General features: G+C 48.0%; 2 protein-coding genes and 1 long non-coding RNA gene across 6 annotated transcripts in view; 2 read left to right on the plus strand and 1 right to left on the minus strand.

Annotated features, from left to right (window-relative positions):
- Positions 1-34,771: 34,771 nt before the first annotated feature.
- LOC147646741 (maestro heat-like repeat-containing protein family member 7) lies at positions 34,772-40,887 on the minus strand. Of its 4 annotated transcripts, none has more exons than XR_015281800.1 (16): positions 40,261-40,850; positions 40,006-40,161; positions 39,672-39,736; positions 39,413-39,562; positions 39,075-39,223; positions 38,623-38,770; positions 38,186-38,373; positions 37,959-38,096; positions 37,566-37,680; positions 37,256-37,393; positions 36,866-37,042; positions 36,574-36,729; positions 36,314-36,415; positions 35,727-35,944; positions 35,505-35,646; positions 34,772-35,214 (listed from the first exon to the last, which is right to left on the minus strand). XR_015281800.1 is itself a non-coding variant. In XM_086873069.1 (16 exons), exons 1-16 carry the CDS (start codon positions 40,382-40,384, stop codon positions 35,015-35,017), a joined length of 2,166 nt encoding a protein of 721 aa, XP_086729195.1. In that variant the 5' UTR covers positions 40,385-40,850; the 3' UTR covers positions 34,772-35,014. The 4 variants fall into 4 exon arrangements, 3 of the variants coding, with proteins under 3 accessions (XP_086729195.1, XP_086729196.1, XP_086729194.1); XM_086873069.1 differs by having other exon boundaries at positions 35,505-35,561; positions 35,842-35,944; XM_086873070.1 differs by having other exon boundaries at positions 35,505-35,561; positions 35,842-35,944; positions 36,314-36,500.
- Positions 40,888-55,746: 14,859 nt separating this feature from the next.
- Positions 55,747-57,125, plus strand: LOC147646742 (uncharacterized). The gene is made up of 2 exons (XR_015281807.1): positions 55,747-55,912; positions 56,444-57,125. It is a non-coding gene; the product is annotated as an uncharacterized LOC147646742 (long non-coding RNA).
- Positions 57,126-69,117: 11,992 nt separating this feature from the next.
- LOC147646743 (maestro heat-like repeat-containing protein family member 7) overlaps positions 69,118-70,201 on the plus strand; it is a 7,028-nt gene continuing 5,944 nt past the window's right edge. Inside the window, exons 1-2 of the mRNA XM_086873075.1 lie at positions 69,118-69,873; positions 70,002-70,052. The gene's annotated coding sequence lies outside the window, so the exon portion shown is untranslated. The remainder of the gene's footprint in view (positions 69,874-70,001; positions 70,053-70,201) is intronic.

The raw sequence follows: 70,201 nt of genomic DNA on the forward strand, positions 1-70,201 counted from the left end.
GTGAGGATACAGGGCATCTGCAGCTGGCCCTGGGTCAGCTGGTAACACCTGAGGACAAGACGGGGGAAGGTGCTGAAAAACATCCCAGTCTTCACCGTTTTCCTCTTCCCACCCTTTTTCCTCTTCTCCTTTTTTTCTTAACACATAGATTTCTCCTGTTGCTTGTTTAAACCATATCAATCCACATTCTCTTTCAATCCATCCTTTCCAATTCTCCTCTAGATACCTCCACAGAATTCGGCACAAATGAATTCTATCTGTTCCATAAGATGGCCATATAAGTCCATTTGGCAACTTATACTCTGGCCATACATAATAACAATATTTTACCATCATCTCCATAGTGACTTCTGGGTGAATGCATAATCTGTCCCAAGATCTCAGCATTCTCCCCAAGGGACTCTCCGGGGGTATTGTGGGATCGTCATCCCTTTTGCCAGGACCCCTTCCCGGCTGTACCCTTGCAACCCTCCATGGGTGCTCTGTTTGACCTGTGCTACCCTCCATGGGTGCCCTCCCAGGTTTGCCTGTGCTACCCTCCCTGGGTGCCCTCCCAGGCTTGCTCCCCGAAGATCCCATTTTACTCACCGGTGAGGTTTTCAGTGGTCCTTCCCTGTGGACTCTTCACGGACCCCCCTGGTCTGCCTCTCGTCTGTCTCCTGGACAGTCTCGGGAACCCAATCGATCGCCCGGTGCCGGCCGCCACCAAGGGGAGCTGATCACCGAAACTGGGTGAGGCGCGCCTTCAGCTCCGCTCGCTGCCCGCCGCCCCGGACGGTGGAAATATCCCGGACCGAGCCCCCAAAAATTGTCAGGAAAATTAATTCACGAACACCAGAGGTTTATGTCCAAAAAGGAGACAGAGGAGTCCTTTTTCTTTATTCGAATAAAGGGAGAGGCCATGGGGTATTCCCCTGGGGTCTCTCAAATTTTTGGAGGGCGCAGCCTCCTTTTTATCCTAATTCCCGGCCGCTTGTCCCTTCTCCCTTTCCCCATAGGCTGAGGTACTTGAGAGGTACAGGCTTCCCGGAACGCCTGATACCTGGGGTACCTTCCCCCCCCCACTCCCAATGCATAATCCTTTCTTAACTTTTTGGAATTCATAGTGTTCTTTCAGTGCCTCTTTGATCTTCTACTGGAATCCATCCCATTGTTTCTGTCGTCTCTCACTGATAGCTACATCTTATCAACTGACCCACAGCTTGTTTGTAAAGACAAACTCATCATTCCTCTCAACAGGAACAGCTTGTTTGGCTCATTCTTGCCTTTGCTGCTCCTGCCTAAAGGAATCATCAGGACTATATGCTGATGGAATGGGATCGCCAAACAGCAGGGACTTTGTAGTGTCTAAAACTAAAACCTTGTCCGACTGTTCAGGCACTCTAAAATCACGGGGGAGAATGACAGCTTTGGTATGGAAGAATCCTAGAAATCTTGACTTGTGATTTTTCTTGTCAAGGATTTGAATGCCAATGTGGAAACTACCAAAATATTCAAACTTGTTTTCATTGGCAACCCCTTTGAAATGGCATCAGCAGAGCTCCAGGGGACAGGGTATGACAGTGGGGACAGTACTTGGCAGATCATGGCTTCAGATGTGGGAGGCAGATATTTTGCCTGGGTAGAGATCGAAGTTCAAGTTTTCCCATGGTTTGGCTTGACTGGTCATTGCAGGTAACTTTAATCAAAGCAAAAGGATGTAAAAGCAGAGTTTCTGGAGAATGTGCACTAGGGAGGAAATAGGGAGAAAACCTTGAACACAGCCAGCAGGCTCTGGAAAAATTCTAAAAGTTAAAATTAAAAATAGATGTAGCTCTCTGACTGTTCAGGCAGGCCTCTTTGTGTCACTCTGGAGGTGATAGTAAAACATTTTAAAATCTTAAGAAATTCGGGAACTCAGAAAGAAAGTTAGGCTTGGCAAGCCCAGGAAAAGTAGGCCCTGGGAAATGTTAGGCCTTGTGCTTGCTAAAGATCATGTGAAACTGCACCTGTGTAATCAATATATGATAAATGATAGAATTGTTAGATGTGATTAGATATAATTTTTGTTTAAAGAACATGAGGAACAATGTTAGGGGCCTGGGGCATATCATGAGAAATCCATGCTTGGGTAAAAACAATGCATACAATAGAACAATGTAAGTTTAATAATTAATATGTAAGTTGTATAATGATAGCGTATAAAACATGTTCAGCTCAAAACCAAGATGGGTCAGTGTCTTGGTTCTAGAAGACAGGTGTCCGCTAGGGAGAGCAGGAGCCTCCCTTGGGATGAAAGAATGTAGACTCTCTCTCTCCAAATTATTATAAATTTGAAATCAAGGGGGCTTTCAGGCAGAGATCTGGGGATAGGAATAACAGTTCTTTACTAGTATAACCAGGCAAACAAACAAACAATAACTACAGCAATAACAAGAAGACAGAAACAGGGACCCCGGGACAGCCTTCTCGGCTGAGATGGGATGGAGGAGAGGCTTTGTTTTCACAAACCCCTCGGGCAGTCAGTCCCGGTGCTCCTGCAGGGCTCCGAGGAACAGTCGGCTGGAACAGCAGGGATGAGCTGAGATCCTGGGCTGGTGGATGAGGTGTATCAGCAGCTCTGCGGCGGTGGCTGGCACTGCTACACGTCCCGGCAGGACAGGGGGTGCAAGGCCACCAACAAAGAGGGGAGAAGGAGAAGAAGCAGCCGCTCTGTCTGGGTGATGGTAAAGTTCCCTTCTCTCCACCGCAGCAGCTCTGCGACCCAGCACACAAACGTCCTTCCCCGAAAAACCAAAGAAGAACCAGCCCAAAAACTGTCCCCACCCTCCTTTTCTGCCCCCTTCCCCGCCCTGGGCCCGGCCACTCATTGTCCGTTGTGAGCACCGCTAAGTACCGGTAGTTAGGTTGTCCCAGCACAACCTTTTAATGGGTAAAAATTCCCCGGGCAGGCCAGAAGGACAAAACAAAAAAAAAAAGGACACCTAACCCTCAACACTATCCACCCCGAATTTTTTCCCATACCAAAATGTTACATCAAATATTAAACCTTTAAATTATACACGAACACATACTACTTTAACTATATACATATGTACATGCAGATACAGATACAAGCACAGTGTCATGGGTAGTTCACCCTAAAACCAGGTCCCCTTGGGGTATGCACCGGGTCTCTCCATCTTTTTGCATCACCCACCAAGTGCAACCCGGTCCTTGAGCAAAGACAACTCCACGGATTGGACTGTCTTTGCTGGAGGCAGAATTAACCCAAACAGTTTTTCCCAGCATACCTCTCATATGTACCACTGGAACCTTATCTCCATCTTTCGCTCTAAAGGGCTCAGATTGGGCAGGGTTTGCTCTGTTAGTGGAACTTCGGGTGTTCACCAACTATGTGGCTTTTGCTAAATTAATTTCCCAGTTCTTGAAAGTTCCCCCACCCAGTGCCTTCAAGCTGGTTTTAAGCAAGCCATTGCACCGTTCAACGTTTCTAGCAGCAGGTGCATGGTAGGGGATATGGTACACCCACTCAATGCCATGTTCCCTAGCCCAGCTATTTATAAGGCTGTTCTTGAAATGAGTCCCATTGTCTGACTCAATCTCAGGGGTACCATGCCTCCAAAGGACCTGCTTTTCAAGTCTCAGGATGGTGTTCCGGGCAGTGGCATGAGGCACAGGGTAGGTTTCTAACCATCCAGTGGTGGCTTCTACCATCGTGAGCACGTAGCGCTTGCTTTGGCGGGTTTGGGGCAGTGTGATGTAGTCAATCTGCCAGGCTTCTCCATACCTATATTTGGACCAACGCCCACCATACCATAGCGGCTTCAACCGCTTGGCCTGCTTGATCGTGGCACACGTCTCACAGTCATGGATAACCTGGGAAATACTGTCCGTGGTTAGATCCACCTCTCGGTCTCGTGCCCACTTATAGGTGGCATCTCTCCCCTGATGACCTGAGGCATCATGGGCCCATCGAGCTAGGAACAACTCTCCCTTGTGTTGCCAATCTAAGTCTATCTTTGACACCTCTATCTTTGCAGCCTGATCTACCTGCTCATTGTTTTGGTGCTCTTCATTAGCCCTACTCTTGGGGACATGGGCATCTACATGACGGACCCTCACAGACAGTTTCTCTACCCTGGTGGCGATGTCTTTCTACTCATCAGCAGCTCAGATTGGCTTTCCTCTGCGTTGCCAGTTGGCCTTTTTCCATCTTTCCAGCCATCCCCACAGAGCATTGGCTACCATCCATGAATCCGTGTAGAGGTAGAGCTTTGGCCACTTCTCTCTTTCAGCAATGTTCAGGGCTAGTTGAACAGCTTTGAGTTCAGCAAGTTGGCTTGATCCACCTTCTCTTTCAGTGGCTTCTGCGACCTGTCGTGTGGGGCTCCATACGGCTGCTTTTCACTTCCGGTTCATCCCTACGATGCGACAGGAACCATCAGTGAACAGAGCATAGCGTGCTTCTTCTGCTGGCAGTTGGTTGTACGGTGGAGCTTCTTCAGCCCGTGTCACTTGTTCCTGCTCCTCTTCATCAGTGAGACCAAAGTTTTCACTTTCCGGCCAGTTTGTAATTATCTCTAAAATCTCAGGGCGATTCGGGTTTCCAATACGGGCGCGCTGTGTGATGAGGGTGATCCACTTGCTCCATGTAGCGTCGGTGGCGTGGTGGGTAGCAGGAACCTTTCCTTTAAACATCCACCCCAGCATTGGCAGTCGGGGTGCCAGGAGGAGTTGTGCTTCTGTGCCAATCACTTCTGAGGCGGCTTGAACTCTTTCATAGGCAGCTAAGATTTCCTTCTCTGTGGGAGGGTAGTTGGCTTCAGACCTTCTGTAGCTTTGGCTCCAGAATCTCAGTGGTCGGCCTCGAGTCTCCCCAGGCACTTTCTGCCAAAGGCTCCAGGACAAGCCATTGTTCCCGGCTGCAGAGCAGAGCACGTTCTTCACGTCCGGTCCAGTTCTGACTGGGCCAAGGGCTACTGCATGAACGATTTCTTGTTTGATCTGAGCAAAGGCTTGTTGTTGTTCAGGGCCCCAGTGGAAATCATTCTTTTTTCGGGTAACCAGGTAGAGAGGGCTCACGATCTGGCTGTACTCAGGAATGTGCATCTTCTAAAAACCTATGGCACCTAGGAAAGCTTGCGTTTCCTTCTTGCTGGTGGGTGGAGACATTGCAGTGATCTTATTGATGACCTCAGTGGGAATCTGACGCTGTCCGTCTTACCACTTTACTCCCAGGAACTGGATCTCTCGAGCAGGTCCTTTGACTTTGTTCTTCTTGATGGCAAAGCCGGCTTGTAGCAGAATCTGGATAATCTTTTCTCCTTTCTCAAATACTTCCACTGCTGTGTTCCCTCACACAATGATGTCATCAATGTACTGCAGATGTTCTGGAGCCTCACCTTTTTCCAGGGCAGCCTGGATCAGTCTATGGCAGATGGTGGGGCTGTGCTTCCACCCCTGGGGCAGTCGGTTCCAGGTGTACTGCACTCCCCTCCAGGTGAAGGCAAACTGAGGCCTGCATTCTGCTGCCAGGGGAATGGAGAAAAATGCATTAGCAATATCAATTGTGGCGTACCACTTCGCTGCTTTGGACTCCAGCTCGTACTGGAGCTCCAGCATGTCCGGCACGGCAGCGCTCAGCGGTGGAGTCACTTCATTCAATGCACGATAGTCCACAGTTAATCTCTATTCTCTGTCAGACTTGTGCACAGGCCAGATGGGGCTGTTGAAGGGTGAGTGGGTTTTGTTGACCACTCTTTGGCTCTCCAGCTCTCTGATCATCTTGTGGATGGGGATCACAGCATTTCGATTTGTCTTATACTGCCGGCGGTGCACTGTCGAGGTGGTAATTGGTACCCGCTGTTCTTCCACCTTCAGGAGTCTTACTGCAGATGGGTTCTCTGATAGTCCAGGCAAGGTGTTCAATTGCTTAATGTCTTCTGCCTCCACAGCAGCTATTCCAAAAGCCCACCTGAGTCTCTTTGGGTCTTTGTAATAGCCATTTCTAAGGAAGTCTATGCCCAGAATACACAGGGCCTCTGGGCCAGTCACAATGGGATGTTTCTGCCACTCCTTCCCAGTCAGGCTCACCTCAGCTTCCAACAGAGTCAATTGCTGCGATCTCCCCGTCACTCTAGCAATGGAAACAGGTTCTGCCTCCACATGTCCTGATGGCATTAGGGTACACTGTGCACCAGTATCAACTAAAGCTTCATATTTTTGTGGCTCTGATGTGCCAGGCCATCGGATCTACACCGTCCAAAAGACCCAGTTTTCCCGTGCTTCTTCCTGGCTAGAGGCAGGGCCTCTCTAGCACTGGTCATCTTCTCTTTTTTGGGCATACATGCTAGAGGTTCTTTCAAGGGGATCATCTTCTTTTCTGTAATATCTGCCAGTTTGGTCACGGGAGGTTGAGGCTACTTTCACTTTAGTGGAACCTTTCTGGTTACTGGTTCTCTGCCTGAGTTGACGCACTTGTGCTGCCAGGGCAGAAGTGGGTTTCCCATCCCACTTTCCCATGTCTTCCCCATGGTCACGTAGAAAGAGCCACAGCTCAGTTCGTGAGGTGTACCCTCTCTCTCTAGCTGGGGGACGTGGGGCTTGGAGTTTTGGGCTTGTGACTCGCACTGGTGCTATATGGGAACTGTTCTTTCTCATCTCTTCCCTCATTTCCCTCATCTCTTCTTTGAGTTCCTTAATCACAGCAGAAATCTTAGCCTGATGTGGGCCATGGACCATACTGGCGAAATGTCTAAGCCTGGTGGAGACAGAACTCACCGTCTCTCGGCTGTTATCGGCATTAATCGTTGCAATATAGGTGGTGTAGTCACGTGGCCCTAGATTTGCCAGACTCCACAACCTCTGCCCAGTGCACCTGACTTTGTCGGGGTCATTATCATGCTGTCCACCCCTCCCAAAAAGGACCTCTAATATTGCCACTTCTCTCAGCTGTTGGATCTCTTCCTCAATGGTTTTCCATTCTCTTCTACGATAGTGCTCTTCCATTCTCTCTCTGTGGACAAACCTCTCTCTTACACTCATCAAAAGCCGCTCCCAGAGGGAAAGGGGCCCTTGCTCCCTGACGAATATCTGATTCACACCTGAGTCCTGCGTCAAGGGTCCCACATTCCTTGCCTCACCACCATCCAGCTGCACGCCTGTACCCATAAGGTCCCAGACCCGAAGTAACCAGGTTGTATAAGGCTCAAGCCCCCGCCTCACAATGTCTTTTTGTAACTTACGGAGACTGTCATATGTCAGAGACTCAGTGATGATTTCAACTTCTGGTTCCCCCGTGGGTTGTGAGGACCCTCCTTTCTTATCCTTATCAACAGGGTGCTGTGATTTCATCTTAGACTTCCTCGTTTCCACAGGAGCAACAGCTGCTGGCTGTGACTGCTCTTGTGGTTCAGCTGGAACCTGGACGGTTGTAACATCTGTGGGTTCCACTGCAGCACTATCAGACTCTCTCTCTTCGAGGCAGGGGGAGGGTTTCCCAGCAGCTGAGGAAATGCATCCCTTTAGCATCTCACGTATCTCCTTGACCAGAACCCCCACCCACTCTGGGTGGTTCATTTCTGAGGTGGGCTGTGGGGTAGGGGCAGGCTCTGGTGCAGCACCCCCTGTCTCTGGGGCTGTGCCAGGCTCTGGGGCAGCACTCGCTGTCTCTGGGGCTGTGCTAGGCTCTGGGACATTACCCCCTGTCTCTGGGGCTGTGCCAGGCTCTGGGACATTACCCCCTGTCTCTTTCCCTTTGTCTCTGAAGGCTAAGTAGAACAGGCCTATCAGCAACACCAGCCACTGTACGATGTCATTAGCATTCAGAGAAGATTTTAACCCTTCGAAAACTGGCTGTGTAGGCCCAAGGAACTGGGTGAAAGGTTGGGAGAAAATTTCCCCAACTGTCTTTTTCTCCCAGTAGGTACCATCATTAAAGTAACCCAAAAACCATCCAGTTAGTGTGTGACAGCTCTGAATCCATGAGCCCGCCGTCCAGAGGACGTTAAACATCCATGAATTCCTCACCTTATCAATCCACAAAACAAGCTGGATAATAGCCACAGTAGCCTTAGTTATAGGACCCATATTTAGGTAAGGTACAGAAAATGGGAGAAATATAGATGTGACCACATGCCCCGCGAACCTGGGTAAGCTCAACAGCATGGTTCTACCTAACAAGATTTCTAAATCCAGCACACAAAAGTTAGGTTATTTAAGAACAGTTATTCCTTTATTGCCCTTTTCTTCTCAGTGCCCCACGTTGGGCGCCAAAATCTGTCTTGGTTCTAGAAGACAGGTGTCCGCTAGGGAGAGCAGGAGCCTCCCTTGGGATGAAAGAATGTAGACCCTCTCTCTCCAAATTATTATAAATTTGAAATCAAGGGGGCTTTCAGGCAGAGATCTGGGGATAGGAATAACAGTTCTTTACTAGTATAACCAGGCAAACAAACAAACAATAACTACAGCAATAACAAGAAGACAGAAACAGGGACCCCGGGACAGCCTTCTCGGCTGAGATGGGATGGAGGAGAGGCTTTGTTTTCACAAACCCCTCGGGCAGTCAGTCCCGGTGCTCTTGCAGGGCTCCGAGGAACAGTCGGCTGGAACAGCAGGGATGAGCTGAGATCCTGGGCTGGTGGATGAGGTGTATCAGCAGCTCTGCGGCGGTGGCTGGCACTGCTACACGTCCCGGCAGGACAGGGGGTGCAAGGCCACCAACAAAGAGGGGAGAAGGAGAAGAAGCAGCCGCTCTGTCTGGGTGATGGTAAAGTTCCCTTCTCTCCACCGCAGCAGCTCTGCGACCCAGCACACAAATGTCCTTCCCCGAAAAACCAAAGAAGAACCAGCCCAAAAACTGTCCCCACCCTCCTTTTCTGCCCCCTTCCCCGCCCTGGGCCCGGCCACTCATTGTCCGTTGTGAGCACCGCTAAGTACCGGTAGTTAGGTTGTCCCAGCACATAATGGGTAAAAATTCCCTGGGCAGGCCAGAAGGACAAAACAAAAAAAAAAGGACACCTAACCCTCAACAGTCAGATTTGGGTCTGTGTACCCCTGACACCCAGAGCTCTTCAATAAAGCACCTGCATATAATCATTGTGTGATGATGTGTGTTCCTGAACTCTAACATTTTGGTGACCCAGATGGGACCTTGTGAGTGCTGCTGAGCGAGCTCGCGACCCGATCCTGCTCCAGCCGGCACCGAGGGATTCTCAGGGAGCCCAGCGGCCGCGACCGTCTGCGCTGCTCACAGCGTCCCCAGGAGAAGAGGTAAGGTGCTTTCACTTTGGTTTGGGTGCCTGCCAATAAGACGCAGCAAAAGCTGCGCTTGGTTGGGCTAAAGGAATTCCTGTTGGGATTGCCTGGGCGCCGTCCGTCAGACGACCGCGAAAGCGTCGCAGGTTCGGCATTTGTGGTGTATTGTAGTTGTGACATGGAGAAGCTTAAAGGGGTTTTGGGCAGCAATGCTCTCATAGCAGGTACTTCTCCTTTGGGGTGCTTCTTAGCACATTGGAAACAAGGTCACTTTGGGGAAGAATTACATAAGGCTGAATTGATTTTGGTGAGATCTCCCCACGGAAAAAGATCCCAGCGACCCCATCTTGTCTGTTGGTAGCTATAACCTCCTCTCCTCTCTTTCTTTACTTTGTTTTCTTTATCTCTCTCTCTCCCACACTCTCCTCTATCGCATAGCCCTCGTTATCACTAAAATAAATGTACATTATTGCTGTTGTGATTTCAACTGAAATCCCTTTGTGTTCTTTTTGCCCTCTGAGATCAAAGAAACTTCTCGTGACTCCCACTGGCGTTAGCGAATCGTGACATTTAAACTGGAGTCACGGACAGGATTTCTGACAGACAGAAGGGGCTGCAGGTTTGTTGTGCAGTCTGTATTAGGGGAAAGATGTTATGCTCCAGCCGCACCCAGCCCGACACTCCCAAAAGAGTGAGCGGTGTCTAGAAAGCAAGGGGGGCAACTCGAATTTCCCACAAACTGCCCACGCCGAGGTGAAAAGCACCCCACACTCACTTGAGGGCTCTTTCTGCAGAATTTCACAAATGATCTCTTAGTGCAAAAGGGTGGGAATGTTTTTGTTGTTGTGTGTGAATTTTGAGTGCTTGGTGTAGTGAAGCGACAATCAGAATTTTAAACTGAAAGAGTGCCTCCCAAGCAGATTTGGTCTTTTTACCCACACAGGGAAGTAAAAAGCAGTGTGTGTGTGTGTGTGTGTGTGTGTGTGTGTGTGTGCGTATAATTGAAGTTTATACCTCCCTGTAGTGGTTTTCCCTTTGTAAAAATGACTGAAAAGGGCAGTGCAGAAGTTAAAGCTGCATTTTATGCTCTGTTAGCAAAACACAATGCCAGACCTTCTCCAAGAAGGGAAAAGTGGGTGCTTAGTTACTGGTTTAATTTGGAAAATGTGATTGATAAAGTGTGTTCTTTACAAGGTGAAAGAAAATTTAAACTGGGCAAAAATCAAACTCTACTCTGCTCAGTTTTGGGAGCTTGTTTTACAGCAGCTCTAAAAACTGGCTTTAAGCAAGGAAGTGAGGAAAGAACTAGAATAGACTCCCTCCAGAACCTAGTTGAAATTTTGCAAAAACAATTAAATGAAGAAAAGAGTAAGATCCATCTGCAGCGAGCAGCCCTCCATGATGAAAATTCAAAAATGCTGACTCACTAAAGGAAACAGAAGAGGGGGAAACCCCTCTCCTGAATCAAATTTACCCTCCAAAAGAGCTAATTCATTCCAGTAGAAATGATGGACCTGTAAAAATGGCAGAAGAATAATCAGAGAAAGCAAAGGTGTTAGATGCATTGGTTCTCTTAAGGAAAACCCAGACAAGAGAAATCTCTCCCTGCCAGTATTGGTGGTCACTGGAGATAAAGAAGGGGGTCCCCAGCAAGGTAATAGATGGCTTCTCACTTCAAAGTTGAGTGAAGTTCTTTCTAATTGGCACTGTCCCAAGTTCATTGTATGGAATGCCCCATTGGATAACCCAGCACAGCTCCACAGGCTCTGGGCTGTGAGCCAAAGCCGTCTCCTCAGCTTCTGGGAGTGGAGCCCAAAGAGCCTCAGAATCAGGGAAACTGGGAACTCTGCCCCTCATGGGTGAGCAGAGAGGCAGAGATTGCTTTTATTTCAAATGCTCACTAGAGATAACAAATCTGGAGACATACTGATTACAGCAATAGTGTGTAGAGAATATTTGAACAGAAGGTGGGCATGATATTTTAGTAAAGGCCTGTCTGCACAAACCAGCCTTTGGTATAAGTCGTGATATTAAAGGCTCATGTCCTTGAAAGTTTCCTGAAGCAGAGAGAATGAAGCAAAACAATATCCTTGTGTATAAGAGAAAAAATGTAAACCTGTGTGGATTAACCAAGAGTAATTTGCTTAGCCCGGGGACCCTGTAAAACCCTATAAAAGTGTGCTAAAGATAGAAATAAATGATGTTCTCCATACATCTGTGAAGACTAGGCTGAATAGTCTGAGCGGTTTCTCAATAATAGTGGGTCCTATACATCCACTTTTTACTTTTGTAGTTAACACTGGAGCCCAAATTTCTGTGTTGACCAATAAAGACTAGTGCAGGATTTGAGAGCAATATATGGAATAACTAAAGATATTTACCCAGTGGTAGTTAATCCTTGCACATTGTTAGCATCTATAAAAATGAAATAGAAATGGTTTACTGTACTTGATTTAAAAGATGCCTTTTTCTGCATACCCCTTGAGAAAGAAAGCAGGAAATTGTCTTTGAATGGGAAAATCCAGAAAATGGAAGGAAAACTCAGCTCACTTGGACACGACTCCCACAAGGATACAAGAACAGTCCAACCCTATTTGGAAGCCAGCTGGGGAAGGCGCTGGAGATTTGGACTGAGAACAGGCAAGTACTGAGAAAACAATACCTGCTGTTACAGTATGTTGATGATATACTGATAGCTACAGAAGAGAAAACAACCTGCATAAAGGTACCAATTGAAATTTGAAATCAGCTGGGAATGGGAGGATATAAGGAGTCTAAAGAAAAGGCACAAATTGCCTGGCAGAGTGTGATTTCCCTGGGATGTGAAATCTCACCAGGGCAATGTAAGCTGGGTACTAATTGTATTCAAGCTATTTGTGCTATTCCAGAACCCCAGAACGTGCATGAGCCGCGAGTCTTCCATGGGATGACAGGGTGGTGCTGCCTGTGGATCATGGACTATGGACTAATTGCAAAAGCCCTGGATGAGGGGGATGAGTGCTGTGGAAAGAAAGAAGACTGCTGTCTTCTCAAGGTACACACATTAAACATCAAGATGCAGTCCTGCAATTGATAAAAGCAATACAAAACCTGAACAAGTAGCAATTATGCACTGCAAAGGACACCAATCAGGAAACTCCAAAATTTGTGAAGAAAATGGAAAAGCAGACTGGACAGCTCGACAGATTGCTTGAAAAGGGCAAAGAACAATGGCATTGATACCTTTAAAAGTTAATGTATCTCAATTTAATTTGCCTCAAAAACGAAAATATTCAATAGAAGATGAGAAATTGGGGCATTTGCTAAATGTTTTGAGTTTTGAGACAATTTAGGGAATTTTGTGGGATTTTAATGGAATTTTGAGGGAAATTGAGGAGATTCAGGGAATTTCGTGTGATTTTTCTGGAATTTTGTGGACCTTTGTGTAGATTTTGTTGGATGTTTCTGGAATTTGTTAAGGTTTTGAAAAGATTTAGGGAATTTTGTGGGATTTTTCATGAATTTTTTTTATATTTGAGGACATTTTGTAGGATGTTGCTGGAATTTGGTAGGGTTTTGAAAAAAGTTGGGGATTTTTGTGAGATTTCCTGGGATTTTGAGGTAACTTGAAGAATTTTGAGGGTTTTTTCTTAGATTTTCTGTGAATTGATGGAGATTTTGTGGGATGTTTCAGGAATTTGGTTGGGTTTTGAGAAGATTTAGGGGATTTGTGGGATTTCTCTGGAAATTTGTGGGGCTTATCATAAATTTTGTGGGATTTTTCTTAAATTTTGTGGTCATTTGTGGAGATTTTGTAAGATGGTTCTGGAATTTTGTGGGATATTGAGGAAATTTAGTGATTTTTGAGGGATTTTTCTTGAATTTTGTGGACATTTGTGTAGATTTTGCGGGATGTTGCAGGAATTTGGTAGAAATTTGAGAAAATTTAGGGAATTGTGTGGGGCTTTTCCAGAATTTTGTGGGATTTGGAGGAGACTTGAAGAATTTTGAGGGATTTTTCTTAGTTTTTTTTTGAAATTGTTGGAGATTTTGTGAGGTGTTGCAGGAATTTGGTTGCGTTTTGAGAAAATTTAGAGAATTTTGTGGAAGGTTTCTTGAATGTTGTGGAATTTCTCTAGAATATTGTGGGATATTGAGGAGATTTTGTGGGACGTTTGTGGGATTTGGAGGAGTCTTGGAGAATTTTGCGGGATTTTTCTTGAATTTTGTGGAAATTGGTGGAGATTTTGTGAGATGTTGCAGGAAATGTGGTTGGATTTTGAGAAGATTGAAGGAATTTTGTGGCAATTCCTGGAATTTTGAGGATTTCTCTTGAATTTTTTTGGCATTTGGAGGAGACTTGAAGAATTTTGAGGGAATTTTTCCTAGATTTGGTGGAAATTGGTGGAGATTTTGGGAGATGTCAGTGGAATTTTGTAATGTTTTGAGAAGATTGTGGGAATTTTGTGGGATATTTCTGGAATTTTGAGTGTCTTTTCAAGAATTTTTTGGAGAGTTTTCTTGAATTTTGTGGACATGTGTGGAGATTTTGTGAGATGGTTCTGGAATTTTGTGGGATATTGAGGAAATTTAATGAATTTTTGTGGGATTTTTCTTGAATTTTGTGGACATTTGTGGAGATTTTGTGGGATGTTGCAGGAATTTGGTAGAAATTTGAGAAGATTTAGGGAATTGTGTGGGGCTTTTCCAGAATTTTGTGGGATTTGGAGGAGACTTGAAGAATTTTGAGGGATTTTTCCTAGATTTGGTGGAAATGGGTGGAGATTTTGTGAGATGTTGCAGGAATTTGGTTGGGTTTTGAGAAGACTGAGGGAGTTTTGTGGCATTTTTCTGCAATTTTGTGGGGTTTTCCAGAGTTTTGTGGGATATTGAGGAGATTTTGTGGGATTTTGTGAGATGTTTGTAGGATTTGGAGGAGACTTGAAGAATTTTTGAGGGATTTTTCTTGAATTTTGTGGAGATTTTGTGGGATGTTGCTGGAGTTTGGTAGGGTTTTGAGAAGATTCAAGGAATTTTATAACATTTTCCTGGAATTTTGAGGATTTCTCTTGAATTCTGTGGAATTTGGAGGAGACTTGAAGAATTTTGAGGGAGTTTTCCTGGATTTGGTGGAAATTGGTGGAGATTTTGCGAGATGTCTGTGGAATTTTGTAAAGTATTGAGAAAATTTAGGGAATATTTTGGGATTTTTCTGGCATTTTGAGGGGCTTCCAAGAATTTTGTGGGAGTTTTCTTGAATTTTGTGGAAATGTGTGGAGATTTTGTGAGCTGGTTCTGGAATTTTGTGGGATATTGAGGAAATCTAATGAATTTTTGAGGGATTTTTCTTGAATTTTGTGGACGTTTGTGGAGATTTTGTGGGATGTGGTTGGAGTCTGGTTGGGTTTTGAGAAGATCAAAGGAATTTTGTAACATTTTCCTGGAATTTTGAGGATTTCTCTTGAATTTCTTGGAATTTGGAGGAGACTTGAAGAATTTTGAGGGATTTTTTTCCTAGATTTGGTGGAAATTGGTGGAGATTTTGGGAGATGTCTGTGGAATTTTGTAATGTTTTGAGAAGATTGTGGGAATTTTGTGGGATATTTCTGGAATTTTGAGTGTCTTTTCAAGAATTTTTTGGAGAGTTTTCTTGAATTTTGTGGACATGTGTGGAGATTTTGTGAGATGGTTCTGGAATTTTGTGGGATATTGAGGAAATTTAATGAATTTTTGTGGGATTTTTCTTGAATTTTGTGGACATTTGTGGAGATTTTGTGGGATGTTGCAGGAATTTGGTAGAAATTTGAGAAGATTTAGGGAATTGTGTGGGGCTTTTCCAGAATTTTGTGGGATTTGGAGGAGACTTGAAGAATTTTGAGGGATTTTTCCTAGATTTTGTGGAAATGGGTGGAGATTTTGTGAGATGTTGCAGGAACTTGGTTGGGTTTTGAGAAGACTGAGGGAGTTTTGTGGCATTTTTCTGCAATTTTGTGGGGTTTTCCAGAGTTTTGTGGGATATTGAGGAGATTTTGTGGGATTTTGTGAGATGTTTGTGGGATTTGGAGGAGACTTGAAGAATTTTTGAGGGATTTTTCTTGAATTTTGTGGAGATTTTGTGGGATGTTGCTGGAGTTTGGTAGGGTTTTGAGAAGATTCAAGGAATTTTATAACATTTTCCTGGAATTTTGAGGATTTCTCTTGAATTCTGTGGAATTTGGAGGAGACTTGAAGAATTTTGAGGGAGTTTTCCTGGATTTGGTGGAAATTGGTGGAGATTTTGCGAGATGTCTGTGGAATTTTCTAATGTTTTGAGAAAATTTAGGGAATTTTGTGGGATTTTTCTGGCATTTTGAGGGGCTTCCAAGAATTTTGTGGGAGTTTTCTTGAATTTTGTGGAAATGTGTGGAGATTTTGTGAGCTGGTTCTGGAATTTTGTGGGATATTGAGGAAATCTAATGAATTTTTGAGGGATTTTTCTTGAATTTTGTGGACGTTTGTGGAGATTTTGTGGGATGTGGTTGGAGTCTGGTTGGGTTTTGATAAGATTGAAGGAATTTTGTAACATTTTCCTGGAATTTTGAGGATTTCTCTTGAATTTCTTGGAATTTGGAGGAGACTTGAAGAATTTTGAGGGATTTTTTTCCTAGATTTGGTGGAAATTGGTGGAGATTTTGTGAGATGTCTGTGGAATTTTGTAATGTTTTGAGAAGATTGTGGGAATTTTGTGGGATATTTCTGGAATTTTGAGTGTCTTTTCAAGAATTTTTTGGAGAGTTTTCTTGAATTTTGTGGAAATGTGTGGAGATTTTGTGAGATGGTTCTGGAATTTTGTGGGATATTGAGGAAATTTAATGAATTTTTGTGGGATTTTTCTTGAATTTTGTGGACATTCGTGGAGATTTTGTGGGATGTTGCAGGAATTTGGTAGAAATTTGAGAAGATTTAGGGAATTGTGTGGGGCTTTTCCAGAATTTTGTGGGATTTGGAGGAGACTTGAAGAATTTTGAGGGATTTTTCCTAGATTTTGTGGAAATGGGTGGAGATTTTGTGAGATGTTGCAGGAATTTTGTAATGGTTTGAGAAGATTGAAGGAATTTTGTTGGATTTTCCTGGAATTTTGTGGGGCTTTTCCAGAATTTTTTGTGATATTGAAAACATTTTGTGGGATGTTGCTGGAAATTTGCGGAATTTTTTTGGTATTTGGAGGAGACTTGAAAAATTTTGAGGGATTTTTCTTGTATTTTGTGGACATTTGTGGACATTTTTTGGGATGTTTCCAGATTTTCATAGGGTTTTGAGAAGATTTAGGGAATTTTGTTCCATTTTTCTGCAATTTTGTGGAATTTCTCTAGAATTTTTTGGGATTTGGTGGAGTCTTGAAGAATTTTGAGGGATTTTTCTTGTCTTTTGTGGCCATTTGTGGAGATTTTGAGAGATGTCTGTGAAATTTTGAAATGTTTTGAGAAGATTTAGGGGATTTTGTGGCATTTTTTTGGAATTTTGAGGGGCTTTTCAAGAATTTTTTTTGATATTGAGGAGATTTTGCGGGATGGTGCTGGAATTTTGTGCGATTTTTGTGGGATTTGGCGGAGACTTGAAGAATTTTGAGGGATTTTTCCTAGATTTTGTGGATATTTGACATGATTTTTTGAGATGTTGCAGGAATTTGGTTGGGTTTTGAGAAGATTGAAGGAATTGTGTGGGGCTTTTCCAGAATTTTTTGGAATTTGGTGGAGACTTGATGAATTTTGAGGGAATTTTCTTAGATTTTGTCGAAATTGGTGGAGATTTTGTGAGATGTTGCAGGAATTTTGTAATGTTTTGAGAAGATTGTGTGAATTTTTTGGCCTTTTTCTGGAATTTTGAGAGGCTTTCAAGAATTTTGTGGGATTTTTCCTGGATTTTGTGGAAATTGGTGGAGATTTTGTGGGATATTGCAGGAATTTGGTTGGGTTTTGAGAAAATTTAAGGAATTTTGTGAGATTTTCCTGGAATTTTGTGGGATTTTTGTGGGATTTCGAGGAGAGTTGAAGGATTGTGAGGGATTTTTCCTGAATTTTGTGGAAATTGGTGGAGATTTTGGGAGATGTGTCTGGAATTTTGTTGGGTTTTGATAAGATTTAAGGAATTTTGTGTTTTTTTTCTCGAATTTTGAGGAGCTTTTGAAGAATTTTGTGGGAGTTTTCTTGAATTTTGTGGAAATTTGTTGAGATTTTGTGAGATGGTTCTGGAATTTGGTGGGATATTGAGGAAATTTAATGAATTATTGAGGGATTTTTCTTGAATTTTGTGGACGTTTGTGGAGATTTTGTGAGATGTGGTTGGAGTCTGGTAGGGTTTTGAGAAGATTGAAGGAATTTTGTAACATTTTCCTGAAATTTTGAGGATTTCTCTTCAATTTCTTGGAATTTGGAGGAGACTTGAAGAATTTTGAGGGATTTTTCTTAGATAATGTGGAAATTTGTGGAGGTTTTGTGAGACGTGTCCGGAATTTTGTAATGTTTTGAAGAGATTTAGGGAATTTTGTGGGATTTTCCTGGAATTTTGTGGGGCTTTTCCAGAATTTTTTGTGATATTGAGAAGATTTTGTGGGATGTTGCTGGAATTTTGTGGGATTTTTGTGGGATTTGGAGGAGACTTGAAGAATTTTGCGGGATTTTTCCTAGATTTTGTGGACATTTGTGGAGATTTTCTGGGATGTTGCAGGAATTTGGTAGAAATTTGAGAAGATTTAGGGAATTGTGTGGGGCTTTTCCAGAATTTTTTGGGAAGAATTTTGAGGGATTTTTCCTAGATTTTGTGGAAATTGGTGGAGATTTTGTGAGATGTTGCCCGTATTTGGTTGGGTTTGGAGACGATTGAGGGAATTTTGTGGCATTTTTCGGCAATTTTGTGGGGTTGTCCAGAATTTTGTGGGATTTTTCCTGGATTTTGTGGAAATTGGTGGAGATTTTGTGAGATGGTTCTGGAATTTTGTGGGATATTGAGGAAATTTAGTGAATTTTGTGGGATTTTTCTGGAATTTTGTGGACATTTGTGGAGATTTTGTGGGATGTTGCAGGAATTTGGTTGGGTTTTGAAAAAATTTCGGGGATTTTGTGGGTTTTTTCTTAAATTTTCTTTGGGAATATGTGCAGATTTTATCAAATATTTCTGGAATTTGGTTGTGGTTTGAGAAGTTTCAGGGAATTTTTTGATATTTTTCTGCAATTTCCTGGGATTTTTCTTGAATTTTGTGGATGTTGAGAAAACCTGAAGAATTTTGTGGTGTTTCACTTGATTTTTTTCTGGATTATTTCTGGAGTTTTTTTGAATTAGAGTAGATTTTTGGGATATTTTTGGAATTTAGAGGAATTTTGTGTAATTGCATCAGATTTTTCTGTAATTTCTGGGGGTTTTGTGGAATTTTGTGAATTTTTTAAAGAATTTTGTGGGTCATTTAAAAGCTTCAGGGATTTTTGTGGGATATTTCTATAATTTTGTGAGATATTTCTGGAATTTTCAGGATTTTGTGTCTGTTTGGTGAATTTGGTGGTATTTTTCTGGAAATTTGTGGGAATTTCAGGAGGCTTTGTGGGATTTTTGTGGAATTTTGTGGAGTTTTTCTGGAATTTTGTAGGATTTTGAGAATATCTGGGGCAATCTTTATGTAGATTTTGATAAAAAAGCTGGGAAAAAAGTGGTAAAACTGCTGAAATTTCAATAAACAAAGGAGAAAAGCAAAATCATATAAAGGGACCTAAACTGCGCGCTAAATCCGCATAGTTTGGCCTAACATCAGCCAAATGGGGTTAAAATCATCCCAGGGAGTCCAAACTGCAACCACCAGGGCATAAAAATGCCCAAAGCGGTGTCAAACCCACTCCAAATGGCCTAAAATCACCCTGGGATCTCCCAAATGGGTGCAAGGTCCACCCTGAAAGTCGCTGGTTTTGCCTCAAATCACCCAAAGGGCCCCAACATCAGCCAAAGTGGCCTGAAACGCCCAAAAGGGACCTGAAATCACCCGAAAAGGGCTCGGTTCGAGCGGCACCGGGACTGGGAGCGAGACCCAGATGGAGACCGAGACCGAGACTGAGGCCTAGAGCGGGCCTGAGACTGGGACTGAATCCGGCACCGGCACCGAGAGCGGCACCGCTCCGGGACCGGGACTGAGACCGGGACCGGCACCGCTGCGCCATTGAGATCGACACCGGGACCGGAATCGGCTCCGGGAGTGCCCCGGGACTGCTCCGAGACTGAGAGCGAGGCCAGCACAGGGACTGGGATCAACACCAGGAGCGCTCCCAGAGCAGAACAGGGATCTCCGAGTGTTCTCAGTGTGGGAAGAGGTTTCCCAACAGATCCATTCTCTTCCGGCACTATCGGATTCACAGGGATGAGAGGCCTTTCCGCTGCCCCGACTGCGGGAAGGGCTTCAAGCACAACAGCAACCTGGTCAAGCAGCGGCGCATCCACAGCGGGGAGAGGCCCCACGAGTGTTCCCAGTGTGGGAAGAGCTTCTCACAGAGCTCTCACTTGACCCGACACCAACGGAAGGGAAGCCCTGCGAGTGCCACGAGTGCGGGAAGAGCTTCGTGCGCTGCTGCAGCTCCATCCCCCACTGGAGGAGCCACCTTGGGCACATTCCCTGGGATCCACCTTGGCAATACACCTGGCTGCTTATCCTTCTCCTTTGGCCACAGTTTGCTTCTCATCTCCATCTCTTTGCACTCCAAAAGCCAGGAGGGATCCATCTGTCACCTCAAAACAACTCAATCCCACGCAAAACAGCTCCATTTGACCCCAAAAGGGCTCGATCCCAACTCCAAAGGGCTTGTTCCACCTCAGAAAATCTTAATCCCAGGCTAAAAGAATGGATCTGAAGAAATGCAGAATGTCATTTATAACCTACACAACAGTAAGTGAGTAGAAATTTGCTCCTTGGAAGAAATGCTCCAGAGTATATAAAGATACAATATTGGGTTTCAATTACTTATGCTGAACAGCACTGGAAGAAATCCAGGTTGGAATTCTAATACCATTTCAGAGTGTCTTCATTCTTGCTCCTCTAAGAACATAAAAGCAATGATGCATTGACAGTCAAGGCAATGCAAGATAAATGCAGTCTTAGGAAAAACCTTGAGATAATCCAAGTAAATTTGGAGAGCACACATTTCTCTGTATGTTGTACAGTTCCAGACATATTGTTGTAATAAATATCTTTCCCATGGCATCAGTAATTACAGGAGCATGCAAGTAAAATGATCATTGCCCTCTCCCCCCCCAGTTTTACTCTTTAAGTAGATCTTTTAGAGATCAATGTACTTACCAAAAAGAGGACTGAGGGGTTATTTGATCATAGTTTCTAACTGCCTTCTCAGGGTAAAAGTACAGGATATGAAATAACTCTTTCATCTAGCAGCAAACAATACTATGGGTACAAAAGATACAAAAATTCAGGAGAAAATACTTATCAAACTTTTTTTTTTTTTTTTTTTTTTTAATGTGGAGTGAATGGCCAGTAAATCAAAACATGAAGAAAAGAGTAGATGCCTCATAACTCAATGTCATCAAAGCCAGACTGAATGCTTCTGTGGAAAATCCCAAGCACTAGGTCTAAGTTGTGGCCTTGCAATCAAAACTAACCGATGTGACTGGCCCTAATCGCTTGTGTCTTTAAAACCAACTTCTCCCTCTAATTTGCATTTCTACCTTGCCTTGTATAATGCTGATAGTTTTCATTCACCTATTGAAATACTTCTTCAATTCAAAGCAATGTATGTATTTGACCGTGAGAAATGCACAAACAAGGCTGGGAAATATTTTCATATGTATCCTCTAATTTGGACAAGTAGATACACGGATAAAAGCTGAGATGGGCCAAATAAATTTAGCAGAAGCATGTGAGGACATGATCAGCAGAGTCTGCTGGTGATGCAGAATTGTAGAGGTCAACACTAAGAAAAAAAGTCAAGCTGGACACAAGTATAGGTTTGGACAGAAGTGGGGGGAGAGCAGCCCTACAGAAAAGGATCTGGGGGTGTTGGCTAAAGAGGAGTCAGCAGTGTGCCCCCAGGGAACGTCATGCTGGGGCAAATGAAACACAGCATCATTAATTGGTCAAAAGGGGGAATTACCCAGCAGTGCTGGCAGCTGGGGGAAATGAGGCTGAGCAGCAAACTCTTTGCTCTCTCCAAACACCTGAGGAAGGCAAGGTGCTGATCTCTTCTCCCCGGTATCCAGTGATAAGACAGATGGGAATGGTTCCAAACTGAGCTAGATGAGGTTTAGCAAGCATTTTTATCAATAGACATGGGTCAAACACTTCCTAACAGGCTTCCTAAAGAGATGATTGATGGTTCCAAGCCTGTCTGTTTGAGAGGTACTTGGACAATGAGCTGAATAACATTCTTAACATTTTGCTCAGCCCTGAATTGATTCAAGCAGCTGAAGGAGGCCATGGGACTGCTGGAGACCATGGATAGGATCAGAGGGCTGGAATACCTCTCCTACGATGACAAGCTGAGAGAGTTTGGTTTGTTCAGCCTGGAGAACAGAAGGCTCTGGGGCAACCTTAAAGCACCTTAAAGGGGGGCTCCAAGAAAGCTGGAGAGACTTTTAAAGGACATGTAGTGATAGGATAAGGGGAAATGGCTTGAAACCAAAAGAAAGTACATTTAGATGAAATGTTAGAAATTCTTTAGGGTGAGGCTGGTGAGGCACTGGAACAGGTTGCCCAGAGAAGCCGTGGGTGCTCCGTGCCTGAAAGTGTTCAAGAGCAGGCTGGACAAGGCTTGGAGTAACCTGCTCTAGAGGAAAGTGTCCCTGCCCGTGGCAGCGTGATTGGAACTAGATGATCTTCAAAGTCCCTTCCAACCCAAGCCATTCTATGATTCTGTCATTCTATGACTGGTGTAGGACTCTTCCAACTGAAATAGTTTTTTCCACTTTTTTTTGTTGTGTGACCTTCATGACTCACTGCTCAGCTCACTGAGGCAATCTGCCTTCCCAACAGGAACAGAAATGGAAAGCCCCATGAAACACTCATCTTAGATGATTTCACACAGCTCAGTCGCCTGGGAAAATACGGCTAAGCAGCTTTTCCAGTCCGTGCACAGTTCTTCATTGACATAATGCATGAATTTGAAGCAGGGCCATCACCTCAGGGTTACTGTAAACTTCCAGACATAGGTGTCACAAGAAACATCGGACTCATATTTGTATTCCAAGTCCATCAGTCTAAGAAAACAGATCTCCTTGCAGAACCACTCTATATCTCAAATATTGAGCTGCCTGCCTTTGCAGGAATAGCTCAAATTGTTCCTGTGTGAAGAAATGCCCTCATACGTAACTTAAATATATACTTTTACAGGAACTTGATCTCAAAGTATGGCTGAGTGGAGCACTTGGTGCTTAAAATGGCAGCAAACTTGTGTTAGTGCTATTCACAGATAGATCCATCCCGAGCAATTCCTTTGATCCTTAACTCTTTCACACTCCCATCCTTGTCATCTCCCTGCTTAGCTGCCTACAGACACTCCATCTTAAAATTCAAATAGTTATGTTATTGGAGACACCTTTAATTTTCTGACACCTCTACTTCTCTGACACCTCTCCATATTTTTCTTTACTGTTTGCCACAGACCCTGGAGCACTGTCCCATTCCTGCCCCTCCCTCCTCTCCTCCCCCCAATCCCAGACGAAAAATCCTATTTTAAGAAAAATCCTATTAAGAAAAAATCCTATTTTTTCTTACCTTCTATCCTCTTGTCTTTTTCCACCTCCATATATGCATCTAGAGACATACACACTATTTTTGTTTGGCTGTGGAAAGTTTGTCTTTTCAGTTCCTTACAAAGTATTTGAAAAGGTAGCATTTTTTTACATTTAATTAAAGGCCATAAAATATCCCAAATGATGCCTTAGAGAAAAAGGCAGCAAACACTGTTGAAAGTCCTGGCTTGTGGTCACTGATGGAAATCCAGCCCCTTAGCCAAGTGGAAGGGGCATAGCCCATGTATTTGGAATGACAGTTCTGTGTTCTCTTGGTTAGATTGTGCTCCTGTTATGGAATAAACTGATGAAGTCCTCCAAGAAAGATGAAGCTGTGGTTGGTTGTTTGGGCTTTTAAAAATGATGATTTTTAAATGACACATTGTGGCATCTCCCTATGGCCACAGACTTGCAGCCAGAAGTTACACAGAAAAAAAGGACTGTAGTCTGTCTGCTTTCAAATGTCACACCTGCACTGTGTGAAGAACTCCTGGTGACATTGAGGCCATTTAATTTTGGACCATCTATTCCTGTTATATGGCAGAGACTAATAACTTTGAACAGTAGCACAGGTCCCGGCAGGTGCCTTGTTTTCCTTGGGCAGCCTTGGCGAGGGGCAGGAGCTTGTGGGCACAGGTGGCTGGTGTGCTTTGTGTGCCTTGTGTGCCTGGCCCGGTGTGGGTTTTGTGCTTTGTGTGGCCTGTGTGCTGCTGGCTGTGGCTCCGAGTCCGCTGTGGCCATAGGCAGCCCTGGTGGCCGGGCTGTGTGCTCTGCGTGTCTGGGCTGTGTTGGTGAGGCTGCGGGGCACGGCAGGAAGGTGAGCGCTCCTGAGAGGGGAAGCAGCGCCTACGGCCAGAGCGCCCTGAGAGCGCCCGATCCCGCCTGATCTCAGAAGCTCAGCAGGGTCATGTAAATCATGTAGGACTTTTCTCCTAACATGAGTATCCTGGGGATTTCTCAGAGCTGTTTTAAAGGAAAATACAGGACAATGTCCTGGATTCCTTCTTTATGTTCCTAGAAAACCTTCTGCTAAGCTGCTTGCCTGTGTCTTCACTATCTAGCCTGAGACTTGGGTGACTAATCCTATTAATTAAGGCAGCATTATGATTAATAGCTCCTTGGATCAGTCAAAGGTAGATAACATGTTGGAGTCTGAGTGTGTCCCCTTGTTTTTAATACTTACTTCTAGGATTCAAAGAAACACTGAATTTCATACAATACGAAATTCATGAGCATGTTTTCATGGTGATACATGAAAACAAATGTTAAAGTTAGATAGGAAAAGTGTGAGTGTGTAGATTAGAAAGTTTTCTAAATCACTGGGTGAAAAAGTAGTTTAGAGAACAAAAGACAAGATGGAGGATTTAGGGTTTTTCTCTTGTCCTTTTTCTTTCTTCTTCATGTTCTTCTCCTAGGGGTTTTTGGGTAGTAGGAGGTGATTGGATAGAAAATACCGTAGTGCAGCACACAGGTGTTGGGTCGTTGGGTCACTAAGAAAAATAACTTCCTGCAAAAGCTTACTAAATCTCCACCATTTCCCACTAAATCTAAGAAAAATCCCTCAAAATTCTTCAAGTCTCCTCCAAATCCCACAAAAATCCCACAAAATTCCAGAAACATCCCACAAAATCTCCTCAATATCCCACAAAATTCTGGAAAAGCCTCAAAAAATTCCAGAAAAATCCCACAACATTCCCTATAACTTCTCAAAATTCTACCAAATTCTAGCAACATCCATAACATATCCAAAAATGTCCACAAAATTTCACAAAATCCCACAAAATTCCAGGAAAATCTGATGAAAATGTTAGCATTCAGGAACACACATCATCACACAATGATTATATGCAGGTGCTTTATTGAAGAGCTCTGGGTGTCAGGGGTACACAGACCCAAATCTGACCCATCTTGCTTTTGAGTTGAACATGTTTTATACTCTATCGTTATACAACTTACATATTAATTATACAACTTACATTGATCTATTGTATGCATTGTTTTTACCCAAGCATGGATTTCTCGTGTTCCCCTCTCAACCCCCTAACATTGTTCCTCATGTTCTTTAAACAATAATTATATCTAATCACATCTAACAATTCTATCATTTATCATATATTGATTACACAGGTGCAGTTTCACATGATCTTTAGCAAGCACAAGGCCTAACATTTCCCAGGGCCTACTCATCTTGAGCTTTCCAAGCCTGATTTTCTTTCTGAGTCCCCAAATTTTCTATGATTTTAGAACCTTTTACTATCATTCCTCCCTTTTAAAGCATTTTCACTTCACTATAAGTGCAAATGTTTTCACTTGACACAGTCCTTTGTTTCTGAGTTTACACTCGATGTTCTTCGAATCCTTGATTGATGTAAACGTTGTCCTGGATGCTGTCAGGAACTGGAGAACCAGAAGATGGTGGGGGTGGATCTCGTGTCAGTGCCTTTATTATTTTCTGGTTCCAGGATGTTTTCTTCTGTATTTCTCCCTTGAAGATGCTGTGAATTAACCAAATTGCTAAGAATACAATTAGTAAGATTATCACACTCTCAATGATAGATTTAATCCGTGAACTCACATTCCACCCTAATCCTTTGAAGATTTTGCCTAACCAACTTGTAGTCAAATCCTTTTGCTCTTCCTGTGCTTTGTGCTCTATTTGTTGCAACTGATTGATGTCATGTTCTACATCTGCAGTCACATTTGGGATGTGGACACAGCAATGATCAATCCATCCATTTAAAAACCCACACACTCCATGCTCTTTCAGGAGTAATAAATTGCAATTGTACATTTAGTTCTTTAAATCTTTCCCAGCTCACTCTTGCCAATTTCTCTACCTGACCTGTAGGGTTGTAAAACATTTCTTTATTCTGATAGTTTGCTCTAGGACCGAGCAAAGACTCTAGGGCCCAGCCAAATTTCACTCTACAAGAGGGTTCTAGCCAAGTGTCATCCTGATTCTGTTCCTATCCTAATCTTCCCTAGCTATGCCTGTGTCTAGCCACTGAGTTGTTTTTAAGCACGTTTCACATTTTGACATTACTGATTTCGCCATTGTTAGCATCTGTACCGAGATTAATTTTCGTTTCATCCTTTTTACCAATGCCTCTGCACCCCAATGACATTTGTTATGTTTCATTTATAGAATTTCTCTCATTATCAAGGGGGTAAACACTATTTGTCTTTGTGCAGTTACATACCTCTCTTCTGAATTCTTTTGTGCATTTAGAAAATGTCCCAATTTCTCATCTTCTATGGAATATTTTGGTTTTGGAGGCAAATTAAATTGAGATACATTAACTTTTAAAGATATCAATGCCATTGTTCTTTGCCCTTTTCAAGCAATCTGTCGAGCTGTCCAGTCTGCTTTTCGATTTTCTTCACAAATTTTGGAGTTTCCTGATTGGTGTCCTTTGCAGTGCATAATTGCTACTTGTTCAGGTTTTGTATTGCTTTTATCAATTGCAGGACTGCATCTTGATGTTTAATGTGTGTGTCTTGAGCAGACAGCAGTCTTCTTTCTTTCCACAGCACTCTGTGGACATGCACTACTCCAAAGCACACTCTGAGCCAGTCCAGATGTTTCCCCTTTTCCCTTTACTCAATTCTAGTGCTCTGCTTAAGGCAACCAGTTCTGCCCTCTGGGCAGATGCATTTGCTGATAATGCTTTTGCCTCCACTATTGCACTGACTGTTGTTACCGCATATCCAGCGTATCTGGTCCCGTTCTCCACCAAGCTGCTTCCATCTGTGAATAGCTCTCACTCTGCTTGCTCCAGTGGGATGTCTTTCAGGTCTTCTCTTGCCAAATAGGTGTCCTCTATTACTTCTACACAGTCATGCTCTAATGGGCCTTCTTCAGTTGTGGTACTGTCATAGAGTTACTTTACCTTTAAGGGAGTTGGAGTTGCTGGGAAGTGTTTGGAGTCTTTTCTCCTGACTAATTATCGGTCATTGCTGGGAATTGACAGCAGTTTAGGCCATTGAGAAGTGAGATCAACTTGTGAACCCTACCTTAAAATGTAAAAGCAGAGCTCTCTGGGTTCTCTTTGTTTTTTGGCTGTGAAGGGTGGCAGAGCTTCAGGCCTCCCGTCTCTGCCCAGGCCATGCGGCCTGGCGGGGATGGGGCCGGGCCTGCCCCGTCTCCCGGCCGGGAGGTGGGGGGGCCTGGGGAAGGTTTTCCTCGGGCCCGGGCCGGGCCGAGCCGATCTCTGGCTCGGCTGCAGGTTTTGCTGTAACTAATTCACTAAAAACTGTTTAGTGAAGAAAGAGAAAGGCTCTGGACTTGCAGCGAGTTAGAACAGCGACCACACGCTCCAGAGCAGCCATGAGGAACTTCCCATCACAGACCGCTCTAGCTCCTGTTCGGCAGAGATCTCCGAACCATCTACAAAAGCCTGGGCAAGATTTTAACTCTTTCATTACTCAGATGAGACTTGCGGATTAATCTTTTTATCCAGAGAGAGAGAGAGAGAGAGATCAACATGAAAAGAGACTTTATAAACTACCAGTGACAGGAAAGAAAAGAAGCTTCAAGAAAAGTAGAGAATTAAGAAGATGCTTTAATTAAGCTGAAATATCTCCCTGTTAAAACTATGGAGATGGACAATGAAGTCCTGAAAAGAACTCCTTTAATTCATGATATAAGATCTAGAGAGGAATAGTGTTCAAAGTGTAAATTTGAGTAAAGAGTAATTATAGTATAGTGAAGTACTGGGAGATTAAAAGCCTTGAGAGGCCATGAAAAAACTGTTGAGAGATTTGAAGCCCTGAGAGGCCATGAGAAAACTGTTTTCTGGTGAAGCTCACAGAAACAGATGAAGAAGACTTTTTTTTCTTTTTTTGCCTTTGAATAACTTATCCTTAAAAATGCTATCTCTAGACGCATGGCCCATACACACCTCAGAGTGATGTGAGAATGGGAGGAGTGAACTCTAATAATAGGATCTCTGGACAGCTAACATTAGGGCAATAGAAAACTATAACAAAAATAGTTTTCTTGTGAGAATCTCCATAAATTAACAGGAAGAAACTTCTGTTTCTTTATAAAGACTGGTGAACATACTAGCAAGAATTGAGACTGTTTTAACTATCAGAGTTCCAGAGTTTTTGTCTCTGTTGTCATGTGAACAAGAGAATAGTGGGTGGATAAGAGATAGAAAGGTTTTTCTGGAAACCTGTTATTCTGGTGTTCTTATTATTGTGGTTTGTCAATAAAATTTCTTTTTTTTTCCCTTTTAAGTTGTATGCCTGTTTTGCTCTTATTCTAATCCATATCTCACAGCAAAAAGTAAGTAATTTTCTTAGTTAGTGGTTTAAAACCACGACAGGTACCCAGGAACAGAGCTGCGTTCAAGAGGTCAGTTGTCTTTAGTGTGACATCATCCTGCTCAGTCAGGATTACCTGGAATTTCATCATCCTGCTTGGAGATAGCCAATGGCCCCTCTTTTGTTCTAAAACAGTGCTCACCATGTGTGGCACAGAGACATCTATGTGTCTACCCATGGTGAGTTTCCTGGCTTCTTGTGGCAGCATCACGCTGGCTGCAACTGCCCGCAGGCATGAAGGCCATCCAGCACTCCCCTTGTCAAGCTGTTTGGAAAAGCAGCCTACCAGCCTTTCCCAGCTTCCCAAACCTTGGCTCAGCACTCCCAGTGCTAGGTGTAGTCTTTCATGCACAAACAGCTGGAAATCTTTGGACAAATCTGGCAATCCGAACGCCGGAGCAGTTGTCAATGCCTCCTTCAGTTTGAGGAAGGCCTCCTTCTGTGCTCTGCCCCGGGTAAACGGCTGCGTCTTCTGGGCCTCATCCAGGGCTTTTGCAATTAGTCCATAGTCCATGATCCACAGGCAGCACCACCCTGTCATCCCAAGGAAGACTCGCAGCTCATGCACGTTCTGGGGTTCTGGAATAGCACAAATAGCTTGAATACAATTAGTACCCAGCTTACATTGCCCTGGTGAGATTTCACATCCCAGGGAAATCACACTCTGCCAGGCAATTTGTGTCTTTTCTTTAGACTCCTTATATCCTCCCATTCCCAGCTGATCTCAAATTTCAATTGTTACCTTTATGCAGGTTGTTTTCTCTTCTGTAGCTATCAGTATATCATCAACATACTGTAACAGCAGGTATTGTTTTCTCAGTACTTGCCCGTTCTCGGTCCAAATCTCCAGCTCCTTCCCCAGCTGGCTTCCAAATAGGGTTGGACTGTTCTTGTATCCTTGTGGGAGTCGTGTTCAGGTGAGCTGAGTTTTCCTTCTATTTTCTGGACTTGCCCACTCAAAGACAAACAGTTTCCTACTTTTTTTGTCAAGGGGTATGCAGAAAAAGGCATCTTTTAAATCAAGTACAGTAAACCATTTCTCTTTCTCTTTTATAGATGTTAACAATGAGCAAGGATTAGCTACCACTGGGTAAATATCTTTAGTTGTTCCATTTATTGTTCTCAAATCCTGCACCAGTCCTTATTGGTCAACACAGAAATTTGGGCTCCAGTGTTAACTACAAAAGTAAAAAGTGGATGTATAGGACCCACTATTATGGAGAAACAGCTCAGACTATTCAGCCTAGTCTTCACAGAAGTATGGAGAACATCGTTTATTTCTATCTTCAGCACACTTTTATAGGGTTTTACAGGGTCCCTGGGCTAAGCAAGTTACTCTTGGTTAATCCACACAGGTTTACATTTTTTCTCTTATACACAAGGATATTGTTTTGCTTCATTCTCTCTGCTTCAGGAAAGTTTCAAGGACATGAGCCTTTAATATCACGACTTATACCAAAGGCTGGTTTGTGCAGACAGGCCTTTACTAAAATATCATGCCCACCTTCTGTTCAAATATTCTCTACACACTATTGCTGTAATCAGTATGTCTCCAGATTTGTTATCTCTAGTGAGCATTTGAAATAAAAGCAACCTCTGCCTCTCTGCTCACCCAGGAGAGGCAGAGTTCCCAGTTTCCCTGATTCTGAGGCTCTTTGGGCTCCACTCCCAGAAGCTGAGAAGGAGACGGCTTTGGCTCACAGCCCAGAGCCTGTGGAGCTGTGCTGGGTTATCCAATGGGGCATTCCATACAATGAACTTGGGACAGTGCCAATTAGAAACAACTTCACTCAACTTTGAAGTGAGAAGCCATCTATTACCTTGCTGGGGACCCCCTTCTTTATCTCCAGTGACCACCAATACTGGCAGTGAGAGATTTCTTTTCTCTTGTCTGGGTTTTCCTTAAGAGAACCAAGGCATCTAACACCTTTGCTTTCTCTGATTTTTCTTCTGCCATTTTTACAGGTCCATCATTTCTACTGGAATGAATTAGCTCTTTTGGAGGGTAAATTTGATTCAGGAGAGGGGTTTCCCCCTCTTCTGTTTCTTTTAGTGAGTCAGCATTTTTGAATTTTCATCATGGAGGGCTGCTCACAACAGATTGATCTTACTCTTTTCTTCATTGAATTGTTTTTGCAAAGTTTCAACTAGGTTTTAGAAGGAGTCTATTCTAGTTCTTTCCTCACTTCTTTGCTTAAAGCCAGTTTCTAGAGCTGCTGTAAAACAAGCTCCCAAAACTGAGCAGAGTATAGTTTGATTTTTGCCCAGTTTAAATTTTTTTTCATCTTGTAAAGAACACACTCTATCAATCACATTTTCCAAATTAAATCAGGAACTAAGTGCCCACTTTTCCCCTCTTGGAGAAGGTCTGGCATTGTGTTTTGCTAACAGAGCATAAAATGCAGCTTTAACTTCTGCACTGCCCTTTTCAGTCATTTTTACAAAGGGAAAACCACTACAGGGAGGTATAAACTTCAATTATACACACACACACCCACACCCACACACACACACACACACACACACACACACTGCTTTTTGCTTCCCTGTGTGGGTAAAAAGACCAAATCTGCTTGGGAGGCACTCTTTCAGTTTAAAATTCTGATTGTCTCTTTGCTACACCAAGCACTCAAAATTCATACACACAACAACAACAAAAACATTCCCACCCTTTTGCACTAAGAGATCTTTTGTGAAATTCTGCAGACAGAGCCCTCAAGTGAGTGTGGGGTGCTTTTCACCTCGGCGTGTGCAGTTTGTTGGAAATTCGAGTTGCCCCCCTTGCTTTCTAGACACCGCTCACTCTCTTGGGAGTGTCGGGCTGGGTGCGGCTGGAGCATAACATCTTTCCCCTAATACAGACTGCACAACAAACCTGCAGCCCCTTCTGTCTGTCAGAAATCCTGCCCGTGACTCCAGTTTAAATGTCACGATTCGCTAACGCCAGTGGGAGTCGCGAGAAGTTTCTTTGATCTCAGAGGGCAAAAAGGACACAAGGGATTTCAGTTGAAATCACAACAGCAATAATGTACATTTATTTTAGTGATAACAAGGGTTATGTGATAGAGGAGAGGGAGTGAGAGAGGAGAAAGAAAACAAAGTAAAGAAAGAGAGAGGTTATAGCTACCAACAGATGAGACAGTGTCACAGGGGTCTTTTTCCATGGGGAGATCTCACCAAAATCAATTCAGCCTTATGTAATTCTTCCCCAAAGTGACCTTGTTTCCAGTGTGCTAATAAGCACCCCAAAGGAGAAGTACCTGCTATGAGAGCATTGCTGCCCAAAACCCCTTTAAGCTTCTCCATGTCACAACTACAATACACCACAAATGCCAAACCTGCGACGCTTTCGCAGTCGTCTGACGGACGGCGCCCAGGCAATCCCAACAGGAATTCCTTTAGCCCAACCAAGCGCAGCTTTTGCTGCGTCTTATTGGCAGGCACCCAAACCAAAGTGAAAGCACCTTACCTCTTCTCCTGGGGACGCTGTGAGCAGCGCAGACGGTCGCGGCCGATGGGCTCCCCGAGAATCCCTTGGTGCCGGCTGGAGCAGGATCGGGTCGCGAGCTCGCTCAGCAGCACTCACAAGGTCCCATCTGGGTCACCAAAATGTTAGAGTACAGGAACACACATCATCACACAATGATTATATGCAGGTGCTTTATTGAAGAGCTCTGGGTGTCAGGGGTACACAGACCCAAATCTGACCCATCTTGGTTTTGAGTTGAACATGTTTTATACTCTATCGTTATACAACTTACATATTAATTATTAAACTTACATTGTTCCATTGTATGCATTGTTTTTACCCAAGCATGGATTTCTCGTGATCCCACCCCAGCCCCCTAACATTGTTCCTCATGTTCTTTAAACAATAATTATATCTAATCACATCTAACAATTCTATCATTTATCATATATTGATTCCACAGGTGCAGTTTCACATGATCTTTAGCAAGCACAAGGCCTAACATTTCCAGGGCCTACTTTTCCCAGGGCTTGCCAAGCCTAACTTTCTTTCTGAGTTCCCGAATTTCCTAAGATTTTAAAATGTTTTACGATCACCTCCAGACACAAAGAGTCCTGTCTGAACAGTCACAAAGCTACATCTATTTTTAATTTTAATTTTTATAAATTTTTCCAGAGCCTGCTGGCTGTGTTCAAGGTTTTCTCCCTATTTCCTCCCTAGTGCACATTCTCCAGGAACTCTGCTTTTACATCCTTTTGCATTGATTAAAGTTACCTGCAATGACCAGTCAATCCAAACCATGGGAAAACTTGAACTTCAATGTGTACCTAGGCAAAATATTTACCTCCCACATCTGAAGCCATGAGCTGCCAAGTACTGTCCCCACTGTCATACCCTGTCCCCTGGAGGTGTGCTGATGCCATTTCAAAGGGGTTGCCAATGAAAACAAGTTTGAATATTTTGGTAGTTTCCACATTGGCATTCAAATCCTTGACTAGAAAAATCACAAGTCAAGATTTCTAGGATTCTTCCATACCAAAGCTGTCATTCTCACCCTGGATTTTAGAGTGTCTGAACAGTCAGACAAGGTTTTAGTTTTAGACTCTAGAGACAAAGTCCCTGCTGTTCGGCAATCCCATTCCATCAGCATATAGTCCTGATGATTCCTTTAGGCAGGAGCAGCAAAGGCAAGAATGAGCCAAACAAGCTGTTCCTGTGTTCTCATGTCCTGCACAGCAGTAACTGGGAGTTCAAGAATGGATTCAGGAGACAATGGGTGCACAGGGAGCCACCAAGACTTTGGGATGCTGAAATGGACCAGCCTGGTGCCTGTGCCCGGGCTGCACCACGCTGAGCTCCAACTGGACAATCTAACAATGGTTGAATGGACACACCATGGGCCACTGGAGACTCCTACTCCTAGTTCTGTGAGCTACACTATTCACCTGTCATTCACCAGATGATGTTTTCATCTTTGCTTGAAATCCAGGAGAGGAAAAGGTCAACAAGGGAAAGTGTTCTCCCAATTCTAGTGACACCTGTGCCTGCACACCACCTGTGCCCATGGCAGGGTGGTTGGAGACTGGATGATGTTGATGCTACTTTGCAACACCAAGTGCTCAGGGATTCTGGGATTGCCCAAGTGGAGAGCAAAACTGAGCCGTGTAAGTCCCTGCTTTTTTTCAGCACATGCTGCTTCTTCCTTTGTTCCAAGCAAGTCCAGGATTTGGTTTCATGTGTCTTTAAGGTGCCTGGACAGATGAGAGGGAGGGAAGCTGCCCCATCAGACTCTCTCTCTCTCTCTCTCTCTCTCTCTCTCTTTCTCAGGATGGTGCCAGTCCCTCTGCTTTGGGGCACCTGAGTGTGGAAGGCGAGCTCGCCCTCAAGCACGGCCATCCAAGTCAGTCACGGGCACAGGCTGCACCTGAAGCTGGCAAGCGTTGCTGTGAGGCTGCAAGTGAAGAGAAAGCCATTGTGGCCAACTCTGCTGAAGCCTTTTGCCAAAGCAAAGGCAATTGTGCCCACAGCCTCCCCCTGTTTGGCACCCGGCTGCTGCGGACGCCTCAGTGCGCAGGTGCCGACGTTGGGGCTGCTGCTGTTCCTGGGCACACTCTGCTGCTGTTTCTGTGGGCTCCAGAGCCGCTTGGGCAGCAGCCACTGGGCAGCCCTGCTGGAGGAGACATCGCCACCCTCCCCATGGTGGCAGCAGCTCTGTGGGCCCCGAGCTCTGTGTCAGGAGGGCCTCAGTCACAGCAGCGTGGCCTGGGCAGCCGTGACGGCCCGGGCTGGCCGCCAGCCCTGCCTCTGCCCACTGCCCCTTCCTGGAGGCACCCAGTGGCCGTGGCCTGGCAGCACCCCCTGCCCTCCATGTCCCCAGCCAGTCCAGCCTGGGCACCTCGGGCTGTCCCCACCCTCCCGCTGGGGTGGTGTCCCAGCCTCCAGGCCTTCTGCTGCAGGCCTGGGGGACATTTTGGGGCAGCACCGGAGCAGCCGGGTGTCAGGGACCAGGCGGCTGCCCGGGGGCTGCTTATGGCCTCTGACACCCAATTCCTCAGGGCTTCCCACCACCCCGGCTCCTCCAGGGCCTTCTGTCCCCTTGGAACCTCCTGCCACCCACTCCCTCACACATGCCCCTCGTGCCTTCCCACTGCCTTGTCCCGTCTGGGCCTCCGCAGCCCCTCATCCCCTCACGGCCTCCCAGCACCCCGTGCCCTCAGGGGCTCCCCCAGCCTGGCCCGGCAGCAGCGCCGCAGCCCCACAGGAGCTCCAGCAGCTCCTCAGCCATCACGGCAGCAACACACGGGCAGCAGGACACAGATGGCGCTTCCTGCCTGCCACAGGGCTTGTGGCTTCAGCACAACCACCAAAGGCCAAGGGGCTTCTGGCCATTTCCCCTGCACCACTGCATGCCCCGGCAGGTTGCTGAACACAAGAACCCTTTTCCCTCTCTTCCCCTATGCCCCGCACACCCTGGGCAGCAAAAGAAAGGTCTTGGGACTCTTGTGGTTTATAACATATCCTATATTATTTACATACTAGATGGAAACGAAACGAAGAAAAAAACAATCTCTATGAAAAAAAAAATAACAGATGGCCCATGTGGCCCCAGAAGACAGAGCCTCTCAGCCCTAACATATCCTATATTATTTACATAGTAAAAAGAAGAGAAAAAAGGAAAATAACAACCCTTATGAAATAAAAAATCCTGGCTGGCCCATGTGGCACCAGAAGACAGAGCCTCTCAGGTCAGCGCTGAGCACATCTCCAGCAGCGCAGCCAGCCCAAGCCTGACAGACGAGGCCGTGTCCTCCATGCCCTGAGGATTTGGTCTTCCATCCTCTGGAGAATGGAGTAACGGGCACTCTGGATGGCCCGGAGGACATACAGCGTCTCAAGTGCCAGGTCTGACACGGCACCGCTTCTGTCCTCCGTCAGGCGTTCGAGGGCTGCAAGAGAGACGAACAGAGCCACGGTCACACCCCAGAGCTGTGGGGGCCCAGCGAGAGCCCCCTGCCAGGGCCATGCCAGCCGGCTCTTGCCTTGGCCAGGAGGGAGCAGGGACCAAGGGGGTCAGCCCGAAGCTGCTGGCCACAAATGCCCCACGTGGCCCTGAAATCTCACTGTGCTCTGCCCACGCCGTCCCTCACCGGGACAGGGAGCAGAGCCCTCCACAGCTTGGCCAGGGCTTGCAGCTGTCCCCGACAGCCACCACTGTCAGCCTGCTGCCGTGGCTCACCTCTGCACAAGACCTGGAGCTCTGCGTGCTGCCCCCTCAGCTGCTCCCCGGCCATCCCTGAGAACATAGAGCCTGTCAGGGTCCCAGCAGCACAGCTCTCTGCCAGCGGCGCTGCCAGCCCTGTGGCAACACGGCCTCCTGCCTCGGCAGGGCTCAGCCCGGGCCCTTGCCGCATCCTGACTCAGCCCAAGGGCACGGCTGCCAGAGGCCGGCAGCAGCAGCCCCGAGGACAGCCGGGGATCCAGGGCGCCGGGCCCGGGTGCCGCTGCCGGGGCAGCAGCCGGGGCTGGGGCCGAGCTGCGGCGGGGCGGGGAGGGAGCCCGGGCTCGGGACTCACCGATGACCCTGATGGCCGCCGCTCGCAGGGTCTCCTGTGGGTCCTGAAGGTACTGCAGGGCCCGGCGCAGGTGCTCGGCCAAGGGGATCCTGTGGTCGGCCAGCTGGAGAGAGCGGCAGGAGGGAAGGGTTGGCGCGGGCTCTGCCCTTCGGCCGGGCGCTGCTGCCTGCGGCCAGTCGCGCCCTCCCGTGCCCGGCCAGCCCTGAGGCCCGGCCAGCAGCCGCTGGCGCCGGGCTCTGGAGGGGGCAGAGGGCCGGCTGCTGCCCGGGGAGCCGCGGTGCCGGCCCGGCCCGCAGCCCCGCTGGGCCGGGGCTCCATCGGCACCCGGCTCGGGGCCACAGGGGGCTGGAGAAGAAGCCGTGCGGCCCCCGGGTGCAGCAGTGGGCAGGGGCACAGCTGCCAGCCCCACACACTGAGCACCGGGGCCAGGGGGCTTCTCTAGTCTGAGACTGGGACTTCCAGCCGTCCTTACCACGAGCCTGGCAAACTTCCACAGCTTCTCCTTCCTGACAGCTTTTTCCAGGTCTGGCCTCTTCAGGAAGTGAGCCGCGCGAAGGAGCGTTGTCCGAGAGGCCTGGGGAGCAGCAGAGAGCCGCAAATGGCCCCACAAGGCAGGGCACAGGAGTGTCCCAGTGCCAAGGGCTGGAGGAGGCTGCAGCCTGCAAGCCTGCGTCAGGGCAGGAGGCAGCTGAGCCCCCTGCCAAGGCGCAGCAGCAGCCCAGGAGTCCTCACCTCTGCCACATGCCGATTCTCATCTTGGCAGTGGAAAAAGAGTGGGAGCAGGCTCTGGTACACTCGTTCCTTCAGGGGCTTTCTTCCTTCTTCTTCTGCTGAAGACATCACTCTTCGAAGGAGAAACATGGAGAGCAGCTGCACCTGGCTATGGGGCTGTATGAAAGGAAGGAAGGAAAAATGACCTCATCATTGGCTTCTTGTGGCCCACATTGGCGCAGGCCTGCAAATGCACAGGGCACAAAGTGTCCGGGCAGCAGGCAGTGGCCGTGGCTGGGGCACAGAGCCTTACATTGTCCAGGAGTTTCAGGAGCGGCTCAGCCAGCTGCAGGGCCCTGCGCCAGGATATTGGGGTGTCTTCATCCGTGAAAATATGGCTCAGGAGAGCAATGCTCATCCTGGCCACGTCACTGTCCAGGTCCCACAGGAGGTGCACTAGTCTTCCTGTCAGGCTCTGAATTCTTTCGGCCTGTGCAGAACACAAGTGTGTGAAAGCCCGGGCAGCTGCCGCAGGGCCCAGAGGCCAAAGGGCTGTCCCAAAGCACTCGGGCAGCTGAAGCAGGAGACAGGAGAGCTGCGAGGAGCTGCCTCAGCGCCCAAGGCAAAGGCCAGCCAAGGCCAAGGGACAGCATTGCCCAGCCTCATGCTGCCCACACGGCTTCAGCTGCTGCCCCCTTCTCACCATGGAGGGATGGTCCTTTAGCAGGAGGAGAGCCCTGAGAACCTGGTGATGCATCTCTGTGGAATTGTACCACAGGTACTTATACAAGATCTCCATTAGGCTGTCACCACAGTCACTCAAGTCCAGGCAATCTAGGAGCTGAAAGGCACAGGGCAGTGAGAGGGGAGCCGGCCAGCAGGAGCCTGGAAGTGCGTAGGGCTGGGCCCAGGTAGCAGCACAGGGCACGGGTGCTGTCCCAGGCAGCTGTGGCTATGGCAGGGGACAGGGCTGGCAGGGAGCTGAGCGAGGTAGTGCTGGCCATCAGGCTCACCTCCACAAGGAATGCCATGGCAGAGACATCCCAGTGTGGCAACGGTTTGCTGAGCACCTCAAGCAGGTAGCTTAAGATGCCTTTACACAAGTGGGCGGATGCACGGCGCATTACCCTGGAAGGCAGAAAATGGCAGAAAGAGTCTCAGCAAGGGCGTGAAAAACCTCTCCCAGGACTGATGGACACAGTTGTCCTATTGCCCCAGCACCCTGTGAGGGTATTTGGGCCCTTGAGATGTGGCTGCTCCTGGGCACCCTCCTCTCACAGCCTTTTGCAGTCTCCTTGGCCATCCCTCGGTGACGAGGCCCTCAGGCCCATGGCCACGGGGACTGTGGGGGGCATCCTGGTCATGGGGCACAAATGTCAGAGGCAGTGGGGAGAAGGGGGTCTCACCTGGCCAGCAGACCCATGGCATAGTGGTGGGTGTCAGCACAGAGCAGCGTGTCCCAGCCACACTTGCGTTCCATTGCCACCACCACATGCTCCAAGTGGAGACTGCAGAGCAGGGCCTTCAGGGTCTGCACTGCAAACCTGTGTGCACAGCAAAGCCCAGGTGACGCTGGGAGCGCTGGCTCTGAGGCTGGGGAAGTGGCAGGGACAAGAGGAGTGGCATGGAGCACCTGTTGGGGCTGGTGGAGAGGCCGTGTTGCTCCTGGCATTCCTTCCAGAAGGTATGGACATCCTCTGTCATATACAAAGTACTGAAGTACGTTTGGAAGAGCAGATGCACAAAGAGGCGGGGGAAATAGACTGTGAGGATCTGTGGGCAGCAGGGCCCCTGGAGGATCTTCCACATCACCAGAGTTGCCTGCAGAGGACAAAGCAGCCCGAGACAGCGCTCAGTGCCGGGGCGTCCGTGTGGCAGGGCCTGAGCGTGGCAGGGAGAGGCCGGGGCAGACGCAGGGGGAGCAACGGGCCTGGTGGCCCTGAAGCTGCCCCTAGGCCAGGTTTGTGGCCAGTGCCTGAAGCAGGGAGATGCAGTGGGGGAAGGAGGTAACAGAGTTGCTGGAGAGGCGTCCGGCCTTGCGGTGAGCAAAGGCCAGCTCCAGAAACTCACAGTCAGGGAAAAGACAGCCGTCTTGTCCCCATCAGAGGTGCCCAGGTTTTTCTGCGGCCAGCTCCCCACCACATTGATGAGGAGCGGTGTCACTTCCTCTGAAATCCAGGGCGAGAGCAAGATGGTCGTCCACATGGCCATAGCAGCTCTGCGGGGTCAGACACAGCACCGTGGGCTGGGCAGCAGCGGGGAGCTGAGCTGGCCGCCAGCTCTGCCTGTGCCCACTGGCCCTGAGCGGCAGCAGCAGCCAGGCAGCCCAGCCCTGTGGGGACAGGCCCCTGAGGGGCAGGCTGGCAGCACGACAGCAGGCTCGGGGGCCGACTTTGTAGCAGGGCTGGCAAAGGGAGCAGCCAGAGGGCCCTGGAAGTCTGTGTTGCTCACAGCCCTGGGCCGGGCTGTACAGGGTGATGGGCTGGGGAGCCCTGAGGCCTTGGGGCAGCTGGGCCCCATACCTGTCACACGTTGGGGCCACCCGCAGGAGAGTGATGGCCACATCATCGGGCTCTGCCTCGGCCACTTGCATCAGGGCCCAGTCCATCCTGTGCTCAGCAGCCTCATTGGCCATGAGCCACTGGTGGATGTACCTCACCACGCCGGGCACCTGGAGAAGGCACAGGGAGACTTGGAATGCTAGCAGAGGGAGTCAGCAATGTGCCCAGCTTCTTCCCCAGACAAGTGCTTCTCTTCCAGCCCACTGCCATGGCCTCAAAAGCTTCAAGTGAGCAGCAGGCGTGGCTTGGGAAAGCCAAGCAATTGCTGGAGGATCAAAGGCTGGCCACAGGCTGCTTACTTGCTCTGGATTGAAAAGAGCCGTCTCTACAAGCAGATCCAGCTGGGCAGCGCTGCTCTGTTCTACCAAGACCTCTGAGGATGCTTTGACCTCAGTGTCCATAGGTCTGGTGTCTTCCTTGCCAATTCTCGTGATGAATTGGTAAAGAAACTGTAGGAGAAGGGCAGGAAGGCAGGGAAGTTGCATGGAGTGCTCCAAGTGCGGTGCTGGGCTGAGCAGTGCCAGCAGGCCCAGTGCTGGTGGGGATGGCTGCAGGTACCTGCGCTGCTCTGCGGAAGCGGCCACGGGCGGTGTCCTGCTCTTGTGTGCCGTCCATGGCTGCATCTGGCAAAGAGCAGCCAGAGCTGAGGGGCTGCGGGAGAGGCCGGAGAGCACAGCCCAGCCCTGCGTTCCCCAGGCAGGGGCAGTCCCGGGATGCCCCAGGGGATGCAGCACGGCCACTGCTGCGGGGGCAGCCCCAGCCCCTTTTTTGTGCTGTCCATGGGTGTGTGTCCACCGGACAGTGTGGGATGGGATGAGGTGGGATGCAATGGGATGGGATGGGGCCAAGATGGCCGCAGGCACCAGCCCTGTGGCCCAGCTCTGCCACTCACCCTCCTCCAGCGGCTGCAACTGCTGCACCTCTTCGGTCTCTGGTGCTGGGGCAGCTCCAGGGCCTTCTTCCTCTTCCTCCTCTTCCTCCTCCACCCAGGCCAGCTTGGGCACTCTTGGGGGTCGCTGCTCCAAATCTTCTTCCAGGCTCTCCCATCCTTTCCATAGGAACAGCACCAGGGGATGGCATGGCATGGAATGGGATGGGGCCAAGCTGGCAACAGGCACTAGCCCTAAGGCCGAGCTCTGCAACTCACCCTCCTGTGGTGCCTGGAACTCCTGCACTTCTTCAGTCTCCTGTGCCAGGACAGCTCCAGAGCCTTCTTCTTCCTCCTCCTCAAGCCAGGCCAACTTGGGCACTCTTGGGGGTCGCTGCTCCATGGCAGTGACTGGATTTATGGCTGCTTGCAGGAGAGATGGCTCAGAAAAGCTCAGAGTCAGCAAGTCCTGCAGTCGTGCCTGGAAGGCACCTGCAAGACTCAAGTCCTGGCAAGATTGCAAGACAGCGAGTCCTGCACTTGGGTCTTGAGGGCTCCTGCCACAAGGACAGAAGGCTCCTCAACAGGGACTGTGGTCTGGTCTCAAAGGCAGAGACTGCAGGGATGGGCGACACGTCGGAAAAGCTCCGGGTCACCAAGTCCCACGGTCTGCCCTCAAGAGAACCTTAAGAAGGAAGCCTCAGCAAGGCCACAGGTCAGCAAGACCTGTGGTCTGGCCTCGAGGTCACCTGCAGTAATAGTGCTTCAGAAAAGCTCCAGGTCCGACACAAAGGAGTGCGCTGTGCGGGGGCTCCTCACAGCACCGCTCTGGCGCGTCCTGACCCGTCGCGTGCACCGAGCACTGTGGCGTGGCCCTGTCACCGCCAGCTCCTATGGCAGCACGTGTCACAAAGGGCCCTTTGACATCTGCTCCCGTTGCCACCATCCCACGGTGACCGTGCTGCAGCGTGTCACAAAGGGCCCTTGCACACCCTGCCCTCCGCCCTGGGGCCGCCCCCATCCCCCCCCAAGTGGCCCAGCTTGGAAGGAATCCCTTGCCCAAAGTGTCTAAGACAGCCTGACGGGATCTTTAGGAACAGCTTGTTAGCAATGAAATGGAGTCAAATTTATCAATAAGAATTTTATTGAAAACTTTGTAAAATTTACTCATGGAAATGTCTCGGTGTTGAGAGACAGGTGTCTGCTAGGGAGGGCAGGAGCCTCCCTTGGAATGAAAAATGTAGACCCCCTCCCTCCGAATTATGATAATCCTGAAATCAAGGGGCTTTCAGGCAGAGATCTGGGGATAGGAATAACAGTTCTTTACTAGTATTTATAACCAGGCAAACAAACAACAATAACTACAGCGTTAGCAAGAAAACAGAGCCAGGGACCCTGTGACAGCTTTCTGGGCTGAGACGGGAAAGGATGGAGGAGAGGCTTTGTTTCACAAACCCCCTCGGGTTGGCAGTCAGTGCTGGTGCTCCTGCAGGGCTCTGAGGAACACTCAGCTGGAACAGCAGGGATGAGCTGAGATCCCAGGCCAGTGGCTGAGGTGGATCAGCAGCTCCGTGGCGGTGGCTGGCACTGCCACACGTCCCGGCAGGACAGGGGGTGCGAGGCCACCAATGAAGAGGGAAGAAGGAGAAGAAGCAGCAGCTCCATCTGGGTGATGGCAAAATTCCCTTCTCCCCACAACAGCTCTGCGCCCAAAGTGTTCTTCTCCGAAGCTGAAGAAGCCACCAAACTGTCCCCACCCTCCCATTTTCCTGCCCCCTTCCCCCCCTGGGCCCAGCCAAACTCTTTGTTTTTCCTCAAGCACCCACCAGGTACCCGCAGTTAAGTTTTCCCTGCAAGTCATGAGTAAAAATTCCACAGGCAAGCCAGAACTAAATAGAAAATAAAGGACACCGAACCCCCAACACCTGTAAGTTGTATCTTGAGAGTCAGCCAGGATCTTTGTTTGCCAGAAACACCTCTGAATTTAATCAAGGCATTAGTCATCAAAATTATGTTGAAAATTTAAAGATCAAAGTAGCCAAAATACTCAATGTAACTAATTGCTGGGTATGTTCTCAGCTCAGGTTGGGAAGAATGGGGTTCCCTCGGAGGGCTCACCCTGTGGGGTGGCCAAAACTCTGTCAATGGGCTCTGACTTGTAACGGATCCAGTGCAGGGACACTGACAGTAAACTGTGCTGTGGAACACAGGAATGCAATTATCAGTTTTACAGGATTGACTGAGATTTCCCTTCCGGAGAAACCAAGCCCTGTTTTAGTTGGAGGCCACAATGTGAAAGGATTTCTGTGCTTTACCATCACAAGCTTACTCAGTCTTTTTCCCTCACCCTCATTCACCTTAGGAACAATAATTCTGTTGTCCATGGAGCTGGCACCTTTTGAATTCCAGAATAATGTCCCCAAGGTCCTTTGCTGTTCAGCTTTACCGCGCTGTCTGTGGCTAACAAGGCTTGCTGGGGTCCTTTTCCCTTCGGCTGGAGAGGTGCTGGGTCCCAGTCCCTGAGGGACAGCCAGGCTCCTGGCTGGAATTGGTGTGGAAGTCCCTCAGGGTCACATCAGCCTTCACATGGAGCCCCGTGGATCTGAGCATTTTCCAAAGGGGCCGTTGGGGCAAACAGGGAGGTTTGGTCTGGCAGGGTCTGTAAAACAATATCCCATCCCATCGACTTGTTCTGGCAGAGAACACTTGGCTGCAGGGACATATTCCCATTGTTCCTGCCCAGGTCTCAGGATTCCAACAGTGTTGTCTTTGCCCAGAGCTGTTCCTTCAGCTGCCTTGGGAGGGCCATTTGGCCTCTGGACCCACACTCTGGCTCCTTTATTAGGACTGCAGGGTCCAAACTTTTTTATCCACAAATGGAGGCAATTTGAAGTGGATATTCTTTCTTCACAATTAATTTTTAAATTGCGATATCAATATTTCTTCTACCTTGTCATGGGGTTGAACAATCAAATCTTGTTCATTATTTTTTAACAGACTTACTTCAATTTCTCCTTGATAATCTGCATCAATTCCTCCTCCCATGACATGAACACTTTGCAAGGCCAAGCTCCAGTGAGAAGTTATCAAACCAAAGTGTCCTGGAGGAATCTGAATTCTTATTCCTGTATTGTAAACTCTCATTTGCTTCTGATTTCTCCTAATGAATTCCAGTGCATGAAGGTCCAGCCCTGCAGCCTCTGGGGTGGCCCTGGCAGGGGCCATCACAGCCAGAACAATTCCCCAGGCAGTCCAAGTCTCACTGTCCATGGCTGTGTTTGCAAATTGGGTGCAGCCGTGCACACCCAGGGGTTTCCATTTCCCAGTGGGCCCATTGTTAAGGGCATGGAGCCCATCTGGGAGATGGGTTCTCCACCGGGACAGGTTCCCATCTCCTCATTTTATCAACTGCTCTTTTAACAATTGTTCAACCAATCCTGTAGCTTGTAGATAGTGTGATACATGAAAAACCCAGCAGTCTTAATCACTGTATTTTTCACAGGAACAGACAAAGCATTCCACATCACAGCATCAGCAAACCCTATAAAAATTGCCAGTTTTATCCCTTCCTCCTTTATTCCTTGTATACAATTCACAAAGTTTACCATTGACATTTGGGTCTTTGCTAGTCCTTTTTTGTAGGGTATTTTAGTGTTACAGTGAGCAGCCAAAGGTAACAAATTGAAATTGTCAGCATTATTTCACATTATCGATTTTTAGTTATATATATAAATATATATTATTGTGTTGTTATAATTATTGTTGTTATTGCTATTGTTATTATTATTTTACTTGGACAAACAAACCTGAGCTAATAACTAAAACCCTCTTCTGTCACTCCACGTGGGAGCATTCCGAAAACAATTGTTCCTTCTGTTGGTGCTGTTAACAGAATCCCTCCTTGTCTTCCCAAACCCATGAGTTCTTTTCCTTTTTCCATATGCAATGTTTGGATGCATTTTAAGACATCCAGCGGTTCAGCCTCTTTTAACCGACTGCCCCACTGCTCGCACGGTGCTCCGACCTCAGCCCCACTCCAGAGCCAGCGAACTCTGGGGAGAGCTTCCCTTCTAGGAATTACAGATGGGACTGAATCCTTACATTTACATGTTAAAAGTGACATTTTGTTGTGATCTGGCTAGACTTTGCCAGTTTTGTTTCAGCAGCGGGCAGAGTCAGCACCAAAGGCACAAACACCACCTGAAGGAATCAGTGTCACTTACTGCAGCTCCAAGCAGCAAAAGATGACAAAAGGAGCAGCTCAGCAATGAATCCAATCATCAGTGCCAAAGATTGCCTGCAGGGATTAACAAAGATCCAGCACCAGTTCCCCTCAGACTTTGCCATCCCCAGATCCACCCATCAGCTGGGGAAGCTGTCACAGCCAAGGGCTGGAGAGCCACTCCAGACACTGGGAATTCCTGCAGGTGCCTCCAGCCACAGGTGAGGCTCCAACCGCGCTGTGAGAGAGGGCCCAGCTTTGATAGTGCTGAATAAACAAACTGACAGCACTTCTGGTGTGGGAATATCTGGTTTCATCCTCCTCTTGGGTCCCTACCAAAGCCTGGCCAGGGCTCAAGGAGGAACCAAGGGAGTCAACCCTGACCATACACCCCAAACAAGGCCAGATGTCAGATTTCATGGCCTTGTCTGGCTTCTAAACACAGAAAGGTCAATCCATGTTTCATTGATGAGTGGATACATCTATCACAGCGTTCATGACCATGCATATTTCAGTAATGAGCAGATGGACAGATAACCTTTGGCTGGAAGGTTCATCCAGAGATCACCTTTGGCTCAGGGCCTGTTGTTCAGGCCTCACTCAGGGCCTGTTGTGCAGACCTTGGCACTTCAGAAACGAGGGTTAGTGGGGGGCTTGACACTGCTGGGTGACTGGCTGGACTGGATGAGCTCAGAGGTCTTTTCCAGCAGAATGCATTCTATAATACCAGGATTCTATCTGCTGCATTCAGCTAGGTCCATTACTTAGCAGCATTACTTTAGTCCAAAAGCCCCCTCTTGCTCAGCTCTTGTGGCCTGAGGCTTCAGCTCCTTCAGCTCCTGGTGCTGAGCTGCTCAAGCTGAAGGAGACAACTGGGAGAGAAGAATAAGTTCATCCAATTCCTTCTGGGACATGGAGAGGGGAAATGTGAAAACAGGAGCATTGTTTGGTGTGGCCTCCTCTCTGCCCTTCACACCTTTCAGTGCTTTGACCCAGCCAAGAGCTTTCTCCAGGATTCAATGAAGCAGCTGTTCCTGCTCCCAGCTCTGGCTCTTCCCAGTCTCTGACCTTGACTGGTTTTGTCCCTCTTGCTGTGCCCTGTGTTCCCCCAGGGGGCTGCCCCAGACTGAGGGATCAGATGCAGGCACTGCTGCTGCTCCCTCGGGACCAGCCCCAGTTTGGTTGTTGCTGTCAGTGCCAGCAGAAGCCGTGGCTGGAGCAGCGGGTGCTGACAGTGCCCCAAGGCCCGGGGCTGGAGGGGTCCCTGGGCTGGGGCTGGGAGGGAGCTGCCCCTTGTTCTCCCTCTGCCTCCTGCAGAGCTGGGCCGGGCACAAGTGGGGCAGCAGAGCCAACAGGGAGCCTGCGAGTCTCTTGCAGCCGTGCCTGCTCAGAGTTTGGCCTTGGAGCTTCAGGTGGGCAAAGGCAGCTGCTCTGCTCCCTCTGCGTGTGCCCGTGTTCAGCACTGCTGCTCCATCAGTCTGTGCCCAGCAACGGGGAAAATGCCTCAGCCCTGCAGGGCCAGGAGCTGCCGGGCTCTGCCTGAGCAGCTCAGCCAGCAGGAAGGGAGCTGCTCCACACGGGAACCAGGAACAAAGGACATGCCTTTTCTAGGACATGTTTTCTGTAAAAAAAACCAACAAAAACAACAAAAGCAAACAAACAAACAAAAAAAACCCCAAAAAATATGAAAGATAAAAATTACCCCCAATTGTGTAGTGAAAAATCTTCTATAACACTGGAGTAAGACAGAGGTAACTGATCTTCTGAAGAAGAGAACTCAGCTTTGATTTTAGTTCTTAGTTTGTACCCGTGCTAGTGAAAAGGATCCATTAGCTGCCTTCCTTTAGAGATTTCATGGATGTTTTCCAATATTAAGATATTTTACACTGCAGTTAAAGGAATAGAAAATTGAAATACATGTTCTTCATGACTGTGTCTTGAGTGTAAAAATTTTGCAGTTTGGAACTTGGACCTAAATGATGAGTTCGGCGGGAGAAATGCAGCACTCAATATGAATGATCAGCAAGTCTCATTTATTGGTAACTGCAACCACTTATATAGCATTAATAATTAGGCTCATACAAAGTGTAAAAGGAAGCTCATTATTGGATATTTTTATTTAAGGTCAACTCCACCTAATTCCACATTCCTGTGATCGCTCATCTATGCTGAATTCACATTCTTCTGATCACAGCGTCCTGTTCTCAGTTAACAGTTATCACTAAGGCCTTCCTGACCTTGCAACATCTCACACCAACTGTACTCTATTGTCTCATTCTTTCCCAGCTAACTGCTGCATGGGAACATGACCTTTGCTCTCTAGCCATTCCTCTACAATTCCCCTGTTTTCCTTTTGTACTAACAAAACTGTAGAAGTAGCCCTTTTCATCATGTTTTGCAAGCATTGCAGTATGCAAGGAATAAACAGTAGCACAATCACAATGATCAATATAACAACAATTGCCATTTGTGCCAAATATTTTAACCATCCTGTGAGACCTAGGGATTGAAACCATTCCTCTAATGGATTTGTTTCCATGGTTAATATTTTCATATTGTTCTGTAGTTGTCGGAGATGAGCATGAATAGACACTGAATGGTCAGAAATATTCATGCAACACATTCCATCAAAGTCTTCACAGCCATGGCCCTGTGCTAATAGTAAAAAATCAATAGCAGCTCTATTCTGCAATACAGCATGCCTAACACTCTTCATTTCCAAAAGCAAATCAGAGAAAACCTTTGATGTAATATTAAACTGTTTTCCTGTCCAACATGCCAGTCGTCGTAACTGTGTTAAGGCTTGAGCACTAGATACTCCAGGTGTAAAAAGAGATGACACAATCACTGTAGGACGTTCCCAAAGTTCAACCTGATCCTTGCATTCTGGCCCCAATTGGAACACACTTCTCTTTGTTCATAACCTGATTCTATTGGCTCCTCATAGTTGCTGTATAGTGGGTGCAAACAATGTCAATTTCCCAAAATAACAAGGCCCTCCATAAATGTTTGCTGGCAGTCCTTGCCATGCACGATGTCCACAGATTAGAAAAATACCAGGTGGTAATTGCAGAGGTGAACTGCTAGAATTTACCTTGTGAGACCAATTGCCACAGTATGCATCATTATTCTGCAAATACAGCAAATTTTGTGGAGAAATATTTGTACCATTTGGCCCATGAGACTTTTTTGCATGATTGTTCCTAGCCCAATTGACAAAAGTTAAACAATAATTGCTAGGGGCTGAGCCTAACAGTCTTAACTCTCGTGGCTCTGACCCGGTAACATTTAAACCTGTAGCAATGTACCAAATTTGAGCACCAATGGGATTTGCTGGGATTAAACCTGTGTCACAAATATTGATCGTGAATCTACCTGATGGAATTTCACATAATGTTTTGTTTGCTTCCTTGGGCATTTTCCAATTCTTTGTCCATTTTTTAAACATTGTGGCATTGAGTGAATCATCTAAAGGTGCGCCCACTAAACAAGTTCGAAAAGGATCTGAAGGGGTGGCCATTGAAAGGCAAAAATTATCCTGTCTAGTTTGATTAGCCCACGTTACCCACGTATTTTGTCTCTCTTCCATGTCAATCAAAAACCCTTCATTTCCCTTTATCATGGTAAACCACCATAACAACCTGATCAGAGGTAGTCCTTTAAGAACCTTAAAAAGATTGTGGCAGTTCAGCCAGCATCTTGGCTGGATCCCATGGGAGATCTTGCTTCCCTTTTCTTTTACCCCTCTGCCTCGCCCGTCGATTCGGTTGCTTCGAACCACGGGGTGTTCCATCTTCTCAGCAGCAGGGATAACTTTCAGGGAAAGACCCTTTCTCTCGAGACTGCCGTTTTAAGAATTGCTCCCAATTTTTATTTTTTACCCCTGGAATATCACACCTGACCTGTGTAAGTGTTTTATGACAGTGTATTGTGGTTATTTCAATAATATACGGCAAAGGGGTATTAGGATGATAACAATAATTTTCTGGATTTATCACAAAAGCAAAAATCTCTCACCATCTATCAGATCCTTTTCAAATTGTCCTGTTTGCACATCTTCCTGTAATGCAACCTCAGTGAAATTTCTTTCAAAGTTGTAACACTCTGTACAAATCCCTCTTGGGGATCGACCCCACTTAGAATGTGCCCACCACTTTTCTTTACACACTTTACAAATGTAACATACAAAAGGATAACATTCACACTCTGGTACTGTACACAAGATTTGCATGTGAAAGTCCATCAGATCCCGTCTCTATGTTGATGGTAGAGAGCGAGAAGTATCTGCAGAATTTTCTGGATCAGCTGAAGGTAAATCCCTGGGATCAGCAGGTTTAGTCCATCGGCTCGGCACCCAGACAGGCCCTGTGGGGGTAGACACACAAAGATAACCACGTCCCCAATACAGTACCTTGCTGGGACCTCCCCACAGTCCTGTTTTTGGATCTTTATAGACCAATCGGTTTGCCCTAGCATTTTTTTCTCCTAAACCCACATCCCATTTGTGACTACAAATATGGATAATAGCAAAGGCAGCAGTCCTCAACTTTACTGCTCTTTGAAGCTGCAAAAACAGTTCATATAAACGAGGATTTTTTACTTCCTTTATGTCTGCTTTTTCAATACGTTCACTCACTCCTGCAACATATAAAGAATCAGTTACCACATTAACAGGACCCTTAAACTGCACCAAAACCCAAACAACAGCGACTAATTCCAGAGTTTGTAATGTGTCCTCCTTTTGAGCTGGAATAATGTGATGATTCCATTGTCCTTCCGAATCTTGCCATGTAGCAGCAGCTGTGCGAGATTTCTTTCCAGCATCAGTGAACACCGTTGATGCCCCTGGTAACGGCACAAATGATCGTTTGGGCTTTTCAATCCAATTCTGCTGGCCTATCCATCGTAGTGGTATTCGAGGCACCTCCTCAGTACTGACCACACTGCTGTTGTCAAGCAATGCTTCTTGCAGTGTGGAGCTGTGAATTAAATACCAGTCTAAAGTGTCCTTTTTTATTGGTATCTGAATGACAGCTGGATCTGCACCCATAATTTGTCACAATCGCTTCTACCTTTGTTTTATTAAATCTGCTAAAATTTCAATTTTTTGAATTAAGCTATGTCTCTGTTGTAGTGGTGGCAACAACCACTCTAGTACCCATATCTCCCCTGTTTCCTTTTGTTGCTGTGTTAAAGCACTGATGAGATGTTGAAGTCCAAACCATACAGTAAAGTTAATGTCCAAGTCTGGATCTCGCCTACGAACAACACCTGTCTGGATACCGTCCATTATTTTATTGAGAGCTTCTTGTTGTTCACTGGTGACCTGTATAGGTGCTGTAGGATCAGTACCTTTTAACAAAGGTCATAAGGATTGTGAAAGTTCATTAGGAATACCCACAACAGGTTTAAGGCATTGCAAATCTCCCAGCAATCGCTGAGCATCATGAACAGTATGAAGTGACATGTTCAATGACAGTTTCTGAGGGGCAACATACTGCTCGGTTAAAGTCCCCCCGAGATATTTCCATGGGGATGACTGCTCTATTTTCTCAGGTGCAACAACCAGTCCATTCTGAAGTAGTTGTGTTTGAATGTCCTTAACTTGTTTATCTGCAAAAGGTTGTGACTGAGCAAAAAGAATATCATCCATATAGTGATAAATAATAGTTGTAGGCCATCGAACACGTAGTGGCTGCAAAGCATTATCAACATAAAGCTGGCACAAGGTAGGAGAATTACGCATACCCTGTGGTAAAACTGTCCATTCAAATCTCTTGTCTGGTTCTGCTCGATTTAATGAGGGCAAGGTAAAAGCAAATCTGCAAGTATCCTGTTCATGCAGTGAGATAGTGAAAAAACAGTCCTTTAAATCAATTATTAACAAGGGCCAATCTTTTGGCAACATTGCAGGATTGGGCAAAGCAGATTGCAGTGCCCCCATTGGCTCCATTTGTTCATTTAGTGCATGTAAGTCGTGCAATAATCGATATTTTCCAGATTTCTTTTTAATAACAAAAATAGGAGTATTCCAAGTGTCGTTCCGATTGGGAACGGCGATAAAGAACGACACTGGACTCTCAAGGGAGTCACAACACGAGAATTCCTTAGTTTATTGCTTCAGGCCTGTCTTATAGACAGATACGTGGAAAGGTACAGAAAAGAAACTCTTATTGGTTAGCAAAGTGCTACATCACTATCATTGGTCAGTGGGGCTCACCACCCTCTGACTTTCTCTTGCAAGGAAAACAAGGGACAGACAAACAGCACCTGGCAGTTGTTTTCTGTCTCTGAGGATTGTTTTGAAATCCTCCTTTGAATTCCCAGGCTAGCTTCTCAGGCAGGACTGAGAGGCTATGGGCCTGCAGTCTCTGCAGCTCCCTGCAGCCTGTTCCAAAGCTAGCATCCATAACTCACCCTTTTCTGTTAGAAAAAATAAAAAAGGCAGTGTTTGTTATATCCTACTGGGCCCTTGTAGGACAGAGAACAAACACAGCTCAAGAGGTTTCTTTACTAGAACTTTGAATGGATGCTGATCTAGAATTAATTTAGAATTTTGGCTTATGTTTTGGTATTTAAGAATTGTTCTCCTTGCAAGGACTTGATGGTTGACTCCAATGTTTCTAATTCAGTGAATTAGTACACACACTATATACAACACTATATACAACATTGTTAGTCTGTTCGAATTGACAGTCTAACTTGTCAATAGAGTAGTTTGAAAGAACACCAAAGTGATAAAAACAATGCACAATGCAATTTATGCTGCTTTGATCCCCTCTTCTTATCCCGTTTTTTTTTTTGTTGTTTTTTTTTTTTGTTGTTGTTTTTTGTTTTTTTGGTTTTTTTTCTGGATTTTTTCTTCAAATATAATTGAGGGGGTTTTTGAGGGATTTATAAAGATTACATGGTTGCTGTTATTGTTCATCGGGTTTGAACAGTAGTTCATGAATTCCAGGAAGGTTCAGGGAACTTGAAGTTACCATCTCTTCGCGGCTGGTTGTCAGTTCTGTAAACACAAGACTTAAAAGGTACAAAGTGAGTAAATTTGGGTCCCGCAGTGACTGCAGGACTTTGGTTTGCTCAGGTCGCCGGAGCTGACGGACTCGTTGAGGTATTTCTTTGGGTTGGTGCAGAAGGTCCCGGTGGAGGGGCCTGCCGCTGTCTTTCTCTCCCCCCGCCACCTTTATGGGTGCGGGGGGGCTTCTGTTAGAGCTCAGATTGGGAGCGCAGCACGACAAGCGCTCTCTCTCCCTCCCGCGCCTCCCCGCTGGAGCGCGGGGGGAGCGCAAGGGTGAGCGCAGCCGAGCACGGAGGAAGCGAGGTGGGCGCAGGGCTAGCGCGTCCCGCGCATGCGCGGGGCGAGCGAGGTTCGCCGGCCTCCCCCCGCCGCTTTTTCGCCGGTACTTCGGACGCGGGCGAGCGCGAGATGAGTGCGGATTCGCGGATGCGCGGGTCGCGCAGGCGCGCATGGGGGGAGCGAGGCTCGCTCCCCTCCCCCACTCCGCACCTCTCCGCTGGAGCGCGGGAGAGCACAGGGGAGGCCTGGGCTCTCCCCCCCTCCCTCCCCCGCCGCTTCTCCGCCAGCACCTCGGATGGGCCGCAGCGGGGGTGTTTGCGCTTCTGTTCGCGGCACAGAAGGAAGAAGCTCGGACAGCGCGGAGGGGCTGGAGAAAGGAGGTTCTGCGGCCGCCAGCGGTGGCGCTTTTGGCGCCGGCAGAGGCTTTGTGGGTGGCACAGGCGGAGGCGGGCAGTCTCTGCTTTCCTGCCGCTTTCCCGTTGGCAAAGCCCGCGCGCCCAGCTCCATGGGTGACGGGCGCTCAAACTTTTCTGGAGAGGGAGATCTCTGGTTCGCAAACTGCTCCTGCCCGCGGTTAAAGTTCTGTAAGGGTCCAGGCAGAGCAGCGGGAGCGCTACGCTGCTCATCTACGGTCTTATCTCCCAGTTTCTCATCTTGTACAAAGGAGGCACCTCCGGCATCTAAGTTTTTCATCCCGGTTTCACTGTCCTCAGACTGGCTCCGTTTCAGCGCTTTAAAAAGCACTCCCCAGGTGGCTGCCAGGCTACACACGCTGATATCTCCGTTAATGAATTCCGACCATAAATGGTTCTCTATTGACAGCCAAAGTTCGAGATCAAAGGCATTGTCCATAGTTATATCAAAACCTTGCTCTTTAACCCACTGAAATAAAGCACGCATGGCATCTTCAGAAACACTGAGTCCCATGCGGGGCAGGGCATCCTGCCATGCAAGGTAGGCAAGCTGTTCATCAGCTGAAGTACAGTTCCCCATTATGAGGACTTTATCTTGGCGGCTCCGCGAATGCAATTATGCACACGCTATCGGCTCAGACCCGGGATTTTGAGCTCTGCTTCACCAAGATAGGCCGTTCCAAGCCCGCTCACCGGCAGAGCTCCACTATCCCGTTGGTTTCCAGAACCAGCTTCCTCTTGGAAAGCCCTGGAGAATTCCACTTACCCCTCTAGGGGGAAGGGCTGGCTTTTTCCCGCTCGCTGCTTACCCTCAGGGGATTAGCAGATCACGTCGGTTGCTTTCTGACCTCGGGGGTCGGCTGCAGTTTATGTCGGGTTACCGGACCTCAGGGGTCGGTTCAACTTCACGTCGGCGGTCACCAGATGTCGTTCCCATTGGGAACGGCAAGAAAGAACGACACGGGACTCTCAGGGGAGTCACAACACGAGAATTCCTTAGTTTATTGCTTCAGGCCTGTCTTATAGACAGATACGTGGGAAGTACAGAAAGGAAACTCTTATTGGTTAACAAAGTGCTACATCACCATCATTGGTCAGGGGCACTCTACCCCTCTGACTCCCTCCTGCAAGGGAAAACAAGAGACTGCAAGGCTGTTTAGTGTCCCTGAGAATTGTTTTAATTCCTTCTCATATTTTTCCCAGGATACTTTCTCAGGCAGCCGGAGGAGCCATGCGGCCTGCAATTTGTACAGGCACTGTGGTTCAGATTTAGCATCCATACAGACATCTCTTCCAGGGATGTTGCACAGGGACTGCAAAGAGCTTGGAGAGTGACAAGACACCAACCCAGAGGTCCTCTGGCCCCTGTGCAGCTTTGGCCATTGTCCTCTAACATTTGGTACCCAGGGTCTTACCCGACACCCTTGCAGTGCCCAGTTGTCAAAAGTAGAAGGGGATCTCAGCACACCTTGGCAGGGTTCTGGTCTGGGCTCCCTCCTAGATTGGAATCACAACTTGCATTATCCAGAGGCCCTGCTGGATGACGGCTTGAAACACTTGAGAAATGCTGGAGGTAAGTTCTCAATGGTCCTTTCCTGGCAGAATAAGCAGTTTCAATGTTCTGGCACCACTGCAGGTGTCAGAACAGAGACATACACGTGTGTGCCCTCGCCCATCGCGTTCCCCTCACCACTCCCGTGGCTCAGTGCTGCCTGTGCAGATGAGCAGAGGTGACAGAAGCTTCTGTGGCTGTTGAGTTACAGGTGTGTCTGCAGGCAGGACTTTCCCAGCTCCTGGGTTGGTAACTGTACGCAAGCCCGGCTCCCATCGCAGGGGTGAGTGGTGTGTCCCTCCTGACCCCACAGGCTGAGCACTGGTTTTCTGGGATCCATTCCTGCAAAGGGGAACTGTTTTCTCTTAAGGTCCTCCAAGTGGAAAGAACAAAGCTGCAGGACACCAGAAACTCCATGTGCCATCAAAACCCATGAAACAAATGCTGAAGGAAATGCTGCAGGGAGGACAAGGTGGGTCCATGTCCCTCAGCCTTCTCCTGAGACTCAGCAGCCAGGACCCCTGCTCTGGCCCTGTCACCCCCCATCAGGGATGTTGCACAGGGCCTGCAAAGAGGGTGGAGAGTGACCAGAGCCAGCCCAGAGCTCCCCAGGCCCCTCTGCAGCTTTGGCCATGTCCATTGACATCTGGTACTCACGATCTAACCCAAACCCCTTGCAGTGCCCACTACCCCAAGGCAGAAGTGGATCCCAGCGCACCATGGACGTAGTTCTGATCTGTACTGGCTTCTAGACTGGGATCAGGACATGGATTATCTGGAAGCCCAGCTAGATGACAGTTGGCAAGACTTGGAGAATGCTGGAGGCAAGTTCTCAATGTGCTTTTCCTGATGGAATAATGTCAAGGTGGCAAGAGCTCACTCATGTGCCATATCCCTTAACATAATCTCAGGGCTGAAGGATTCTGGAAGCCTTGCCCTGCTCCCTTCTGGAGCCTTGAGTGATCCCCCAGCATCGCTGTCAGTGGGAGGAAGGAGCATTTAGCTGTCCATCTTCTACCTGTGTGCAATGCCAGTGTCTCCTTCCATGTGCTCTGTGCAGCCACGGAGAGGAGCAGAGAGGGAAGGGGCTGTTGCCCCTGGGCTGGGCTTTGTGCAGCTCCTTTGCCAGCCCCAGGGAGCCTGAGGATCTCCTACAGAGCCACGGGAGCTCTTCTGCCCTACCTTTCCTTGCAGCCAAGCCTCCTGGTGAAGGTGATCTGGCTTCCCAACCCACGTCCAGGACTGAGGCCCTGGGAGATGGCGAGGGTAGGCCTTTCCCCCTGGGAGAGCTGCCAGCTCAGAGCCCAAAGCTCAGCCAGGGCAGCATCGCTGCCGTGCACGTGTGTGCCCTCACCCTGCACAATCCCCTCACTACTGCTCAGAATTGGCAGCTTTTTGGAGGAGGGAGGGCCCTGGCCCTGGCCCAAAAGCCAAGGCATTTTTTGAACCTTATCCCCGTATTTGACAAGCATGAGGTCCTGAAAATGCCAGCACCCAAATCAAGAACTTCTCCATCTGGTTCAGCTGTGCCTCTTCCTTTCTCAAGGGATGGACCAAAAGACCATGCAGGTGGAGACGTTTCCCAGAGGAAGCAGTGGCTCATTGGCAGGAAAGAAGGCAATGTCAGGCACAGGCCCAGACACAGGAGGTAATTGCTGTGCTGGGCTCAGTCCTTGGCGGGGCTGTGTGCCAGCAGCTCTTCCCCTAGGGCTGGCCCTTGCATGACCCAGCAGCAGCCAAAGCTGGAGGCACCTTGGCTTCCAGGCCTCTGGAGCTCGTTTCCAGCTCCTGGGAAATGGGACTCATGCACCAACATCTATCCCACTGCAGCTGCTCCCAGAGGTAGCCGTGAGAGCCCAGAGGCCCAAGGCACAGGAGCAGCCCCGAGCGGGAGCCCTGCCACGAGCCCAGGGCCACAGCCAGCCCTGGCTCCCAACTGGGCAGGGGCTGCACTGGCCCCTGACAGGGCCTGGCTCTGTCCCCTTGGGCTGGGGGAGATGTCATGGAGAAGGGAGGCTCAGGGGTGGCAGTGGCTGCTCAGGGATGGGTTTGGCCCGTGTCCCTGGAAGGAGCCACTGCCCAAGCAGCTGTGCTGTCCCCCAGGCTCTGCTCCCAGCCTTCTGGGCTTTGTTGGGTGGCACAGCCTGTGCCAAGGGCCAACAAGGTGCCTGCAGGCCCCAGCTCTGGGGTAAACAGAGAACATCCTGGACATTCCCACCATGCTGCCAGCTCAGCAGTGCAGCACAGCACGGGCTCTCACTGCCCATTGCTCCCACAGATGCAGCCAGCACCACAACACGTGTTCCCAATTCCCAGAAGGACATCGGAAGAGGTTTCTGTCAGGGAACACGCTGTTGGCCGGAATTAATGGCAGGCCTGATTTGTTTGGTGCATGTACTCGTTTTATGCGGTGTTGGAATCTGGTATTGCTGGAAGACAAAACGGTGAGTGTTTTGTTCATCTTTCCCTCAAACAGCTTCTTTTGAAAGTCTATTGTAGAATAGAAACATTCCCAGTGAGGCTGCTGTGGACCTGTAGATAGTCAGTGGTTGTCCAAATAACTCTGCCAAGAGTTCTGCTGCTGCCCAGGCCTTTAATTGGCCTCTTAATTGCTGGGCCTTGTCCTGGGGAGCCCGCTGGGGCTGCAGCCAGTGCTGGCCGCCACTGAGGCTGCCTGGCCAAGAGCAGCCCCAGGAGCAGCGGGCAGAGGCAAAGCAAGGTGGGCAGGAGAAAGAGCGGGGACGAGATTGCCCTTGAAAGGCAGAGGCCCTCTGGGGCCCGCTCCTGGCCAGGGACCCTGCCCAGAGCCATCCCCTGCTCACTGGGGCCTTGAGGGGCAGCTGTCCAGCTGGGCCAAGCTGTGCCAGCAGCTCCAGCCGTGCTGGGGAGCCTTGGCCGCTCTGGGCCCTGCTGTGCAGGAGGGTCCCTGCGTGCCAGCGGCAGCTGGGGGCCTCAGCCACCTCCTCTCTCCACAGGAGCACCTCTGCACCTCCAGATGTCCTGCCAAACACGTTAGTCTGGGAGACCTGCACCTGTCATCCTCCATCTGCAAGCCAGTGTCTGTTGTCCCTGCCACAGCTGCATTATCAGCTTATTGCTGTGCCGCCACCACCCAGAACAGGACCCTCTGTCCCTGCAGGTGCTGGCCCTGGTGCCTGGCCAGGCCTGAATGTGGGCCCCTCCTGCCAGGGAAGGGCTTGAGCAACACCTTTGGGCTTCTGCTCTGGGCTCTGGCTGGTACCACCAGCACTGGCACAGCTGCTTGGCTGGCCACAGCCTTGGCTGGGCAGGCAGCAGCCGGGCATGGGGCACCATGTTGACTTTGTTTTTCATTTGTAGAAATTTGAAACTTTTAGAACTCTTTAGAATTATTATTGGTAGAATGTAAACCCCAAATATTTCTTCCCAACTTCCATAGTTCTTTAGGATTTTTCCTAAGGAGTGTTAGAATTCTGAAAAGGCGACCCCGTTTTATCTTTGCTTTTCATTCTTAGAAATTTGAAACTTTTAGAAATATTTAGAAATATTTTTTGTAGAAAGAAATCTACAAACATTTTTTTACTTATTTCTATAGTAGTTCAGGGTTTTTCAAGGTAGTTTTAGAATTCAGAAAATCTTGGAACATTTTACACATCTAGAATAAAAACTGAAATTGCATTCAATTGGTAATCTTTATTCTAGGAAGAACTAAGACACCCCAAAACACCCAGCCTACTGGAGAGGCTCTTTTCCCGCTGGAGATTTGTACCTAGTCTCAACAACTAACCTAAGACCTTTCCCCAGATATTTTTCGGGACTTCTGACAAGCTCCCCTCTTAGTCTTCAGAGGGAATCTTTGAGCACAGTGAGAATCCCCCGCTGTGCAGGACGGTCCCTGTGTGCCAGCTGCAGCTGGGACCTCAGCCATCTCCTCTCTCAATAGGTGCCCCTCTGCAGCTTCACAAGAAAGGCCAAACACCTCCCTCAGGGACACCTGCACCACACATTTCACATCTCCATGCCCATACGTGATGTCCCTGTCACAGCTGCATTACCAGCTTGCTGCTGTGCAGATGCTGCCAGCACCCACAGCAAGGCCCTGTGTCCCTGAAGGGACCCGCCCTGCTCTGTGGCCTGGACTGAAGGTGGGTCCCTCCTGCCAGGGCAGGGCCCAGCACAGCTCTTCTGTTCCAATAAAGAGATGGAGCTCTCACCCCAGTGTCCAGCTGGTACCACCAGCAAAGCCCACACAGCACCAGCCCTGGCTGAGCCCCATGTCCAGGAGCAGGCAGGGCTGACCAGAGTGTGGGTGGCAGGAGCCAGGCAGGGGCTGCTGTGACCAGCAGCGGGGCACTGAGGGGCTGGGGGAGTCCGTGTTGAGCGTCCCTGGGATGAGGGCACATTTCCTTCAGTGGCATCACCAGGGCCTGGACCTCCTCCAGTGCCATGACCAGGAAAAGAGGAAACCATCAAGAGCATCTCCTGGGACACTGCCTGACCAGCAATGTCAGCAGGCAAAACCAAGGTTTTGTTTAGCAATGACCCTTTGAAGAAGTCAAAGATTGACAGTCAGGGCAGTCCAGTAGTAGAGATGGGAGTACCTCCCTCTGGGAAGGGGCTCCTGTCACTTCACAGTCTCCATCCCCCGCCGGGAACCGCAGAACTCTGGCCAGCCCTGCTCCCCCCGTGCCCTTGTCAGACCTGGGGGGGAGGAGGCTGAACCGGAGCCCTGTGACCTCTTCAAAAGCCAGAAACCAAAGAGAAAGAGAAATTCCTGGGATTAAGGTTTAAAGGGTGGTGTTCACAGGTTGATGTCACTCTTCAATGATTAAAACTACTGTCAGTTCTCAGAAATGGCCAGTTACTGGCCAGGAGGAAAAACTCCCATCAGCCTCCAGCAACCTTAACTTCCATAGCTGTTTCTCTTTTTTTTAAATGTCAATATATCAAATACCACAGCAGTAACAGCCCCAGTGTTCCACTCTCTCTGACACCACAGCAGTGACAGCCCCAATTTCCTCCTCCCCGTTACACCTGTCGTGGTTTTAAAGCATTAGTTCAAAAATCACTGGAAAACTTATTCATTTCTTGCTGTGAGATGTGGATTATGAGAAGGGCAAAAGATGCTTATAAGGAATAGAGTAAGTGTCATGGTTTTAAAGCTGTAACTAAAAAAATTACTAGAAAACTCACTTATTTCTTCCTATGAGATATGGATTAGAACAAGAGCAAAACAGGCTTAAAACTTCAAAGGAATAAATAAAGTTTATTAATAAAACTACAAGAATAAGAACACCAGAAAAAACTTCCAGAAAACACTTTTAACCCCCACTACCCAACCATTCTCTTGTTCACATGACAACATAGAGACAAAAAACTTTGTAACTTTGGTGTTTAAAACAGTCCCAATTCCTGTTAGAGTCTTTTCATCAGACTTTGTATAGTAAAAGAAGTCTTCTGCTAATCTATGGAGTTTTTCACACGAAAACCATTTCTGTTATAGTTTTCTATTTTCCTGATGCCAGCTGCCCAGAAATCTGTCAGCAGTTCACTCCTCCCATTTCACATCACTCTGAGGTGTGTATGGGTCAATGAGTCGAGGGATGTCATTTTAAGGATGAGTTATTCAAAGGCAAAAGTTCTCTTCATCTGTCTCTGTGAGCTTCCCTGGAAACAGAAGTTTTCTCTTTGCCTCTCAAAATGCATCAAATCTTCAACTATTACTTCTCCCCGCTCTGTTCCAGCACCTCACTGTATCACAATTACTCCACCTCTTGCTCAAAATCCACCCTTTGAACACTCCACTCCTCCCTATATACTCTGTCATGAATTAAAGGAGTTTTTTCAGGACACTATTGTCCATCCCCATAGCTTTAACCGACAAATATTTCAGTTTAATTAAAGCATCTCCTTATTCTCTCTTCCCCATCTAAAACTTAAACTAAACTTAACTCTAAATCTAAAACTTAACTCTTTTCCTCACCGTCTTTGGTAGTTGTACTAGTTTGAAATCAAACCAGTGAGAGATCGCAAGTCAGAATTATAATTTAATAGGAAAATGATAAAAAGAATAAATGCAATAATATCAAAAACACTGACAGAGTCAGAATACAGCCTGGAACCCTGTTAGGGTGATGGTATTCGTCCAGATGAGGTGGTCTTGTTGAAGCGTGATCCTCTGGAAGAAAGGGGGTCTGGTCTTCAGCTGAAAGTCCAGCAGTAGCTCCTGTCCTCTGGAAGTCCCGTAGGTAAGGGCTGCTGTGGTGTTCGAATTCTCAGCTTATATCCAGTGTGGAATGCTTGGCTCCTCCCTCGGGGAGGAGCATCTCACAATGGGATGGTGAGTCATGAGATAAGGCCTTGATGAGCCATTAACAGAAAACAGTCCAGGAGGAAGTTATCTCTGAGTCATGCAGCAAGGCAGTGGTGGGCCCATTAACAGGGGACAATACAGGGGGAAGTTATCTATGAGTCATGGGGCAGGGCATTGATGGGCCCATTAACAGAAGGTAGCCCGGGGGGGGGGGGGGGGGGGGGGGGAGGCAGGGAGCACTGCCTCACCTGGTTTCAACAGTACATGAGGATGGTGATAGAATATACTGCAACCCAGGACATAATCCACCCCTTATTCTATTACCATCTACATAATTCCAAATCAGTACCTTCCTTAAACTCCACACACACACACACACATATATATATATATATACAATGGAACCTTACACACAGTTCTCACTTAAAATGAGGTCTCCTTGTGGCACACATCGGGTTTCCCCATCTTTCCGCATTACCCACCAAGTGCAACCAGGTCCTTGAGCGAAGACAATCCCACGGATAGGTTTGCTCTTGCCTGAGGTGGGATTAATCCAAACAGTCTTTCCTAACATACCTCTCATGTGTACCACAGGGACTTTATCACCATCCACCGTGTGCAAGGGTTCAGACTGGGCAGGACCAGCTCGATTGATGGATCCTCTGGTGTTAACCATCCAGGTGGCCTTTGCTAAGTTCACTTCCCAATTTTTGAAGGTTCCTCCACCAAGTGCTTTTAGGGTAGTCTTGAGTAGTCCATTGCACCGTTCAACTTTCCCAGCAGCTGGTGCATGATAAGGGATATGATAGATCCATTCAATTCCATGTTCTCTGGCCCAAGTACTTACGAGGCTGTTCTTGAAATGCGTCCCATTGTCTGACTCGATTCTCTCAGGGGTGCCATGTCTCCAAAGGACTTGCTTTTCCAGGCCCAAGATGGTGTTCCGGGCAGTAGCATGAGGCACAGGGTATGTCTCCAGCCATCCAGTGGTTGCTTCCACCATGTCAACATGTAGCGCTTGCCTTGGCGGGTTTGGGGAAGGGTGATGTAGTCAATTTGCCAGGCTTCCCCATACCTGTACTTGGACCATATTCCACCGTACCACAGAGGCTTCACCCGCTTGGCCTGTTTGATTGCAGCGCAGGTCTCGCAGTTGTGGATAACCTGTGAGATGCTGTCCATAGTAAGGTCCACCCCTCGCTCACGAGCCCATCGGTACGTTGCATCTCGTCCCTGATGACCAGAGGCATCATGGGCCCAACGAGCTAAAAATAATTCTCCCTTGTGCTGCCAGTCCAGATCCACCTGTGATATTTTCACCTTGGCAGCTCGATCCACCTGCTCATTGTTACGGTGCTCTTCATTAGCCCGACTTTTGGGTACATGAGCATCCACGTGTCGAACCTTCACGATCAGCTTCTCCACCCGAGCGGCGATGTCCTGCCAAATCTCAGCGGCCCAGATGGGTTTCCCTCTGCGCTGCCAGTTGGCTTTTCTCCAGCGATCCAGCCATCCCCACAGAGCATTAGCTACCATCCAGGAGTCAGTGTAGAGATAGAGCCTCGGCCACTTCTCTCTTTCAGCAATATCTAAAGCCAGCTGGACAGCTTTAAGTTCTGCGACCTGACTCGATCCACCCTCTCCCTCGGTAGCTTGTGCAACTCGTCGTGTGGGGCTCCATACAGCAGCTTTCCATTTCCGGTTAGTGCTTACAATTCGGCAGGAACCATCGGTGAAGAGGGCATATCGTCTTTCACTCTCCGGTAGCTCATTATATGGTGGGGCTTCCTCAGCACGTGTCACTTGCTCCTCTTCTTCAGAAGATAATCCAAAAGTCTCACCTTCAGGCCAGTTTGTTATAATTTCCAGAATCCCAGGGCGGTTCAGGTTTCCAATACGGGCACGCTGTGTAATGAGGGCAATCCATTTGCTCCAAGTAGCATCGGTGGCATGATGCGTGGAAGGAATCTTTCCCTTGAACATCCACCCCAGCACCGGCAGTCGGGGTGCCAGAAGCAGCTGCGCTTCAGTACCAATGACCTCTGAGGCAGCTTGGACTCCTTCATAGGCGGCCAAAATTTCCTTCTCTGTTGGGGTGTAGTTGGCCTCGGATCCTCTGTAGCTTCGGCTCCAGAATCCCAGTGGTCGACCCCGAGTCTCACCAGGCACCTTCTGCCAAAGGCTCCAGGACAGACCATTGTTCCCGGCTGCAGAGTAGAGCACGTTTTTCACTTCTGGCCCCGTTCTGACTGGACCAAGGGCTACCGCATGAGCGATTTCCTGCTTGATCTGGGCGAAAGCTTGTTGCTGTTCAGGGCCCCAATGGAAATTGTTCTTCTTGCGGGTAACCAGGTAGAGAGGGCTCACAATCTGGCTATATTCAGGAATGTGCATTCTCCAAAAGCCTATGGCACCTAGGAAAGCTTGTGTTTCCTTCTTGTTGGTCGGTGGAGACATCGCAGTGATCTTATTGATGACTTCAGTGGGAATCTGACGCCGTCCATCTTGCCACTTTACCCCCAGGAACTGGATCTCCCGGGCAGGTCCCTTGACTTTGCTCCTCTTGATGGCAAAACCAGCCTTCAGGAGAATCTGGATGATCTTCTGTCCCTTCTCAAATACTTCTGCTGCCGTGTTCCCCCACACAATGATGTCATCAATGTACTGCAGGTGTTCTGGAGCCTCACCCTTTTCTAGCACAGTCTGGATTAGTCCATGGCAGATAGTAGGACTGTGCTTCCACCCCTGGGGCAATCGGTTCCAGGTATACTGCACACCCCTCCAGGTGAAGGCAAACTGAGGCCTGCATTCTGCTGCCAGAGGAATGGAGAAAAAACGCATTTGCAATATCAATGGTCGCGTACCACTTTGCTGGCTTGGATTCCAGCTCATACTGAAGCTCCAGCATGTCTGGTACGGCTGCACTCAGTGGTGGCGTGACTTCATTCAGTCCACGGTAATCCACCGTCAGTCTCCATTCTCCACTGGACTTACGCACTGGCCATATGGGGCTGTTAAAGGGTGAACGAGCCTTGCTGACCACCCCTTGGCTCTCCAGCTCACGAATCATCGTATGGATGGGGACCACAGAGTCTCTGTCGGTGCGGTATTGCCGACGGTGCACTGTTGCTCTGGCAATTGGTACCTGTTGTTCTTCAACTCTCAGTAGTCCCACAGCAGAAGGGTTGTCTGAGAGACCAGGCAAGGTACTCAGTTGTCTGATGCCTTCTGTCTCTAGGGCAGCTATCCCAAAAGCCCAGCGATAACCTTTTGGGTCTTTGAAGTACCCGTTCCTGAGGTAATCTATGCCGAGGATGCATGGGGCCTCTGGACCAGTCACGATGGGGTGTTTCTGCCACTCATTCCCAGTTAAACTCACTTCAGCTTCCAGTACCGTGAGCTCCTGGGATCCCCCTGTCACCCCAGAAATAGAAATGGGTTCCGCTCCCACATACCTTGATGGCATTAGAGTGCATTGAGCGCCGGTATCAACCAAAGCCGTATATCTTTGTGGGTCAGATGTGCCAGGCCATCGGATCCACACTGTCCAATAGATCCGGTTGTCCCTCTCCTCTACCTGGCTAGAGGCAGGGACCCTCTAATCCTGGTCATGGTGCACGTTGCTCTCCTCCGGTGAATATGCTCTTGATGTCCCTTCAAGAGGATCACTCATATCATCATTTCTATACCTTCTGATGTTCTGGCCACGAGAGACCGGAGCGGCGCTGGCTCTAGATGAGCTCCTTGTGGTAGTTGTCCCTCTTTTTAGTTCACGTACCCGGGCTGCTAAGGAGGAGGTGGGTTTTCCATCCCACTTCCTCATGTCTTCTCCATGCTCCTGGAGAAAAAACCAGAGGTTACCTCGTGGAGTGTATCCTTTCTCCCTGGCTGGGGAATGCCTACTCCTAATAGCAGAGACTCTTGTTGGTTCTGGGGAGACGTGGTAAATTTCTTCCTTAAGTTCCTTTTTTAGTTTCTGATGGCCCTCTTCAATCAAGCTCCGGACTTGCTCAGCCAGCCTTGTTTCCACAGATGAGACATGGGTGCGAAACGGGGCAGTGACAGTGTCCTCGTAGATTCTTAGTTTATTGGCCAGGACACCCACCCTGTCCTCACCTTCCCTCCATTGCAGTGTTGCCAGGTAACGGGAGTACATCTCTGGTCCAAGCCGTGCAAATCTCAGCCACATCTGTGACGTGCACTGGACACCATCTGGGCTCTTAGGAAATCTCTCATCTTCTGCAAAAATGATCTCCAGCACAGCCAACTCCCTCAGGCATCGGATACCCTGTTCCATTGTGCTCCATTTTCCCTGGTGCACCTGGAGGTCTTCTTTGCAGAGGTATCTGTCCCTTACACTTGTCAGCAGTCGCCTCCAGAGGCTGAGAGTTTCTTGGGTTCTCCCAATCCCCTGGTCAATGACCACATCCCGGGACAGCGATCCCAGTTGCCTGGCCTCACTTCCATCCAGGATGGTGTCGTTTGCTGCAGCGTCCCAGATGCGGAGCAGCCAGGTTAGGATGGACTCGTTCGTCTGGCGGGTGAATTCCCTCCGCAGGTCACGCAGCTCACCTAGGGATAGAGAGCGAGTGATAATCTCTGGTTCTGTCTCCTCCGCTGCGTGTGAAGGTCCTGCCTCACCCTCATCAGTCACTATGCGGACTGATTTGCTTTTTGATTTCTTTTTCTGAATGGGGGCAACTTCTACCGGTTTAGGCTGCTCTGGTTCGGTGACTGTTTGTGTGGAGGTGCTCATGGCCCTTTTGGTTCCTTTCTCCTCTGTGGTAGTCTGCGTAGACATGGACGCTGTTGTTTTGCTCTTGGTTCCTTTCTCCTCTGTGGCAGTCTGAGTGGACACGGATGCTGTTGCTTTGCTCTTGGTTTCTTTCTCCTCTGTGGCAGTCTGCGTAGACACGGACGCTGTGGCTTTGCTCTTGGTTCCTTTCTCCTCTGTGGCAGTCTGTGTGGTCATGGATGCTGTTGCTCTGCTCTTGGTTCTTTTCTCTTCCTCCTCAAGAAGACGCTGTACCACACCAAACAGTGCTTTGTTTCTAAGCATGGTGTACATGGTGCAGGCCATGCAGAGAAAACAAAACAGCAAGACTAGGCTGTCCTTGGCATCCAGAGAGAACTCAATATTTTTAAAAACTGCTGTGCCTGACCTGAAAGGCTGGAAGAAACCACTCTCCACTCTTCCCACCAAGGGCAGGGTGCGATTGTTGAGAAGGTCCCAGATGTAGCAGCCCAGACTAGGACAAGCAAACAAAATTGAGTATATATTCCGAATGGTATTCATTGCCTCACAGGTTATCATGCCATAAGCATAATAAACCAATAAAGCAATTCTCATACCATTCCCTGGTCTCAACAGGAGCAATACAACAGGCAAGTAGTTCCCCATGTGAGGGAAAATATAGAGAGCAAGATACAGTACCCATATAGACAAGCCAACCACCATGGTGGATAGGTTTCTGTTAATATGAAATTGCAATTCTGACTTTCTCTCAGGTTAATGCCCCACGTTGGGCGCCAAAATATGTACTAGTTTGAAATCAAACCAGTGAGAGATCGCAAGTCAGAATTATAATTTAATAGGAAAATGATAAAAAGAATAAATGCAATAATATCAAAAACACTGACAGAGTCAGAATACAGCCTGGAACCCTGTTAGGGTGATGGTAGTCGTCCAGATGAGGTGGTCTTGTTGAAGCGTGATCCTCTGGAAGAAAGGGGGTCTGGTCTTCAGCTGAAAGTCCAGCAGTAGCTCCTGTCCTCTGGAAGTCCCGTAGGTAAGGGCTGCTGTGGTGTTCGAATTCTCAGCTTATATCCAGTGTGGAATGCTTGGCTCCTCCCTCGGGGAGGAGCATCTCACAATGGGATGGTGAGTCATGAGATAAGGCCTTGATGAGCCATTAACAGAAAACAGTCCAGGAGGAAGTTATCTCTGAGTCATGCAGCAAGGCAGTGGTGGGCCCATTAACAGGGGACAATACAGGGGGAAGTTATCTATGAGTCATGGGGCAGGGCATTGATGGGCCCATTAACAGAAGGTAGCCCGGGGGGGGGGGGGGGGGGGGGAGGCAGGGAGCACTGCCTCACCTGGTTTCAACAGTACATGAGGATGGTGATAGAATATACTGCAACCCAGGACAGTAGTTTTATGATGTCTTCTTCATGTTGATTGTCTCTCTCTCTGTCTCTCTGGGAAAAAGGAGTAATCTGTACGTTTTATCCAGGTAGTAAAAGAGTTAAAGTCTTGGAAAGCTGCAGATGTTGATGGTGTCAGGTTTCAGTCCAGCAGCAGAAACTGCAAACCAAGCCAGGCCGGCCGGCTCCGTTTCTCCCCCCCCGCCCTCTGCGGCCTTGTCCGGCCTGGAGGGGCCTGGAGGCCGAGACAGAGCCTGTTACCTCGTCAGAAGCCAGAAACCAAAGAGAACAAGAGAGCCCTGGCTTTACATCTCAAGGTGGTGTTCACAAGTTGATCTCACTTTTCAATGGTCAAAACTGCTGTCAGTTCCTAGAAATGACCAATAATTGGTCACAAGAAAAGACTCCCATCAGCCTCTCGCAGCTCCAACTTCCGCCCTGCTCCCAAAGCTATCTTAAAGGTAAAGTCACTCCATGAAAAAGCCCTACCAAATTCATGAACCATCTCAAAAATCTCCACGTATTTCCACAAAATTCACGAAAAATCCCCCAAAATTCCCTAAATCTTTTCAATATCCCACAAAATTCCAGAAGCATCCCAAAAAATCTCCACAAATCTCCACAAAATTCAAGGAAAATGCATCAAAATTCTTCACGTCTCCTCCAAATTCTACAGAATTCAAGAGAAATTCCACAAAAATACAGAAAAATCCCACACAATTCCCTAAATCTTCTCAAAACCCCTCCAATTACAGAGACATCCCACCAAATCTCCACAAAATTCCACAAAATCTAAGAAAAATCCCACAAAATTCTTCAAGTCTCTTCAAAATCCCTCAAGATTCCAGAAAAATCCCATAAAATTATTTAAACTTTTGCAAAATCCCATAAAACTCAAGAAAATCTCAACGAAATTGCAAAAACTAAAAAAAATTCCTAAAATTTCCCCAAACTGTACTAAATTCCAGAAACATCCCACCAAATCTCCATAAATTTCCACAAAATCTAAGAAAATACCTTAAAATTCTTCATGTCTTTGCAAAATCCCAGAAACTTACAGAAACATCTCACAAAATCACTTGAATATCCAAAAAAAATCAAGAAAAATCCCACAAAATTCAAGAATAATTCCACAGAATTGCAGAAATCTTCTCAGAACCCCACTAAATTCCAGAAACATCCCACAAAATCTCCACATATTTCCACAAAATTCCAGAAAAATTCCTCAAAATTCTTCCTGTCTCCTCAAAATCTCAAAAAATTCTAAAAAAATCCCTCAAAATTCGTCTCCTTAATATCCCACAAAATTATGAAAGAATCCCACATAATTCCCTAAAAGTTCTCAAAACCCCACCAAATTCCAGAAACATCCCACAAAATCTCCTCAAATTTCCACTAAATTCCACAAAAATCTCACAAAATTCAAGAAAAATACCTCAGAATTCCCACAAAATATATTTAGAAAGAAAGATCCCACAAAATTATTTAAATCTTCTCAATATCCCACAAAATTTCAGAAAAATCCCACAAAATTTGAGAAAAGTCCCACAAAATTATTTAACCTACATTTGTCTTGGCAGTTTTAGATCCTGGCTGCTCTTGCCCCTCTTCTGCTTGCCACCTGAATTTTAGCAGTACAGCTGCAATTGCCTCTTCCAATCACTGCTACCCACTGTGCTTTTGTCACGGGGAACTCAGGATTTTTGTTTCAGGCATCATGAGTAGCAGACATTAAAATGCTCCCAAGTCCCTGAGCACTAAGTCAAGGGGAATTAAAGCCACACAGGTCACATTTGCAGTGCTCAAACACAGCCCTGTTGCTGCTGCTGCTGCTGAAATAGAATCAACTGACAGAGGCCATCACAGAAATTGCCTCTGCAGTGGCAAATAAAATGAAAAAATCCACCAGGAGAAAAAAAAACCAGAACTTCCCAATTCACTTCATTGTTTCTTCTGAGCAGCAGAAGAAAAAGGAACAGGGCACCTTTCAGGCAGTTCCACAAGCTCAGGGTTCTCATTTCCTGGGGAATCGGAGATGCAATTGGTCTTGTTAAAAGGATAAAAGCAAAGGGAATGAATTGGGAATTATTAGGAAAAAATGACCCCTCTTACACACAAAGTTCACCAAGTCATTCCCTGCATTTCTCCTTTTCACAGTCTTTCTGTCATCCACTGAGAGGTCCAGCTTATCATGTTCTGCTGCTTATCATCCACTGATTGTGCTCTTGATTTCTACCAGTGCAAAAGATATAGAATCATCTCAACTGAACACAGAAACAAACTCTCTCTGTCAGCCCATTTTCATGTTCCAGATCACTTTCAACATGTCCATGGGGCTGTTGGAATGATGAGCTCTCCACTGCTGGCTGCAGGCTCTGGAGATTCTTTCTCCACATTCAGCCAGGCTTGTATTCCCTCACAATTCCTGGTACCTCATCATGTTTTCTTTGGCTAGAAGAGTAACGATGAAAACCTTAGCAATGGCACAACTCCCCAGTGCACAAGAAAAAGAAAGAACAAGTTGTCAGGTTCTTCAACCATTTGTCCTGCTTTGCTGCAAGAGTTGTGCTGCACTCACAGTGTGGGGAGCCAAGAGAAGCTGCAGCTGGGGGCACATCTTGTGACAGGAGCTGCGCCTCGTTCTCCAGGACAGGTTTTTGGAAAGAACAGACGGGACTGTGGAGAAAATTCTGGGAAAATTGAAACAGCTTTTTAAAGAAATGAAAATAAAATCAAAAGAGACAACCAATATGTTTTTCTCTATTTTTCTCTATTTATTTTTATGTTCCCCTTTTCCATCTTGCACTGTTTCTCCATCCCATTCATTCCAAATGGATCTCACCTCTAAGATTTGAGACTTGGCAAGTTTTAGACACTGTAAAATACCATGAGCTATACCCAGTTTGCCTTGCCCTGTTTTCCTTGGAAAGCAATGCTGGAGACACAAGTGCAGTGCTTGGCTCAGGTACAAATTCTGCATTCAGGGAATGTGCTCAGACAGTGTTTGACGCTCAGCAGGGACAAGGCACAGCAGCAGCCAAGGGCATTGCTGTGCCCCTGTGCAGGAGTCCAGACTCTGGCTCTTGGCTCACCAGGGCAAAGTTCCCGTGTTTGGCCAGGCTCAGGGGCTGCCCGGGGAGCGCGGGGCTCGGCGCGGGGCCAAGCTGGCAACGGACAAAAAGACACGGGGACAAACGGCCCCGGTGCTTCAGTTGCAGCGGCAGCAGCGGCAGCAGCGGCAGCAGTGGCAGCAGCGGCAGCAGCGGCAGCAGCGGCAAGAAGAGAATTTAGCAATTTTCTGTCTCTCCTCTCCCTCTCCCGCAGTCCCGCATCCTCTCCCGGTCTCCCTTTCCCGGTGCCCCCTCTTCTCCAAGCCTCCCTCTCCCCGTGCCCGGCTGGGCCATGCCCCCAGCCCGCCCCTGGCCCCAGGTGGGGCTGCCCCGTCCCCGTCCCCATCCCTGCCCGTCCCGCGGAGGTCTCCTCTTTGCCTGGCTCTGGCTGTGCTGGGCGGGCATCAGTGCCTGGGGCTGGGGCGGCATTGCCACCCTTTGGCTCCGCCTGCCCTGCCCTCGGCCCCATCCCCGATGCAGGCTCCGGTTCCGGTTCTGGTTCGGGCCCCTGCCCCGGCTCCTCCCAGGGCCCGCGGAGGACACAGGCGGCGCGGCCGCTGTCGCCGCCTCCGCTGCGGCTTCCCCGGTTCGAGCTCCGCCGCTCAGCGGTGCAGCCGCCGGTCCCGAGCCGCCGCTGTCGCGTTCCAATGAGGGAACGCCTGCGGATGCCCGGCCCGGGGAGGTCGGGGAGCGCTCGGGGGCCGTTCCTGGCCCCGAGCTGAGCGCTGACGGCAGCGTCTCTTCTCCAGGGAAGGCGCAGCAGGCCCTGCAGCAGCGCTACAGGATCGACTCGCTGCTGGGCCGCGGTGGCTTCGGCAGAGTTTTCACGGCCACGAGGCTCTCGGACGAACTCCCGGTGAGCAGTGGGGCCGGTGGTGGGCCGAGGAGGAGGAGAGGGCAGACGAGGAGGAGGGAGCAGAGGAGTAGGATGGGGCTGGATGTGGTGGGCGGCGAGCTGAATCTGCTGTTCCCTTTGGCTTGCAGGTGGCCATCAAAAAGGTGCCACGGAACCGCGTCCGGCAATGGGGCGAGCTGGTGAGTGAGCGGGGCCAGCGGCAGAAGCTGGGGAGTGCCAGGCGGGGATGAGCTGGGGCCTGGAAGGGTGGGAGCCGCTAGGACACATGGAGGGAGAGCGGGAATGGGGCCAGTGGAGGGTGCAGAGCATCCCGGGCTGGCTGAGAGCT

The sequence above is a fragment of the Cyanistes caeruleus genome, unplaced genomic scaffold (genome assembly GCF_971803275.1).
Source record: "Cyanistes caeruleus unplaced genomic scaffold, bCyaCae1.hap1.1 HAP1_SCAFFOLD_81, whole genome shotgun sequence".
NCBI lineage: Eukaryota > Metazoa > Chordata > Aves > Passeriformes > Paridae > Cyanistes > Cyanistes caeruleus.

Bases quoted from the DNA above. Each gene is read 5' to 3' on its own strand.
- LOC147646741 (XM_086873068.1), bottom strand. From the start codon at position 40,384: ATGGAGCAGCGACCCCCAAGAGTGCCCAAGTTGGCCTGGCTTGAGGAG. The intron at 39,737-40,005 runs GTGAGTGGCAGA...GCTCTTTGCCAG, and splicing joins GTTGCAGCCGCTGGAGGAGG to ATGCAGCCATGGACGGCACA. The intron at 36,730-36,865 runs GTAAGGCTCTGT...CCTTTCATACAG, and splicing joins TCCTGAAACTCCTGGACAAT to CCCCATAGCCAGGTGCAGCT.